Source organism: Herpailurus yagouaroundi, unplaced genomic scaffold (genome assembly GCF_014898765.1).
Source record: "Herpailurus yagouaroundi ecotype Mexico unplaced genomic scaffold, PumYag 190, whole genome shotgun sequence".
NCBI classification, from domain to species: Eukaryota; Metazoa; Chordata; class Mammalia; order Carnivora; family Felidae; genus Herpailurus; species Herpailurus yagouaroundi.
This window is the reverse complement of record NW_024412421.1, coordinates 846,447-904,921: the sequence shown is the minus strand read 5'-3', so window position 1 is coordinate 904,921 and position 58,475 is coordinate 846,447. Positions and strand designations below refer to the sequence as shown.

General features: G+C 38.7%; 1 protein-coding gene across 1 annotated transcript; it reads left to right on the top strand.

The window, feature by feature from the left end:
• Window positions 1-15,472: 15,472 nt before the first annotated feature.
• Window positions 15,473-42,030, top strand: SHCBP1 (SHC binding and spindle associated 1). The gene is made up of 13 exons (XM_040497905.1): window positions 15,473-15,600; window positions 18,228-18,395; window positions 18,574-18,689; window positions 20,108-20,316; window positions 24,990-25,082; window positions 28,050-28,283; window positions 28,374-28,542; window positions 28,852-28,972; window positions 31,726-31,857; window positions 32,499-32,617; window positions 38,400-38,486; window positions 38,866-39,007; window positions 40,830-42,030. The coding sequence occupies exons 1-13, from the start codon at window positions 15,492-15,494 to the stop codon at window positions 41,153-41,155; spliced, it is 2,025 nt and encodes a 674-aa protein (XP_040353839.1). The 5' UTR covers window positions 15,473-15,491; the 3' UTR covers window positions 41,156-42,030.
• The last annotated feature ends 16,445 nt before the right edge of the window (window positions 42,031-58,475 follow it).

Sequence of the window (58,475 nt, the reverse complement as noted above, 5' to 3'; positions counted from 1 at the left end):
GGGAGGGGGATGGACTAAATGGGTAAGGGGTATTAAGGAATCTACTCTTGAAATGATTGTTGCACCATGTGCTAACTTGAATGTAAATTAAAAAATTAAAATTAAAAAAAAAAAGAAAGAAAGGGAGAGATAGAATCCCAAGAGGGCTTTGCGCTGATGTGGAGCTGGATCTCATGGACCGGTGAGACCATGACCTGAGCAGAATCAAGAGTCAGAAGCTTAACGGACTAAGCCACCACGGCACCCCTGCAGGGTTATTTTCTTAAGACCAGACAAAACCCATGGAAAGCCAGAAAAATGTCCAGTAACAAAAAGGTCCTGTAGCCTTGTTTCCAGATTTAGGAAAATGTTGCAGTTTGGGTGATAACATTGCCCAGTGAGTAGCTTTGTTCTGTAATCTGTCCTCCTGTCTTTTTATCTGAAAACTTGAGTCAGGGCCATATTAAGGGGTAAACTGGCAAGGCAGTTGCCAGTCTGGGGAGAAGTTGTATCATCACCAGGGAAATGAAGGGCCAATTAGCTTAGGTCTCCCCAGGAGTGACCTTACAGAACTGGTGGGAAGCTAATGAGTCTGCTCTACTGAGGGCAACATTGCCCTCTGGGGATCATTAAAACACCCTCCCTTTTTCTTTTCAGTATTTTTGAGACACACACATAAAAGATGAAATTTCAATTCTGACTAATGTATGCAATAATGACATTTACCTTGAATACATGATTCCTTTCATTATCTGTTAAACCCATTATGTGATTCTATGTGGTTTTCTGGTTTGGAAAACCATGAAAGAAAACAGGCCAACTACAGGTAAGTGGGAAGTGTTTTATTGATTTTTTTCAGAGCCTTAACAACAAAATGACTTTAAAAAGAATAATGTAGAATTGTAGAAACTAAGATGGGCTATCTTCAAGATATATTGTTCAAATAACAAGTTAAAAAATAAGTTTTCAAAATTATATTTATTTCATAAAACTAAAAGAACTCACATACACAAAGGAATATTATCCATATATATAAATGCCTGGAAGGGTAAAACTCTTCCAAACTAATAAATTACCTCTGGGGGTAGGAAGAAGGGAACTGGATTTAGGAGAGGTAGCCAAGGGAACTTACCCTTGTTGGTTGGATATCTTACAATAGAAATGTGTTCATTATGTTTCTGATTAAATTATAGTAAAAATAAAATTTAAAAGGCAAATAAAAATATAACTGCCCTGGTTGAGGAGGAACAGGGAGGGTTCAGGGCTGTGTACCCCTTGCCCACTCTTGAAACTGCTCTGATATTTTGGAGCTGAGTTTAGTTTAAACTCTTCATTTTTCATTTGGAGAAATTGAGGTCCAGGAATTCACCAGAATGATTTGTCTCAGGCTTGCAGTGTTATTTTTTTGAGATTAGACAAAACTCACTGAAAGCCAGAGAAAGGTCCAGAACCTCCCTCCCTTTCCTTGTACCACTCTCACCCTCAAACCTTCCCAGAAGGGGATGGAGATTCCCAAGGAGACTGCCTTGGTAATAGATCTGTTTGAATTAAACATGAGCTTGTTATCAGAGTGAAGGTTAATGACCTAATGATTAACAGCAGAGACTGAATTACCAGGAGAGGGATTGTCCTAATTGTATCTGTGAACTCAACATCTCTGGAATGGAGAGATTAATATGAGGAAGATGCACTGGTCCTACTTCCAGCTTGGAAGAGTGTGGTTCCCTTGCCTGTCACCACCAACCTGCAGCTAAGAGACTCTCAGCAGACAATGTAAATAGGGACCTAAGGGCAGTGTGATTGCATGAGGGAGTCAAGATGCTGACATCAGCCCTGGCAATAACACTAAGTGTTGTAAGGTTGGGGCAAATTGATTCTTTCTGGGCCTCATTAACCCTTTTGGTAAAATAGGTGGAGGAATCTATGTTGCATTCACTCTATAGTGATGGTGTGAGGACCACATGGACTACAAAGGAGCTTCCAAAAGGATGGAGCATGGCATGAATCAGGACAGACCCCTATGTTTGCAAGTGGCAGAAAGCCAATTCAATTAATTTAAACAATATAGAAAATGGAACTCACTGACTCATAAAGTTAGAAAGATCACTGTGTGCTTGTGCATGTGTTGTGTGAATCTGGCTTAGGCACAGGTGGACCCAGAAAATGAATTATTGTTCCCAGGAATCTTCCTTTTTTCCATAGTTCTTCTCTGGTTTCTTCTGTGACATACTATTCAGGCAGACTCTTCCATGGGCAGGCAAAGATGACTCTGGCAGTATTAAGGTTACATTATCCTCATAGCTGGTGGTCGTACTGAAAGGTGGAACTCCTCTTTCTGGTTCTAGCAAAAATCCTGAGGAGAATTTTGACTGGTCAGCTTTGGTCATGCACCCATCCCTGAGCCAACCACTATGGCCAGGGGAATGGGGTTCCCTGACTTGCCTGGCCTGTTTGATATGCCTATCCCTATCCCTAAAGTGGATGAACTGAGCGAGTGTGAGAGGTGGTTCCCTTAAGAGATGCTATGCAGAGAAAGAACATACAGCCACTATATAACTGATATCATGTTCAGCAAGAACTCCTGCCCTTCCTCCCTCTCTGATCCATCCTAAACCTGAGATTCCTCTCCTAGGGACCCAAGTCAACATTATTGTCTCCAGTGCTGAGGCAGTTGTTTGGCCTGCATAATTTGGTTAGACACCTCTACTTGCTACTGTGATTAGTAGGGTTTTCTGTTGCAGTGAGTGGTAATACTTGTGGCCCCAAGGAAACATAGAGCCCCAGCAAACCATAAGAGACTCTTAAATACAGAGAACAAACTTAGGATTGCAGGAGTGGGGGATGGGTGGGAAGATGGGTTAAATGGGTGATGGCCACAAGAGGACACTTTTCGGGATGATCACTGGGTGTCATATGTAAGAGATGAATCACTGGGTTCTACTCCTGCAGCCAAGATTACACTGTATATTGACTAACTTAAATTTAAATTAAAAAAAAAAAAAACACAGAACCCCAGTGCTGAGCAAGTTGAATGGACAAGGATATGGTATTTACCCTGTGACAGCAGTTACTTGGCTACCAGTCAAGAAAAAACATGTTGAAGACATGATAGGGCATACCATGTTGTTGTGTAGCTTTTTAAATTACAAAATCAAATATGATCTATTCTACTTTCAAGGTCTCTTCTGACCACCACCCCTAATTCCATGACTCACTCCTGACTTATTGAATAATACCTTTTTTTATTATTATTAAAAAATATATCAATTATGCACGCACACACACACACACACACACACACGGGCTAGGCTCTGCTCTGGTAACAGATAATTCCTAAATTTCGGTGGCTTAACACACACTTATTTCTCACTCCAGCACATGCTTGGCAAGTATCTATAATGGGGATCTATTTATTGGCATCACTGATGGAATCAGGCTGATGGAAGCCAAGAGAAGAAGGAAAAAGTGGCAAATTTTGCACTGTCTCTTCTTAAAGCTTCCACCAAGAAGCAAGTCTTGTAGCAGCCTCTCTCAGCCCATCTTGTAGTCCAATAAGCAGCAGTGATGGCCCTGGTGGCCCTGGTGTCATTGTTAAGTACAGATAGAACTATTTGGTCTTGGTGGGGGGCCCAAGCTGGCTAAGCCCAAAGTTTTCTTTTCATCTGACAACTCCTATTCCCAGTCCCTGACAAGTGCTAGAGCCTCCATCTGCCATAAAGAAGACTCTTGGCTGGTCTGATTAGCACAGGGACTTCTTGGAAGTACTCTCCAGTGGGCAGGTAGGAGGGGAAGGTACTTTCTCCAGAGCCACCTGATGGCTGCTCCTCTAGCTGCTCTAGGACCCAGGCCTTCCTCAGTTGGGCGATAGGAGAGTCAGAAGTATGAAAGCATAAGCAGAAATTCCTAACCTTTTCTGTGCCGTGATCCTACTGAGGGAAGCTTCCGGACTTCTTTACAGAATATTTTTAGGTGCAAAAATAAAATATATAGGATTACAAAGGAAACCAAGTATAATGAAAGGCAGTTATGAAATTGTTATAAATTTTTTTAACGTTTATTTATTTTTGAGACAGAGAGAGACAGAGCATGAACGGGAGAGGGTCAGAGAGAGAGGGAGACACAGAATCTGAAACAGGCTCCAGGCCGACGCGGGGCTTGAACTCACGAACCGCGAGATCATGACCTGAGCTGAAGTCAGACGCTTAACCGACTGAGCCACCCAGGCGCCCCTAAAAATATTTTTGATGTAGCAATATATGTGCTATTTTCTCAACACATCGAATAATGAGATTTAGAAGTAGGATTAATGACTAGAAAAAGTTCAGAGGAAATCAAGCAAAGAAGTCTCCCTGGAGGATGTGGGCTCACCCTGTGCCTTAAAGTTGGGTAAGATTTGCAAAGACATGGAGAATAGCTCATAAATACCAAGTGGAAGAAATAGGGCTGGTGTCAGAGAGAAGGTGACCCTGAGCTCTGCAGAATGGGACACAGAAATCTGGATTATGTGAATCACTTTAATTAGGGCCATGGGTCAATTATAACATTTAATTACTTTCTTTATTTTACTATCAATACCCCTTAGTTACAAGCATTTGAAGTAATGAAGAGACATTCAGTTAAAAATATGTCTGTCTCCAAATCAGATGATTCATGAGAGTCTGCCCTGCTCTGGAGTGTTCAGATTGCATATGGTGCTGTGGTAGTTCTGTCCATGTTAGGGTTGGCTCAGAGCAGTGGGATTTCTTGGGGCTGAGCCAAATGAAGGTGAGGTAGCACCTCTGTTACCCTCCTCCCCAGGTACCTTGGGGTGCCTTTGGGGGCAGGGAGAAGCATACAGGCTAGGCTTGCTGTGGTCTTGGGTCAGTGGGAGAATCCAAGGACTGGCAACTGGTCTTCATTTGAAATATATATTCATACTGTGTATGTTTGTGTGTGTGTGTGTGTGTGTGTGTATACACATATATGTGTGTATATATATATATATATTTGAAACTCATATATATATGTATTTGACACACACAAATATATTTGACACACATATATATGTACTTCATACATACACACACACACACACACACACACACACACACACACACGTATAAAGGCCTGAGAGCCAGAGAGCTGATGGTATAGATTTCAATAGATTTTAGTCTTGGTGTGAAGGGTAGGAAAAGATCAATGTCCCATCCCAGCACTCAGGCAGAGAAAGGTGCCACATTATCTTCCACCTCTTCACCTTTTTTCCCTCTAAATCCTCCCTTCCTTTACCTTTATGGCCTTCAGTGGGTTGGATGAAACTGTCCACATGGGGAAGGCAATCCTCTCTCCTCCGTATAGTGATTCAAATTCTATAAACATCCTCACAGACAAACCCCAAAATAATGTTTAACCAGAAATCTGAACACATAAAATTGACCCATAAAATTAATCATAAGGCACTCTTTGTTAATATGACACCCATACATATCTCCTTAAACCACACTTAATCACCAAATTAAGACAATAACAAGATCATAGTTCCACCTACTATGACACAACTATCCTGTGTAAAACCAAAAACACACTAGCCCCTTTCCCAGAAGAGGAGGTAAAGTCTGTGAATGATGCTTACTCTTCTTGATATCCTGTAACTTAAATACAATGATTTAAAATCAGCATACTTTTTTTAATGTTTATTTATTTTTGATACAGAGAGAGTGACAGAGAAGGAGTGGGGGAGGGGGGGAGAGACACACACACAGAAATCTGAAGCTGGCTCCAGGCTCTGAGCTGTCAGCACACAGCCTGATGTGGGGCTGGAACTCATGAGCTGTGAGGTCATGACCTGAGTCGAAGTCAGATGCTTAAGTGACTGAGCCACCCAGGCACCCCTAAAATCAACATGCTTTTTGTTTTTTTAATTTGAGAAGGAGTGCACATGCAAGCGGGGGAGAGGGGCAAAGGGAGAAAAAGGGAGAATATTAAGCAGGATCTATGCTCAGTGCCGTGACCCTGGGATCATAACCTGAGCAGAAATCAAGAGTCAGCCGCTCAACTGACTGAGCCACCAGGTGTCCCTAAAGTGAACATATCTTATAATACATGATATGGAGTGGTAGAAGAAAGAAAACGTGTGTGTGTGTGTGTGTAAGTGTACACAATACATTCATAACAGAATAAGGAGGAAAGACTCATGCCAATTACAGTTCTTGTTTCTGTAACTGGTCACATGATCATGGCTGGTATTTATAACAACTTTCTTTCACTCTTCATTCTGGATTCCCTTTGTTTTAAGCAAGCACCTCAGCTCATCATTGTTTTTTACCTGGTGGGTGACCCAAATCTTCATCCCTGAAGAGTCTGGGTCATTAATAGTCCTGCCTGGTTGGCACAAGAATAGACACTCAGATCAATGGAACAGAATAGAGAACCCAGAAATGGACCCACAAACGTATGGCCAACTAATCTTTGACAAAGCAGGAAGGAATATCCAATGGAATAAAGACAGTCTCTTTAGCAAGTGGTGCTGGGAAAACTGGACAGCAATAGGCAGAAAAATGAACCTGGAACACTTGCTTACACCATACACTAAAATAAACTCAAAATGGATGAAAGACCTCAATGTAAGACAGGAAGCCATCAAAATCCTCGAGGAGAAAGCAGGCAAAAACCTCTTTGATCTTGGCTGCAGAAACTTCTTACTCAACACATCTCCAGAGGCAAGGTAAACAAAAGCAAAAATGAACTACTGGGACCTCATCAAAATAAAAAGCTTCTGCACAGCTAAGGAAACAATCAACAAAACTAAAAGACAACCGATGGAATGGGAGAAGATAATTGCAAGCTACATATCAGATAAAGGGTTAGTATCCAAAATCTATAAAGAACTTATCAAACTCAACACCCAAAAAACAAATAATCCAGTGAAGAAATGGGCAAAAGACATGAATAGACACTTCTCCAAGGAAGACCTCCAGATGGCCAACCGACACATGAAAAAATGCTCCACATCACTCATCATCAGGGAAATCCAAACCAAAAACACCTGTCAGAATGGCTAACATTAACAACTCAGGCAACAACAGATGTTGGCGAGGATGCAGAGAAAGAGGATCTCTTTTGCATTGTTGGTGGCCACTCTGGAAAACAGTATGGAAGTTCCTCAAAAAACTAAAAATAGAACTACCCTATGACCCAGCAATTGCACTCCTAGGCATTTATCCATGGGATACAGCGTACTGTTTTGAAGGGACACATGCACCCCCATGTTTATAGCAGCACTATCAACAATAGCCAAAGTATGGAAAGAGCCCAAATGTCCATCGATGGATGAATGGTAAAGAAAATGTGGTATGTATATACACACACACACACACATATACATATATGTATACATATGTATATATATATACACACACACACAATGGAGCATTAGTTGGCAATCAAAAAGAATGAAATCTTGCCATTTGCAACTATGTGGATGGAACTGGAGGGTATTACGCTAAGTGAAATTGGTCAGAGAGAGACAAAAATCATATGACTTCACTCATATGAGGACTTTAAGAGACAAATCAGATGAACATAAGAGAAAGGAAACAAAAATAATATAAAAACAGGGAGGGAGACAAAACAGCAGAGACTCAAACATGGAGAACAAACTGAGGGTTGTTGGAGGGGTTGTGGGAGGGGGGATGTGCTAAATGGGTAAGGGGCATTAAAGAATCTACTTCTGAAATCATTGTTTCACTATAAACTAACTAATTTAGATGTAAATTTTAAAAAATAAAAAATAAAATTAAAAAAAATAGTACTGCCTGGAGAGTTATTGTAGTCTTCCATTGACTTTAATCACAGGGCATGGTAATATAAGAGATATCCTAAAGGATCTCCAGTATTTCAGACTCTTCTTTACCTCCCTGGTCAAATTTCCTTTTGTTGATCAGGATCAATCACCCCAGATGGCACAATAACTCCCTTCTTTGCCTGTTGATTCAGAGGTATGAGGAACCCAGGGTGGCCTAGTAGCAGTCTTAACTTATAGTTCAATGGAATCATTGTTGTGTCTCCTGGTGGAAGCATCCCCCCCGCTGGAACTAATACCCCTAGGCTAGCAGACAATAATGTTCTGGTACAGGAAGCAAAAGTTTTGCTAATGGGTCATTAAGGGTAAGAGTAAGTGGTACCACTCTCATTTCTACCTCTTGATTCCTGGACTTATGAATCCTGGCTATGGAAGAAACAGTACACTATATTGGATGCTAGTTCAGAGTATATATAGACTTTTGGAAAGCTTTGCCCCAACTCTGCAATGTATTGCCACTAGCTGGTGCTTAACAGAGTCTTCAAAAGGCCATTCTGCTCTCTAAACCAGCTGCTTTAGGATGGTAGAGAACATGGTAAAAATTTCATGAGCATGGCCAATTGCCACATTTCTTTTGCTATAAAGTAAGTTCCTTGATCAGAAACAATGCTGTGTGGAATACCATAATGGTGGATAAGGCATTGTATCAGTCCATAGATAGTAGTTTTGGCAGGAGTGCATTGCATACAAAGAAGGCAAATCCATACCCAGACTAAGTACCTCTTCCAGTAAGAACAAGATACTACCTCTTTCATGTAAGTGGTCTAAGGTAATCAACCTGCCACCAAGTAACTGGCTTATCACCCTGGGAATGGTGCCATATCTGGGACTCAAGTGTAGGTTTTTGCTGTTGGTAGATTGGGAACTCAGTGGTGACTGAAGCCAGGTCAGCTTTGGTGAGTGGAAGTCCATGCATAACTTCTATTTTTGCTACCATGGCTACTTTGTTCATGAACCCATTGGGCAGTGATGAGGTGGCTGGGGAAAGAAGAGAACTGGTATCCACACAACACGTCACCCTATCTGCTTGATTATTAAAATCATCCTCCGCTGAGGTCACCCTTTGTGAACATTCACTTGGGACACAAATATCTTCACATTTTTATGCCTATTCAGAGGGGTCTATCCACATATTTCTTCTCCAAATTTCTTTGTTAAAATTTTTCCAATTATGTTCCTTCCAAGATTTGACTATCCAGTTAAGCCATTGGCCACAGACCATGAAGCTGTATATAATCACAAAGTAAACAGGTGGGAGGGCTTCTCTTCACCACTGTCCTAAGGGATGTCCCAGAGATGGGCTGTCCTGCTGCAGCTGCTCACTTTCATGTGGTGCTTATATTTTGTGCAGAACCATCTGAAAACCAAGTCTTTTCTTCCTGTGTGAACTGATTATAGGGAACTCCCCAATGAGGCCATGGTTCAGGCTGGGAGAGACAAGGCAGTGTTGTAGGAGTGGGTATTTGGGTCACTTCTTCATGTAACTTACTTATGCATTCAGGGCCTGCTCAAGTATATACTGTTTCCATTTGATGATGGAGTGCTACTGTGTATGTCATGGCTTGGTGGGTCAAATATCACCCAGTTCATCACGGGCTGTCCTGCACTAGGTCTCTAGACTACATATGTCCAGACATTTGGAGAACCAAAAGCCTGACCTGTTCTCTGCAGAGTTTTGAAGATCAGGATATAGGCATCACTTTTACTTAATATGTTAGACAAATATAAATAAATAAATAATAAAATAAAAATACATATGTATAAATGTATTTATATATATCTACATATATCAAGTAATATGTATTTGAGCTATATGGCTTAAGTCAAGATTAAAAAAGCCCTGAATTGGAAGTCCAGCAGACCTTGGTAGAGTCCAGACTCCCCCATTTATGGATCCCTCTGACTTTGGGCAACTCATGAGAACTCACCAAACAAACTTCCTCTAGGTAAGTATCTCATAGTAAAGTTGGAGAGGGGGAAAGAAATTGGGCAGAGGACTAGGATCAAATGAAATCACTCTTGTAAACTAGAGAACACTATGCAAATGTGGGATGTTCCTGTTAGTTTTACCCAATCTATGTAGGCAGGTAGCAGATGTACTCAAATGCCAAAGTCCCTCTATATGCATTCTCATTACAGCAGCCAGAATGCTCTTGCTAGAGCACCAGTCAAATCACCTCTTTTCCTTGAAGCTCATCAATGTCATCCTATTACATGTTGAATAAAATCTGAACTATTTATGAGGGCTAGTCTTTGAGGATTTGTTACCCCAGCAGTCTCCTTGCCAGCCACTTCCTCCCTCACACTCTGTGCTGAAGGCTCAAGGACTATTTTCTGTCTGTGCAACACACCAAACTCTCTCCTGCCTCAGAGCCTCTAGAGCTGGGACTGCCCTCTTCTTGCATCACCTGATTCTCCTTCCTAGGTTCCCCTGTCTTTCTGAATATCCTGCCACCTCCTACCATGACTGCTTTTGCCTTATCCTGAAGGTTTCAGCCCAATATCCTCCCCTCAGTGAGGTCTTCTTATGCCTCCCAATGCAAAGATTTTCCTGCTCTGGGCTTCTCTCTCCTTGATCGTAATTGTTTTAGGTTCCGACTCTACATTCACTGGATGTTGTCTTGTTTAATATGTGTCTCTCCCACCAGACTGTGAGTTCCATGAGGAAAGAGCTAGGTTTATTTGTTCCCTTCTCATCCCCAGAGACTCACACAGGGCCCAGAGGCTCATGAGGAAACTTGCTGAAGAGCTGAAGAGTCATTTTCTTTTGAAAGTTTAAGCTGCCCTCTAGTGGAAAATACAACCCAAAATTTGCCCCTGGCTTTGGTTTGTTTCTGTTTTTGTCAATGGGGACCTAGATTTTCAAATCAGAATAGCAGGACCTAGAAGGTCTCTCCCTGCAGCAGAGTGGACATTGTGGAATACCTGTCTACCCTGGGCCCACAAGGAGCTCCCTTCAACAGCAGATGGAGGGACAAGCTTCCCCCAGAAGGATCCCTCCCAGGGTCTGGGGGCTCTCCCTACCTTTCTGTGATGGTCAGAATTGGTCCTCTCTATCCTGATTTATCTCTGCTTCCAGAAACTCATGCATGTGGATGTGTAGTTACATTCTATAGTGGGATAGTGGGACTAGAGTGGGTCCCTGACTCCCAGAGGGTCAAACCCCTCAACTATACAATGAGTCACTGCCACAGAGGTGTTTCTATCCTTGGGGAAGCTAGTGGACTGGTTTGGGAGAAGAAGGTAGCCTTCAGTGACCTTGCCTCAGGAAATAGGTTAATGATGAATCTGTGGTTCTAGGAGGCCTCTGGGCAGCAGCAGCAGGAATGGTCCGGACCCCTGGCCACTTGATTCTAAAACTGAGCCTTTGGCTAATGGCATCGTAATATTGCATTTGTTAAAAAACAAAATTCAACTGAAAAAAATTTAAAGTCTTATGGGCATTATTCAGCAATTCATGAATTGAGCAACATCCTATCTAGCAGAAAGGAGCTCCGAAGAGCTGAACAAAATGGGAGATTTTATAGGCAGAAGGGGACAGAGACAAGGAAAAAGTGGTTACCTCATCTTTCTTTGGAGGCAGAAGGGGTCTATCAGGCGGATTACCTCACTAGTGCTAACCAGGAAGTTCCAGATTTAATGGTTTAAGATTACAGTCCTGGGGGAGGTTGAAACTGCAGTTAAATTAGGTATTAAGTCTCAATTTGGTGATGTGGATTTAGCCCAAGTGACTCTGTTTGGGGTGTGTTGTCCGTCTGTCTGTCTGTCTCTTAACACATTATATATAAAGGGAGTGGTATTCATTTAGTTTGTCCCTTTAATAAGTGAAGTTTAGTAGTAGTGCCAGCAATACAAACATAAATATGATGAGGTACTTGTCTTCAAAGAACCCATAGCAATGTCATGATTAATCTCAGAAGTTGCAAACTGATGGTCTACAGATATGTTTATTTGGCTGGCACAGTGTTTAAGTTTTTAAAAATTAGTTGCCAACCTTTTAGTATGGGAGATTTCTTATAAAAACTTGGATTTCTGGCTTCTCTTGGAAAACCAACATGGCAACATTAGATCTATACCCACCACTTCCCATGGGACTTATACCAGTGCCCACTTCTTATGTCACTTGCCTGGTCATTCGGGCATTTACCCTTGAGACCCTTGTAGTAGCAGCAAGAGGGGAGCAATTAATTTTGGAAGCAAATGAGAGGGTGGGTAAAGTCTTCTCAGATGGAGTGACTTCCCAGATGCCATCTTGACAACCTGATTGGGAGATGGTAGTGGTCATATGAGGCTGTGGCAGGGAAGGTGGGATGAGATGAGTGTCATATAAGCTGCAAGTAAGCTGCACTTGGGTTTGGCTTCACAGCACAGTGAATGTGAATCATGGACAGGAATTCCTGGTCAAGTGTTCCAGCAGGAAGATGAAAACTGAACTAAATTCGGGAGAGAAGTTAGGTTTGAAGGCCTTTGTATCAAATACAAATGCTGTTGTTTGGGGACCGGGGATCCTTTTGAAATGCAGATTTCCATCCAGCACATCTGGGGAAGGGAGAGAGACTCTGCATTTCTAACAAGCTCCTGGTCCCTGGGCTACACTTTGAGCTGTTGGGGCTTAGAGCACAGGCTGCAATCTAGTGAGCTGTGGGCCAGATTTGGCCTAGGAAATAAACTTTTCTGGGTTCCATAGTGTTTACATTTAAAAAAAAAATAGTTGTTACTTGAAAATCAAGCATTTTCACATAAAAACCTGAATTTGTCTTCTTTACTCATCATTCTCTATCACATTACTAAATTTTATTTTATTTTTTAGTATTTTTCATGATAGACTCTTGCTTGTTAGTTGTATTTTTCTTGTTTGTTGTGCATCTTCACTAGGCTATGAACTCCATGCAGACAGGGGCCTTGTCTTGTTTACCCGGTTGCTTACTTGTCTTGTTTGCAAAGAGTTTATACTCTATATGTTAATTATTTGTTGAGTGAATTAGCAAATCAACTTTCCTGTGTGCTCACAGTAATTGCCACAGTCCACACTTGGCCCTCTTCACTCACTTAAGTTACCTCCTGAGAAAGGTGGAGTCAGGACATGTCCTTGGGAAAACCCTAAGGTTTAGGAAATCTGAGGGGAGGGAAGAGGAACGAGGGCAGGAAGGAAGACTAGGAGAGTAAGGTCCCAGAGGCCAAGGGAAGAGAAGTGGGGTGGTGGGCATCAGTGCTGCTTGTGAGGTTGGAGGGAGCTATTGGCCTTCAAGAAAGCAGGAGAGAAAGGCACTATAGAGAAAGAAAGCATGGGGGCTGTATTTTAGGATTGCAACTGGGCTTTAGGAAGTTTTGGGGGGAGGGGAGTTAGTTTTGAGCCCTTGCGTAGACCATAGTATAAGGACCTAGTGGAGAGGAAGAGAGCAAAGATATAAAAAAGAGTGGGAATAATGGGTGCCATCCCAATTTAGGGTAGGTGGAAGGTCAAGATGGGCCACAGGTGGAAAGGAAGAATGAAAAAAATCCTTCCCTTAGGATACGGGGGAAGGGGCAGGGATGGCAAATTCCCAAGAAGGGTGTGCTCCTTATAGGTCTCCTTTTAGGGGAAAACTCTAAAAACTTTTGATATAATGAAACAGGTAATGTATAAATATTAATGTAGGTTTGGAAATGCATCCAGTTTAATAAATAATTTGTCCTTAATGGAGTTTAAAGCAGCATAGGTATTTTGTCTTTGATTCTGCAGCCTCCTGTTCCTTTCAAGACTTTTCCAGAAGCACTGGTTTGGGTAATATCTTGATGGTTGATGAAGTATTTGGTAATTGAACAAGACGAGAGCTATGTTGTCTCCAGGGCTGAGGGGGAAAGGTGAGAGAAATCCTGCCACTTTCGGGGTTTGTGGATGGGAGGGTTAAAAGGACAATAATGAGAAAGCTAGCTTAATCTTCAAGGCCTGGTACTTGTCTTGATTTTATTGTTTTGTGTGTTTTCACCTCGTGGAACTCAATAAATATCTTCTCCGTGAACAAATAAGTGTAAGGTCAGATGCTGTACACAAGAGTTAAAGAAATTGCATTTTCTGGAAAAGCTAGTGGAATTAAGTGCAGGTTTCCACAGTTGCCTCCCCCCCACCCCCATTTCATTTCAGTCATAAGGGATCCGAGAGGCTTTAGCCCAAGGTCTTCCTTCAAGGCAGTAAGTGGATACATTTTCCCTATGACAAGACTGCGTAGCCTGTCACAACCAGGCTGTTGGCCTTCTGTGGGACTTAGCCTAGCTGATGTTCTGGTAACCTCTGCTATAACTGGCCGATCTCAGCTCTGACTAGTCACCACCAGCTGAAGCATAACGAGTGACTTCTAGAGTTTGGCTGGTTTGTAATGTTGGCTGGGCTGGGTTAAATTAGGCAAGTTATTTTACTTCTTGGCGACTCTGTTTCCTCAAATGAAAAATGAGAAGAAAATTATTTCCTGTCTCATACGATTTTTTTGAAGATTGTATAAAAAATAGGGGCGCCTGGGTGGCGCAGTCGGTTAAGCGTCCGACTTCAGCCAGGTCACGATCTCGCGGTCTGTGAGTTCGAGCCCCGCGTCAGGCTCTGGGCTGATGGCTCGGAGCCTGGAGCCTGTTTCAGATTCTGTGTCTCCCTCTCTCTCTGCCCCTCCCCCATTCATGCTCTGTCTCTCTCTGTCCCAAAAATACATCAAAAACGTTGAAAAAAAATTAAAAAAAATAATGCAGGTAGGAATGTATAACATGATGACTATGGCTAACACTGCTGTATCATCTACAGAAAAGTTAAGAGACTAAATCTTCTCATCACAAGGAGAAAAAATGTTTTGCCTTTATTCTTTTCTTCTTTTATTTTTATTGTATCTATATTTGAAGATGGACCTACTGGGGTAATCATTTCACAATATATGTAAATCAAGTTGTTACTCTGTGTGCCTTAAACTTACAGAGTGATGTAGGTCAATTATTTCTCAATAAAACTGGAAAAAGAGTGAAGGTAAAGCATGCAGGAGGGTGTCTTGCACACAATACTTAATGAATGTTAGCTGTTATTATTGGAGATTACAGTTGCCTTTGATTAATAAATATGGGTAAAGCATACTTTTATTTACTAAACTTAATTTGACATTCTTTGAAAATATTGCGTGTGTGCATGAGCGTGTTGTGTGTGCATAGTAAATGAGAGAGGTGAGGGGAGGGGTTGAGAGATAATGAGGCTGATTTGTCGTGGTGAAAGGTTCGCAGCCACCTAGACCGATACACTATTACAACTGAGGATGCCCGGAGAGGTGAAGTGACTTGCTCAAGGTAATACCACTAGTAATGGCAAAAACAAGTCTACATACTGCTTTTTTTATCCCCAATTCAGTGCATTTTCTAATACCCATTTCCAGGCATTGCTTGTTAGTGTTTCGGAAATCTTCCCGAATTATGTTCCAGTTAAATTTTGTCCCAGTAAACAAAAGACCAAGAGTTTGGACAAGAAGAGCAGTCCACTCGCCCAGTAGGTGGCGCAAAGGCGCTGTTTCCGGGGTTAGTGGAAGCTGGAGGGGGCGGAGCTTGTTCGGAAATGGGGCTACGTAAGCCTTCCTTTAATTGGCCCAAGAGCCTCGGCCCACTATCCAATCAGAAACGCCTGCGTCATTCTGTTACTGGGCTAGGCGGCAGCCCGCGGAAATTTGAAATGGCTGACGGGTTGCTGGCGGCTGGCGGGCTGGGGTCGCAGGCGATGGTTCCCCAGCCGGAGCGCACGGGCTGGGCGGTCGAGGAGTCGACAGCGCCTCTAGAGAAAGGTGAGCACCCGTTATGCCGGGCCCGAGGAGCCGCCTTCTAGCGGCGGACCCTTTCCGCGGGGTCCTGGGGGCGTCGGGACTTTCAAAGGGCGCCTGGGTCTTATTTGGGCTTCCGGACCCAGCTCTCAAGGGTGGCGGTGGTGACAGTGCGAGGCTCCGACTGCCCCTCAGGACGCCAAAGTCGGGAGGTACCCTGGGCATCTCCCCTTCTCCCCGCCCCGTCTGGCTTCAGCTTCCGCGAGACTGGAGGGAGTTGAGCCTGGCCAGGAATTTCCAACCTGGATATCTGGGTGGGCTTCCGGGTGCTTTGTGCGTGTTCACCTGTGGAGAGACGTCTCCTATTTTTCATCTCCAGCTCAAGGTAGATCATGAACCATTCTCCCTTAACTGAAAGATAAGAAACTTGAACCCTTGGCCTGGGTAGCCCTGCGCACCGAGAGTAGGTGACACACCCAAAGTTAGGGGAGCCAATATGGGACAGTCTAAAAATAGAACCGAAGTGTAATTCTCAGTCCTGTCTACCTCTTTGTGGAGATTTCCGTTATTATTATTTGTCCTGATATTTTTAAGCTGTTCAGAATTTTCCTTTAACATTTGCAGTTGGATTGTGTAGTGGAAAGAGACTTGGCAAAGTGAGAAAACATGTATGACTTAATTCCACTAGTAATCCCTCTTGTGACCTGGCAAAAGTCACTTGGCCTCAGTTTTCTTTTCTGGAAAACAGAGCCAATGGTCTTAATAGAATGTTGAAGATTAAGTGAAATAATGTGTGAAAAGTAATGCTTTCAAAGTGGCGGTAAAGAATTGTGCTGAAGTAAGGTATCCTTTGCTTTTTTGTATTGTGTTAAAATACACATAAAACAAAGTTTACTGTCTTAATTTTTAATTGTACAGTTCAGTGTTATTAAATATATTCAGACTGTTATGCAGCCATCACCACCGTCCATTCCCATAACTCTGTTATTTTCTAAACTGAAACTCTATTCCTATTGAATAATAATTTCCCATCCTCCTCTCCCTCATCCCCTGGCTATGATCATTATACTTTCTGTCTTTATGATTTTGACTAAGTACCTCATTATCAGTGAAATCACACAGTATTTCTCTTCCTGTTACTGGCTTATTTCATTTAGCATCATGTCCTCACGGTTCATCCATGGTGTAGCAGATGTCAGCATTTCCTTCCTTTTTCATTCATTTCCTTCCATTCATCCATTGATGGACACTTGGATTGCTCCCACCTTTTAGCTATTGTGAATAATGCTGCTATGAACATAGGTATACAAATATCTTTTCGAGGTCCTGCTTTCAGTTCTTTTGGATATATACTCAGAAGTCAAATTGCTGGGTCATAAGGTAATTCTATTTTTAGGGTTTTGGGGGACCACCATACTGTTCTCCATAGCAGCCGTACCATTTTACATGCCTACAACAGTTTACAAGAGTTCCTCCTTCTCCATATCCTCACTAACACTTGTTTCCCTGATAGTTTTTCTTGTTGTTTTTTGATAATTGCCATCCTAATGGGTGTGAGGCAAAGGTATTATTTCTTTAACATTTATATATACTATTTATATATTACTGTTGTGATTAATAAATAATGTAATTATCTTAATTTAATTGAAATAAGCATGCTATTTTCACCTTTCCTTTATAGGAGAGGAAATTGACGCACAGAGAGATTGCCCCACAGCTAGTGAGGTATTGATGCCCTTTTAGTTTCATGTGCATTGGCATTTGTGAGCAGTAGACCTCTGAGTACACTGTGGGTCATTTGTGAGGTCAAGTAGCTCTGGTGGCCTGAACAGAAGCAAAGAAGTCAAAGCAAGGAGAAAATACATGGAGCTGGGGGGTGGGGTGGGAAGACTGCTGTTAATAACAGTCTCAGATAACCTATGGAAATTATTTTGCCAGCTTAAATGCTACCCTCTGCATTGTTTATTTAGTAGCCATTTTGTCTATTAAAAACATCGCATTACACAGATTTAGATATTCCACTGGCCAAATCATGCCTTATAAAACATAATTACATACAGCCCAAACCTAATGTGATTAGCATTTTCTAATCTTTTCCTTAGACATAGTTACTGAAATTAGTGAGGAGGAACCTAGTAGCTTTAGCGAAGTAAACCTTATGCATTATTAAGAATTTCTTATCCTTGTTTATTGAGGAGCCATTGACAGACTGATATTGAAGAAAATAAAGAAAGGCTTCAACTTGTTTTGAGAAGGACTATAGGAAAGCAGCTCCTAACTTTAATGAAACTTTATGGAATTGTTTTGGGGAAAAAAATACCGTAAGATATTTGACCATTATTATAAGTTGCTAGCTACAGTAAGAATCACAGCTTTATTCTTTAAAGGAGATCTTTGGTAACTTACAGTGAATCAAAAACAACCCTTTTCCTCTGCCTCTTTGAAAAACTTCACAGAACAACAAAGACCTAACCTATGAAACATTTTAAGTTCTTACTGTTTCAAAGTAGAACTTGGTTTTTGTGATATTTTCAAGTTTGGAAAACTGGTTTCTTATGACAGTGATAAAGGTAAATAAAGCATTGCTCCCAAATCCTTGTTTATATTTTGTTTGGAGTTTCTAAGCCTGCTTTTTTTCATTGTTCTTGTAGCTCTGTTCCAAGATGAAGATTCATGCAGTGATTGTAGCAATCATGATAAGCGGGGTACTAGTTTACAAAGTTTTGTGCCTGAAGGAAAGACTCATTTCCCAGAAATATTCCAGACAAGTCAACTTTTGTTCTATGAGCGATTCAGAGCTTATCAAGATTACATTTTAGGTAAGTAGGTTTTTTTTTTTCTTTTTTACTGCTTTTATCTTTTCAGTTTACACGTAGATTGTTTATCTCAGTCCCCCAGACTTGCCAGTTGATTCTGAGAAAGTGGATTTAAGTAGATTTGTTAACTTTTCTCTGCTTTATGCAGTCTCAATTCTTATTGTGTTTAATTTGTTTGTAGCTGACTGCAAGGCCTCTGAAGTAAGAGAATTCACAGCTGAGTTCTTGGAGAAGGTCCTTGAACCATCTGGATGGCGGGCAGTCTGGCACACTAATGTGTTTGAGGTGCTGGTTGAGGTAAATTTAATTCTGTTGTTAAGGCATTTGTCTCTAGCTAAAAGCACTTTCCTTCAGAGTGTTACAGCCAAAGTGCTTATTTTTAATTAAAGTTTATGAGCTGATTGAAAATAGCATGTTTTTCACATCTAATTGTCATGGTGTATGGAATGTTCCGCAAATTTTAAAGGCAGCCAAGGAGGAGTTACCAGGGAATTGAGGTGGTGTAAGTTTCAGTGTCCTTTGACAAGGGGAAATGGTTTATAAATCTATGAAGTGGAGGAGATATTTGAGACCATTTAAGAAATAAAGAGGCCTCATTATGAAGTCAACTGAGTTTCAATTAATTTTTTACCTTCTTAGTTGTAGCCCATTAAGTAGCTCAAACCCAACAGGCATTTAAAAACTGGCCTATTTTTTTGCCTAACAAATTTGTAGATATGTGGTTAATCTCTTGATAATGTGTCCCATTGTCAAAAGTAAAAACAATCTTATTTTTCAGCTGACTGGGCCTTTTACACTAAATTTGCACTCTAATTACAGCTGTGAATTTTTCTCAGTGTTTGTTAACTAGACCACAAAAAACCCTGTTAAACTAAAATGTTAAACCAGGGAGTAAGAATACAAGTTGTTGCTGCAGCTCCTTTTTAAAATGACATCACTTTCTGCAGTGATTATGTATGAGGCAGTAGGTGGCAGCTGTTCCTGGGGACTTTTGAATTTTGGGTTATGCTAATATCTTTGGTTGCAGTAAAGGCCTATTAATTTGATTATGATAGTGTCGTTACAATCCATGTCTTCTGTCCATGTTCAATCTCCCACCTCTACCCTGACTTATTCTCTAAAAGTTATCAGAGTCATTGTTTTAAAAGAGAAATGTGCCATTCCTCTGCTTAAAACCTCTAATGCATTGCATTTACTAAAGCCTTGGTGTTGGCTTTGTGGTTTCTCTTTATCTAGAGAACACAAAACCCAAGTTCCTTTCAATGCCTTTTCTGTCCTGATCTCCTTGCCCCTCTCTCTCACTTCATCTACTGCTGCCCCTTCCCTTGCCCATTTCTTCCCTTTGGTTCCAGCAAGAAACACTGCCTTTCTCCTGCTCCAGCAGCCAGTCTGCCACAGGGCTTTTTCACCTGCCTGATCTTCAGATGGCTGCTTCCCTTTCATCCTATACTTTTCCCTACCATCCCAGCAAAACCAGACCATCACCCCTGCTAGTTACGCTTTGTCAAATGCTTATCACAGTCTTGTTTGTCTTCTCAATTCTCAATTACAATGTAAGCTCCATATGGGTAAGAACCAGGCCCTTCTTGTTTATTTTTTATATTATTGAAGAAGGCTCTGTGTTCCCATTTCATGCTTTAAAAAATCAGGCTATAAGTAGTGTTTTATATTTGTCTTAATTTTTATTTCCATGTAAGTAATATTTTAAATTTCAGGTCACAGATGTGGACTTTGCAGCCTTGAAGGCAGTAGTGAGGCTTGCCAACCCGTACCTCTGTGAATCTCAAGTGAGCACTTTTACCTTGGATTGTATGAATGAGCTCCTCGATCTGAAGGAACATCGGTTGCCCCTGCAAGAGCTGTGGGTGGTGTTTGATGATTCTGGAGTATTTGACCAGACAGCTCTTGCAGTTGAACATGTCAGGTAGGAAGAGAGTTGATAAAAATAACCTTGTGGCCTGAGACTGGATGAAATGCAGTAATTCTGGTCTGCATTATATACCTAGATTTAAAACTCAAACTATAAAGTTGGTCATTGCAGTATTTTAAAATGTTCAAAGATAGGGAAATCTTTTTTAAATTAAAAAAAATTTAAAAAAGATTTTAAGTTTTCATTTTGAGATAATTTCAGACTTATAGAAAAGTTGAAAAAAAAAACCCAAAGAATTCCTGTATGGCCTTCATTCAGTGTCCTCAAATGTTAACAAAAGATACGGGATTCTTCATTTGGTTTGTATATGTTTAGAAACTCTTAAAAGTTCTGGAGGCTAAGGCTTATGATTAAAGTACTTGAATATGAAGAAAGGAAAGAAAGTGAAGGAGGTGGTACACTATGTCTTCTATACCGATAAGACATTTTTTTCCCAAGAATGTATCTGACCAAAGATGTTTTCTCAGGCCGCTTCCAGGATACTTAGGGGATACTTATAGTGATTCAGCAGTTCCATTTATCACCCAATGCCCATCAAAAGTGCTCTCCTTAATCTCCATCACCTATTTCACCCATCCCCTCATTCACCTCCTTTCTGTTAACCATCATCAGATAAATCTTTTGTCAGATAGTTCCTGATACAGATAGTTCTTTTGAATCTTCTTTATTATAAGTATATTCACTAAGGAAGGCTGACTTTTGATTATTTTAAAATGGACTTCTATTCCTCTAGGAGCTGGGAGACTGGATTATAGCAGCATAGCGTCTTGTAGTTTTCACTTTTTATGCCATTAGTGAGTTAACCGGGTTTTGCTGAGCTTAATTTCGATGTTCCACAAAGAAGCAGAGTGTTTCGGGCCCAGCTTCCAAGATCTTATGGAAAATTTCTAATTGTACACAAGAACTTTTAACCCTAGATATTCAGTATTTGGCCAAGCAATATAAATCTAAAGAACTGGCTTCTGTTCAGAACCAGTTTCTCTCACTTGAAAAAAATCTGTCAACTGAAGCCTTTGAAGGTAAAGGGATAATTGATGAGTTTAGGAAATTAGGAATCAGGGAATGAAGCTTTATGGGTATTGAAGTTGGTAGAAAGACAAGTATCTGGAATTAGTAATGGTATTTGAAGGTGAGCCTGGCTAAATTTATTCTTCATTTTGAGGACTCAGATTCTGGTCAATGCCCAGAAAAGTTATGAGGGTTCTCGTTTGTTTTTTATTCAATGAGTATTCAAGTGCTGGGTCCTGATTTGATTGGTGCAAGAAACAGACACAATCACCACCACCAGCAGGCTTCATTCTAAAGGTGGGAGATGAATCTTAATCACATGAAGGTATAAATGTGATTGGAAACTGCAGTGAGTGCAATGAAGAATTAGAGTGTTCTAAGACTAGGTCAGGTGGCTGTTACATGGTTGTTTCCTGAGGAAATGACATTTGAACTTGGGTCTGAAGGGTTGGCTACGTGAAAGGGGTGTGGCAAGGGTGGGGAGGGAACAGGTTCAGGAGCTGAGTGAATTTAAGGAACTGGAAGGCCATTATAGCTGGAACACAGACAGTAACGGGGAAGACTTATGAAACTAGCTTAGAGGTTGTCAGGAGTCAGAAGATGTGGGACTTCATCGGCCAATTAATCATTTTATCTGTAAAAGCACTGTGGAAGCACTGAAAAAGGTTTTTATTCAAGGGTGAATAGGATCAGCTTTGTGTTTTAAAAGATTTGTTCTGGCTGCTGTGTGAAAAACAAATGGAGGGAGATGGAATAAGAAGATCGGGCAAGAGAGTGGGCTAGAGTGGGGTGTGGAGAGGACACATGGAAGCTTACTGAGAAGGTAGGATGGCTGGGACTTGGTGGCCGAGTGGATGTGGGGGATGAGGAGATATGAGTGGATAAGCCAGAAGTTAAGGTTTTGGTCTTGAGAGAATAAACACTGGAGGAGGTGCAGATGTGAGTGATGTGTGTGAATGCCCAGTATGGTACTGGTGAGGATAATACTTGAGCTAAGTCTTGAAATGTAAATATAAGTTCACCAGGTGGAGAAGGTGGACAGCCTGACCAGCATTTCACATGGAAGTTTGAAAGACCTTGTGAAATGGGAGTTTGCATGCGGGAGGTCTGACAAGAGAGGTGCTCTGTAGCCAGATTGTGAATCCAAGTAATACCGCCAAGCTCAGGAATTTGAACTTCGTTGTGAGGGCAGCAGCCAGCAGAGTTTTTTTAACTGAGTAAACGCATGCTCAGGTTCTTTTTGTTTTGTTTTGTTTTTTTGAGATGACTAGAGGGTGAAGAGACCGGCAGTCCAATCTACAAGAATTAAGAGATGGCTTTATTTTCACTGCTCCTTCCTTTTCATAGCAGAACTTTTTTTTTTTTTTTTTTAATGCTTATTTATTTTTGAGAGATAGAGCACTAGTGAGGGAGGGGCAGAGACAGAGGGAGACACAGAATCTGAAGCAGGCTCCAGGCTGTGAGTGGTCAGCACAGAGCCTGATGTGGGTCTCGACTCATGAACTGTGAGATTATAACCTGAGTCGAAGTCGATCGCTTAACCCAGGTGCCACCCACGTGCCCTCACAGCAGAACTTCTTGACAGAATTCTGTGTAGTCACAGTCTGCACCTCCTGGCATTCCAGTAATGCTTCTGCCCCACAGCACCACTGAAATTGTGCTTAAGGTCACCAAAGTCCTCCATGTTCTCCTTCCCAGTCGTCTCTTTTCTGATCTCATCTTGCTTTCCCTCTTGGTCACATTCTAGTTATTTGATCACTCCCATCTTCCTAACACACACTCTTCCAGCTTCTTAGTCATCTTGGCTCTTCCTCTCTTGCTCAAAACTTTAAAATGTTGAAGTTACCCAGGGATCGGTCCTATACTATCTACCCTTCTCTCTCTTTAATCAGCCTTGGAAGCACATTAGAATTACCTGGGAATTGCTTTTGTTTTTCTTTTTTTAAATATTTATTTCAGGGAGAGCGCAAGCAGAGGAGGGGCAGAGAGGGGGTACAGAGGATCTGAAGTGGGCTCTGCACTGACAGGCTGACAGCAGCAAGCCCAATGTGGGGCTCGAACTCATGAACTTCAAGATCATGACCTGAGCCAAAGTCAGACGTTCAACTGACTGATCCTCCAGGTGCCCCTGGGGATTGTGTTTTATAGGAGTAGTCCAACTAATACATGAAGAAAGAATGATAGGATCAGAATATCACTATTTTGCAACTTGTAATAAAATAAAGGTTCTAGGCAATAATTGTGGTTGGCTGCTACAACCATTGGTGAAAAACTGATGGGGAACTCTGTAGTAGATGGATCCGGTTGACAACACCTGAATCTACTGGTCATTCTTAACCTCATCATCAGAAGAGATGACCAGGTATCTTATGCTTCCTGATGGAAGTACATTGTGTCCGCCTTTAAGTATCCTTGCCAAAACATCTTTCCCAAAGCTGATCAAGTCTTTAGATCTTACTTTCTGTTTACCAGAAGTAAAAGAAGCGGAAGAACATGTTAAATGACCCCATGGGGATGCAATCAATAAAATTCAGAGTGTGGGAAACTTAAATAAATTGCAAAGAGAAAAGGAGGGAGGGATAATCTATAGAATAACTGTGATTTAATTAAATGCAATAGCTGACCCTTGTTTGGATCCTGATTTGAACAAGCCAATGATAAAACAATAACAGCAACAATAGCAGAAGAGACAGATAGGGAAAATTCAATACTGACTGGATATTTGGATATTAAGAAATTATAACACTTTCTTGGTGTAAAGATTTATTTTAGAGCTATATGCTAAAATTTGTGAATGTTGTATGTTTGACATTTGCTTTAAAGTAAATCCAGTGTTGAGATGGTGGGGGTGGGGAGCAGAGAAGTAAGTGGGTAGGGTAGAGATGAAATAAAATAGCCTATGCATTGATAATTGTTGAAGCTGGTTAATGCATAAACGGTGTTCATGATACTACTTGCTCTTGTGGATGTTTGAAATTTTCCATAATAAAAATTTGTTCAATCGCTTGGGGGGGAGGGGTTAAAAAAATATGGATCTTGCACCCAACCCCTGTGCCCCTCCTGCCTTTTGCAAAGGTTCTGATTTATCAGCCTGGAATAGGTTTGGGAATCAATTTTTAAAAGCTTCCTGGGGAACTCTAACATGCAGAATCAGGTTTGAGAACTGCTGTTTTATATTATTTCCCTAGATGATCTCATCTGTTGCTTTAATGTCATCAATATGCTGACAACTCCTAGATTTATGTCTTTAGCTCTGATATTTCCCTTGGGCTTTGGGCATATATATTCATATTCGCTCTTGACATCATCCACTTGGAGGTCACATAGGCATCTCAGTTCAAACTGTTTTCAACCCCAAACCTTTTTCTCTCCCAGTCTTTCCTATCTTAACAAATGACACTACCATCTACCCAATTACAGATGGTCAATAAATAGTTCTGATTAAAAAGAGGTGGTAATGGAAACAGTGTTGTAGAAAACTTCTTCTTTAGTCAATCTAAAAAAGTTCTTGTATGACTCAAAACTATCAAGTCTAGCATTTATGCAGCATTCTCTATCATCACTGATACAGTTGTTGTGATTTACTCTTTAGCTTGCACTCTCCAAAACCCTAACACTGAGCCAGTGATTAATTTGAATGATATGAGTTTCCTTTTCAGATTTTTCTATCAAAACATTTGGAGGAGCTGGGATGAAGAAGAGGAGGATGAGTATGATTATTTTGTCAGATGTGTTGAACCTCGATTGAGATTGTAAGTATTTGCTAGTGACCTTGTCCATGTTGGAAAAAGAGCTGTCCATGGTTTATTTTACCTGTCTGGTGTATGTTACTCCAAGGGCCCACACACAGAAGCAGGCCGCTATACAAATAGGATAACCCATTGATGAGTTATTAAATGAAACCTGTACGAATGCAGAGAAACCTATTTTTAGTGTTTATGCACTTGAGTCTAAAAGCTGAGTTCAGGGACACTGAAATTAAACAGCTCACTGTTTTGTAAGTCTGAATAAAACTCAGTTTGAGCTAATGTGTTTAAAAGAAACCCTGTGTTAAATTCAAAGACAATTATTTGAGAAATAGAGAAGTTAGTTGAATTATAAGATATTTCTTTTGCTTTAATTTTTTAAAAGAGTACTTTTAAAAATATTTGGCTTTATTCTAAGTTCCTATAGTAAAAGACACTGGGCTAAACTAACAGAATTATCTCAGGATGTTTTGTCAAGTTCTTGTCCTTAAATCTTATTTTACAAATAGATAAAAATACTAAACAATTAATATTGGTGGTGCATAAAAGTATACTAATTACTGAAACACAATCTTCTTCTAAGAAGAAGAAGAATTGTCATATTTTTATAGGGAAAAACACATTACAAAAAATGTAACTTAACTATGCAACCCACATAGTATTCAGATTTCCACTAGATGGTACTCTAAGACCAGGTAATTTTCTTGTATTCATGAGTGGTAATTTAATAGGCAGGCTGCAGTAAGAATAAAATTAGAACTTGCCCAAAAAAAAAAAAAAAATTATAGAAGGTGATTTTTTTTCCCTGTGTGAAAGATGATTTTGCTACATAAGGTAAGGCAGTAACCCTTTACATTTTCGTGGAACCCAAATAGATTTGGTAAATTTCTCTTGATTTACATAGTAAATAATAAGTAAAAAACATGTGAAAAGTATGGTTAATGGTTCCTCCTGGTTTAGAATTATGTGTGATTTCTATTTAGCCTTTCCAGTTTTTCCATCATACATTTCCTATTTTCCCATAATGTATTCAATAAAATGCCAGAATTTCAATAAGCTTGCATATTTTCTAGTTTTGTTATGCTTGCTCTTAGAGAGCAATGATTGGTTTTGATTGAAGTGAAATGTAATGGTAGGTGAATAATGTGTATCTAGCAAACTTGATCTTTACTTGGAAAAGACTGTATTCTGATTTGACAGCTTTACATGTTCAAACAACAAGAGATGATTTACATATTTACCTTTTACATCCCTGGCAGGTAAGAAAGTGTAAGGGAGGAATTGTTTTAAGTTATGGAGAAGAAAACTATGGTACTTGATGGGGAAACTGGAATGTTATCAAATGTAGGCAGACTCTTTAAAAAGGTCCCTGGGCAAAGAGAGGAGTAGCGTTATGAACATGCAGGATTTAAAGGGAATCAAACCATACTGTCTTGATTTTGCACTGTGAGGTAAATATTTTTCCTTTTTAATTCAAAACGCTGTACTTCAAAGCTTATGGGTCTGAGACACAGATGTTGGTTCATTGCTTCCAGACCACAGAGTATCACTTTAATGAGAAGACATAGCTGATTGGCATGGATATTGGAAATGCTAAGAAATTTATTTTAAAATTTGAGTCTTAATCTTCATAACTTAATAGACCTGATCAAGCAGTCAGTGGTTTGGTTCCCAATTTTTTGTTTGCAAAGTGGATTTCGAGAATATCTTTAAATGAGTATGGATTAACCAAAGCAGACAAAATCCTTGCTTTTCAAGCTTCACCTAATTCATTTACTTGAAAAGTGGAAAAAATTATTTTTTATTCATTTTAAGTACTGTTTGAATGTTAACTGTAATTTCATGTAAATTTGTTTAGGATGTGGTTCTGTTTTTTTCCCCCCTATCTTATTTAGAGCATGACTAAGTTAGAAAAACATCATCTAAGGCAATAGTTTTCAACCTTGACTGCACATTAGAATCCCCAAGGAACTTTAAAAAAAAAACAAAACCTCTCTACTTCTGGAGACCAATTTAATTGGTCTGAATGGGGACCTGAGCATTTGTATTTTTAAAAGCTCCCCAGTGATTCTAATATGCAGCCAAGGTTGAAAAACTCTAGCCTCAGGCATAGCTAGTCAATATACTTTTAAGTGAGAAATAAAGCAATTATTTTAAAACACTAGGTAATGACAATAATATTGCAGTTTATTTTCAAATCCATTAATTTCATGTCCATTAACTTGATTGTACATTCATAAATTATTTTATTGCATCTAGAAATACTTTTTGTTCTGTCTATATATTTGTGAAGATATACAAACTAATAATAAATTTTAAGTACCAGTAAGGTTGTCCAGTACAAGGTTATTTTGTTTCAGTCACTCTCTAGTTTAGTAATGGCAGCTTTATATTTTTTTCTGAGAATCTCAAAGGCTTATGTTTTTGAAATACTGTTATAATCTTCCTAAGGGAATATTCAGCATAATTTTTTGCTGTAGGGCTTTAAATGTGAGGAAGGACTAGATGACTTGAATCATTTTTATTTTTCAATCTTATAAATATGGTCATCTTCGACATTGTTATGAAACTACTTGAGATACTTCCCTTCCCATCCACACTCCCAGATTGCCCTCTGACATTCACTTAAGATTTTGAATCTGATATATGAGAAAATAATTTTTCTTAAATAATGATTACAAATTGTGAAACATGGACTTTCAGTATTTGTAAATAACAAATGCTTGGATCTAAGAATAAAACCCAGCAACTCCCCAAAGCAAGAAAAGCTAGTGACTTTAATAAAGTGATCCTTAAAACTTTCAATAGCTTCCACTTATAATAGAGAGTGCTATTCAGAAAGACTTAACATGTACTGAGTTATGTATTATAAAATGCTTTTCTTCCTGGTCTTTAAGGACTAAATGGGCTGTTTTAATGATAGGAAAATATATCAGAAAGGCAGTGTATTTCAATTTGCTTTTAAACTTGCAGGCATTATGACATCCTTGAAGATCGAGTTCCTTCAGGACTTGTTGTTGATTACCGCAATCTGTTGTCCCAATGTGAGGACAGTTATAGGAAATTTTTAAATCTGAGAAGCAGTTTGTCAAATTGTAACTCCGATTCCGAGCAGGAAAACATCTCCATGGTTGAAGGGTTAAAATTATATTCAGAGATGGAACAGTTGAAACAAAAGCTAAAACTCATTGAGAATCCATTGTTGAGGTATGTGTGTCTTTGTTATTCTTAGCTAGTTGGCATCTTTTCTAACCAGCTATCTTACTGAGAACTGATAGGTCTGTTGGTTTCTCTAAGATACGTGTTTGGTTATCAGAAGAATTCGAATATCCAAGCAAAGGGCATTCGTCCAAATGGTCAGAAGGTCACGCATGTGGTCTCCTCCACCATGATGACTGGTCTGCTGCGGTCTCTGCTCAGGGACAGGCTTTGTCAGGAGCCTTGTAAGGAAGAAACAGAAATTCAGGTAAAAGGAGTTTTTTTGCTGCAGGTGGCTTTTTCTCTTCTAATTCAGGCCAGGTTTTCCTGAATTCTACAAAGCGTTTATAGGAGCTTCCCAGAGTTGATTTTTTGTGAAATGGGTAGTAGTGAGAGCCCTGCCTTTCATAAGCATTAGTCACTTACCAAGCACGTGTTGGGTTCAGTGCAGTAGCTGAGGAGATATTTTTTTTAAGTATGTGGTTTTGGCACTTTGAAAGTGAAACATGAGAGTACCTGGAGTGATATGTAGGTTGCTTTTGGGGGTGTATATTTGCAATATGTTGTTGTTTTCTAGTTCCATAGTGATCCATTGTCTGCTATAAATGCCTGCTATGAAGGTGACACTGTGATTGTTTGTCCTGGCCATTACATGGTACATGGCACATTCGCCATTGCTGACTCCATTGAGTTGGAAGGTGAGTCCGGAATATCATGCAACCAAACTCTCTGGCATGATAATGCTGAAGAAAACAGTAAATCACTGATCTTGTTGAAACTCCAAGAATATGATTAATTCTATTTGATTTCAAATGAATTTCCTTAAAATATTTTGAGTATTTAGGAGAGCCTGGGTGGTTCAGTTGGTTCAGCTACTAACTCCTGATTTTGGCTCAAGTCATGATTTCACAGTTGTGAGATTGAGCCCTGCCTTGGCTCTGTGCTGGCTGCTTAAGATTCTCTCTCTCCCTCTGCCCTTTTCCCACGTGTGCCCACCTGCCACATGTGTCCTCTCTCTCTGTCTCTCAAAAAAAAAAAAAAATATATATATATATTTATATGTATATATATAAATATATATACATATATATTTATATTTATATATATATACACATATACATATACATATATATATATTTAAAGTGTGTGGGACATTGACTCAGTGTTTGAGCAACTTGAGGTATGATTTTTTTGTGGCATTGTATGTGTTGGGAAAACAAGCACACAGAGAAAAAAAGACCATTACGAAGAAGCATATTTTCCAGAATGTAGGTGGTTTATGGAAAGGAAATTTCATTTCTAGAATAAAAATTTTCCCTAGGAATATTTTTTAAGGTTTAGTATTTTTTATTTCCTGCCTACTCTTCATTTCTTATATGTTATGGATGTGTTGATGCATGGTTTTTGTTTTAAATTTAACGTATTTCTGCATAGGTGCAGGTCCAACTTCAAAGTGGACCAAAAATCCTTACCTTATTCATTCTTTAAACTTGCTGAATGTCAAATTCTACTTCGTATCTTGACCAAAGTATACTTATGAGAACATTAATATTGAAAGATTCTATTAAAAATAACTTTTTAGGCTGTCATAATCTTATTGTACATTTAGAGTGATTCCTAAATTTAGGTTACTTTACAGTTGTTCTTCATGGTCCTGTGTATTTCCATAACATATTAAATTTAGATGCACCTGTTCAACTATTTACCAAAAAAGCTTCAAGTTAGCAATAAAGCTTGTAATGCAAAAAAATCATATATCATTTTGGGACTTGTGCAGCTGTTCACAAACTGCTTAAGCTATGCTCTTTATCTTTATCTTGTCAAAACTTCTTAATGGAAGCAAGGCTGGGAGTTTAATTTCCTGCTGTTCACTAGTACATCACTTTACCCCCTTTTTTGTTTTATGTATGTAATTTTGTTCTTTTCCTTCTCCAAATATTTGATATATAATAGATGTGTGTGTATAAATAACACATCTGCAGGATAAATCACTGCAATAAAAACACTTTATTTTTTAGCATAGTGAAAATAGCATTGATATTATAGATTGTATGGTGGATAGCAGTTCTTCCTAGGTTGGTGAGGAAATTAATAATGAAATTGCCAAAGTGTCATAAATAACCATATAGATATCTGAGGATTAAGTGTAAAAATGACTATAGATTTACTAACAGGGGGCATTTCTGAGAATTTGGGGAATCAGGTGGTATATCTAGTGTGAATATATGGAGTACCTGTTCATGAGTAAGAAGATTAAGGCTTATCTGATAGCTTATCTGACTGATCTATAGCTAACACTTATCACAAGAGATATATAATTGAGTACCTACTATGTGCAGGGTGTTAACAGTACCTATAGTAGGGTTTTTCTTTCTTGTTTAGTACATTTGCTTAAATGATGGTTTTATGTTTTAAATTGCTAAGAATATGTAGCTTGTTAATGTAATAAGCTTAATTTTTTTCCTCAATATGGCAAATTTTCTTAGTTTTTAATTTTTTTGATGATAAACATAATGGTTATCGTAGAAAATGTTCCAACTGCAGGCAGACACAAAAGAAATCAGAAAGAGAAATTACTTACAATCCAATCATCCAGAGTCCACCACTGGCATTACCCCCAAATATGGAGTCCTCTTGTATTCTTCTTCAGTGCCCCCAAAGGCTTGTCTGTGTCCTTTGAGTACAGAAAACTTTATTGGTTTTGCCTGTTTAATGTAGTGACTGCTTTCATTTACTCAAACAAAGGCTCATCTTAGACATTGAGACTTAGTTCTTACAGCTTTTTCTATGTGATTCCGTTTTATGATGAAAGTCAGACAATTTCTCTAGTTTTCTGACACTCCAGGTTTTGTAAGCCCATTCAGAGGTCTGGCCTGCATTATTAGTTTGGAATTTGTAGAGCTCCATTGTTTTTTATTGGTTCATGAGTAGACCTATTTTTTCAATAACTGAAATTGTTTTAAGTCCATCTGTCAGGTTCTAAGTCAACCTGTTTAAGAGAATACTAAAATTTAAAAATCTTGAGAAATGCCTAGGATTTTTCAAACCTAATTTATATTAGAATAATAGGATTTTAGAGTGGGGAAAAAAACTTTTAAGGGTTAAATGCATTTTTAAAACTTTTTGAACCAGCTGTGAGTATTTAGGATTATTTACTTTTATATAGCAGTTTTGTAAGCAAATTTAGTGCTGACCTGGTCTGAGATGGTTGATAGGGTAGTCTTCCTGATAATGGGAGCAAATTGAGGAGTTGTTATAATTAAAAATTGTATACCCTGGTTTAAATTAAACAAGATATGTGAGGAGATAATTAGATTTTACTTAAATGCAACTTGGTTGACTGGTCTCAAATATCATTTGTGGTCATTTGAAATAGAGAAATCTACTGTAGCAATTTTGTGTTTAGACATTTCCCCTCAAGCATCTTAAACACTCTTGCTCTCTTCCTTAGGATATGGTCTACCAGATGATATTGTGATAGAAAAGAGGGGCAAAGGAGACACTTTTGTGGATTGTACAGGTGCAGATATTAAGATCTCAAGCATAAAATTTATTCAGCATGATGCTGTAGAAGGAATCTTGAGTAAGTGTCTGAATATTTCATGTATTATTTTGTTCCAGGAAGGAAAACTTTACTTTCCCTGGAAAATGCAATTTAATAAACTTACTCTTGAGTATATGGAAGACTGATTAATTATTTATGTACACATAACATGATGACTTAGGAAGCTTACTCTAAAGTAAAAAATAGTTCAGTCTATTCTGAAAATTTGTTAGTTTAATATTGGTTTCTTTGTGATCATTTTTTTCTTTCAAACATTCCAGTATTGTGGTCTGTGTTCTTTGTTTTCGAGTAGCCCTAAACTCAATGCAGCTATTTTCCCACTGTGCTGGTATTTGTTTCCTAGGATCTGTATTCCCTTTCTAGAATTGGTCTCCTTTTCTTCTCCCTTCCAGGATACTCATGAAAGTTACTTTCTGATACTTTTTTGGTAATGAAAAGTGCTTTTTAACTTGGTTTTACGTTTCTGAGATCATTCTTTTTTAAAATGCTGCTTTTAGATTTTAGTCATTGTTTTGTAAATTATGAATTTGTAATTCCAATAACAAAGTTTACATGGTGGCTAGTGAAATATTTAGACCACCTAATGTCAGCTCTAGACCATTTCTAATATTGGAAAACACACATTACTTAAAGCATTTGATTGCATGTTTTCATTCTAGTCATTCATCGTGGTAAGACCACATTGGAAAACTGTGTGCTGCAGTGTGAAACTACAGGAGTCACGGTGCGAACATCAGCAGAATTTTTAATGAAGAACTCAGATTTATATGGTGCCAAGGTAGGATAATCTCTTATCTTTTGGGAAAGAAGTTTAGGTTTAAGTTCTAAATAAGTAAAATGTGGGACCAAGATGTAAAGATGTACACTCCCGTTCTCTTTCCTCAAAGAAGTTCAGACACTTATATACACTAAATCAGCCAGAGTCAATTGTGTAAGGAAGAAAAATAAGAAATCTGACAGTTTCTCTAGGATAACTTTGAGATTTAGACCCTTCACATTTGTTAATTTTGCAAACAGTTTTGTAGCAATTGAAGCTCAGTTGCTCTTTTTAAAAAAAATTTAATGTTTATTTATTTTTGAGACAGAGACAGAGCATGAGTTGGGGAGGGGCTGAAGGAGAGGGAGACACAGAATCTCCGAAGCAGGCTCCAGGTTTTGAGCTGCCAGCACAGAGCCGGATGCGGGGCTCGAACTCATAGGCCACGAGATTGTGACCTGAGCTGAAGTCGGACACCCAATCTACTGAGCCACCCAGGCACCCTGAGTTGCTTTTTTTAAATGAGACTTTTTATTTTGAGATTATTGCTGAGCTAACGTACTGTTGTAAGAAATTATACAGAATGGTCCTATATGTATACTCTGTACTAGTTTCCCCATAATTGTAACATCTTGGAAAACTGTAGCACAACAGGATAACATGATTCAGTTGAGTATTTCCATCACTCCAAGGATCCTGCATGTTGCCTTTGATAGCCACATCCACTTGCCTCTCCTTCAGACCTCTTCCTTAATCACTGGCAAACTTTAGTCTCTTCTCCATTTCTATTATTTCGTCATTTCAAGAATGTTACGTAAACATAATCATACAGAATGTAACCTTCTGGGATTGGCTTTTTTCACTCAGCACAGTTCTCTGGAGATTCATCCAAGTTGTTCCAGGTGCAAAGTGTTTGTTCTTTTTTTATTGCTGAATAGTATTCTAGCATATTCCAGTTTGTTTAACTGTTTACCTGTTGAAGGATATCTGGGTTTTTTCCAGGTTTTGGCTATTGTAAATAAAGCTGCTGCAAACATTTGTGTACAGGTTACTGTGTGAGCACTTTTCATTTCTCTGGTGTAAATGCCCAGGAGTGCACATGGTAGCTACATGTTTACTTTTTTTTTTTTAAAGACACGGCCAAACTGTTTTCCAGAGTAGTTACACCATTTTACATTCCCATCAGCAGTGTTTGAGTGATAATAGTTTCTCCATATCCTTACCAGCATTTGGTTTTTTAAATTTTAGCCATTCTGATAGGTATGTGGTTTTACTTTTCATTTACCTAGTGGTTAATGATATTGAACATTTTTTCATATTCTTACGTGCCATCCTTCTCTTCAGTGAAATGTCTATTCATGACTTCTGCCCATTTTCTAATCGGATTATTTGTTCTTTTTTTTTTTTTTTTTAATTTTTTTTTTTCAACGTTTATTTATTTTTTTTTGGGACAGAGAGAGACAGAGCATGAACGGGGGAGGGGCAGAGAGAGAGGGAGACACAGAATCGGAAACAGGCTCCAGGCTCTGAGCCATCAGCCCAGAGCCCGACGCGGGGCTCCAACTCCCGGACCGCGAGATCGTGACCTGGCTGAAGTCGGATGCCTAACCGACTGCGCCACCCAGGCGCCCCTATTTGTTCTTTTTTACTGTAGATTTTGGAGAGTTCTTTTTATATTCTAGATACTAGTCCTCTGGTGGGTATTTGGTTTGCAGATTTGTATGCTAAACTGTAGCTTGTCTTTTCATTTTCTTCACTTGGGCTTCTACAAAGAAAAGCTTTAAGTGTCAGTGAAGTCCAATTTACTGATTTTCCCTTTTGTGGGGTAGTGCTTTTGGTGTTAAGTACAAGAACTCTTTGCCCAGCCTTAGATATCAAAGATTTTCTTTTATTTTTTTTCCTAAAAATTTCATAGTTTACATTTTACATTTAAGGTCATGATCCATTTTTTGAGTAAATTTTGGTGTAAATATGAGTTTTAGATTAAGGTTAATTTATTTTTTTGCCCATAGATGTCCAGTTGTAACCACACCATTTCTTGAAAAGGCGGCTCTTCCTTTGATAAATTGGTTTTCTACCTTTGTCAAAAATCATCTGGAAAATTTGTGTAGGTCCATTTCTAGGTTCTCCATTCCATTCCACTGATCTGTGTACCTGTCCCTCCACCAATATCTGTTACTGTATGTTGAGTCTTGAAATCTGATACAGTGATTCCTCCCACTTTGTCTTTTCCAAAATGGTTTCAACTATTCTGGAAGTTTTAGAAAAATATGGTCTCTGTCTACAAAAAATCTTGGTGAGATTTTGATAGGAATTCTAATAAAACTGTATATCAATTTGGGGAGGATGGACATCTTTTTTATGTTGAGTCTTCCAATCTTGTGAACACTCTCTCTCCCATTTATTTTCATCTTTGATTTCTTTCATTAGCATTCCATAATTTTTAGAATACAAGTCTTGTATGTGTTTTCTTAGATTTCTATGTAAATATTTCATTTTTAAGTGATTATAAGTCATCTCATATTTTTAATTTCAATGTCCATGTGTTCATTGCTAGTATACAATTGACTATTGTTTGTCACATATCTTGTGACCTTGCTGACTTTTCTTATTAGTTCTAGGAATGTTTTTGTAGATTTCTTGGGATTTTCTACATGACTATCATATCATTTGCAAATAGGGACAGTTTTATTTCTTCCCTTCTGATCTGTATGGTTTTGTTTCCCTTTTTTTTTTTTTTTTTTTTGCTTTATGGCACTGACTAGAACTTCCAGCACTATGCTGAATAAGAGTGGTGAGGGTGGACATCCTTATTTGTTCTTGGTATCAGGGAGAATGTATTCAGTATAAGGTTAATTATAGGCTTTTTGTAGATAATCTTTATCAAGTTGAGTAAGTTCTCTATTTCTCTTTTCTGATAATTTTTGTAATCACTGTGTGTTGATGTTTGTTAGATGTTTTTCCTTAATCATTTCATATGATTACATGATTTTTCTTTTTGGAAGAAAGAAAATGGTGGGTTACATTAATTGATTTTCAAATTCTGAACCAGTTTTGCACCCCTGGAATAAACACAATTTAGTCATAGTGTATATTTTTTAATATATTGCTGTAATATATTTGCCAATGTTTTGTGAGGAATTTTTACATCTGTATTCATGAGAGATATTGGTCTGAAGTTTTCTTTATTTGCACTATCTTTGTCAAGTTTTGTTATCAGGATAATATTAGCTTCATAAAATGAATTTGGAAGTATTCCCTTCACTAATTTGTATTAATTCTTTAAATGTTTGGTAGATTTTTCCAGTGAAACCATCTGGGCCTGGAGATTTCTTTTTTGGGAATTTTAAAATTATGAATTCAATTTCCTTAACAGCTATAGGGCTGTTCAAATGACCTATTTCATACTGAGTGAGTTAACAGATATGCTGATAGGTTACAGAGCTCCTGTGGATGGGTGCCAGGTCAGTGGTGAAGGGCTTTCCTGTTTGGTGGCAGTGGCACCAGTGACTCCTGGAGCACCATGTGTTATATGTACCACCTCCCACCCAGCCCGTTAGGCCTCACACCAGCCTGAGGGGGCAGGTGACCATTTCTTCTGCTAAGTTGCCAAATTTACAGGTATAGTTATTTGTGGTATTCCCTTAGTCTTTAACCTTTTGATGTCTGCAGGGTCAGTGCTGGTATCTCATTTCATTCTTGATATTGGTAGTTTGTTATAGTCTTATTGGTCCCTGAGGCTCTGTTCACTTTTCTTTTTCAGTGAATTTTCTCTGTGTTGTTTAGGTTGGGTAATTTCTACTGTTCTATCTTACTAGTTCACTGATTCTTTCCTCCTTGTTTTCCTTTTTGCTATTGAGTCCATCCACAGAGCTTTTTATTTCAGTTATTTTTGAGTTCTGAAATTTCCATTTGGTCTTTCATATCTTCTGTTTTTTTCACTGAGACTTTCTTTGTGCGCCTTTAATTTTTCATTTAAGTATATTCGTAATTGCTTCTTAAAGCCTATTTATCGTGGATGCTTTAAAATCATTGTCAGCTAATTCTAACATCTTTGACATCTTGGTTTTGGCATCTATTGACCATCTTATTCAGTTTGACATCTTCCTGGTTCTTGGTATGACAGGTGATTTTCCATCAAAACCTGGACGTTTTGTACTACATTATGAGAGTCTGGATCTTCTGTTTTAGTTTAAGTGACACCCTTACAGGAGGGGATGGGATGAAGGGTACTGCTGGTGGAAGGAGGTAGAAGCCCAGGTTCCCCATTTTAGCCTCCATTGATACTTGTTTCAGTGGGATAGCTCTTTGTTACTGCTGGGAGGGGATGGAAATTCTGGTTTCCAGCATGGTGCCCACTGACACTGTGGCCCATGACAGTGGCCTTGTTACCACTGAGCAATGGTGAAAGTCCAGACTTTCTACCAGGTCTGCTCTGATACTGCTCTAGTGGTGAGAGGGAGTGGCATCTTGTGACTGTTGGGTGGGAGTGTGTAGTCTCCAGCGATGCTGCTAGGGCCTTGTTACCGGCTGGTGGGGATGCAAATCCTGGCTTCCTGCTTGGCTTTCTCTGACACCACCCCATTGGGAGAGTTGGGGTGCCTGGTTACAGCCTCCAGAAGGTGAAAGTCTATTCTCTCCTCTTAGCATTTGCCAACATGGGGATGGGCCACTATTTTTGTCTGTGGCGTTTGACTGGCATAGAGCTATAATTATCTGAAAGTCTTCTGTCTTTCTAAACTGCCTGGTCCTTTGGCTAGAGAGTTCAGGCTTTTTGGAAGGCTTTTCTGGTCTGTGTCTTGTGTTTATGGATTGCCAGATTCTTCAGCTTCATGTCTGGGGAAGAAAGCCCAATTGGAAGATTTTTTTTTACTTAGTAGAGAGTTAGATTAGCCATCTAGCCATATGTGTTCTTGTATCCCCAAAAGGGGAATTAATAATAAATATTTTCTCATGGTTTACTACTACTCTTAGAAAAAAAACTCAACATATATGTGGTAGGTGTCTTATAAATGGTTAATAGCAGCTCTTCTTCATGTATGATATTGTATATTAAATTATTCCCAAAATGATTTCTTAAATAACTATAGAGGTTTGAGTAAATTATTTTTACTTCCCAAAGTGCTTAGTATAGTTTTAGGAAGTAAATTATTCCTGTTACTGTTACTTAATTGGTACCATGTGGTCTCAAGGGACACTGTGAAAGAATTGTGCCATGCATGGATCTTTCTGGTTACTTTGTTTTATTGAGTCACTTGAATTGGTTGCTAATTTTAACATGTGTGTACTAGTGGAGGCTATTAATTGTTTAGCTCATAGAAGTGATTTTTAGGTTATGTTGGGATGTTTTAAAACTAGTGTGTTTTTAAAAATATCAGTTCTTCTTTCTATACTTAAATTGCAATATTTTACTAGACTCAAATACCATTCTTCAACTAATTTAGTATCTCAGGATGATCATTTTGAATAAGTGCAAAATTGTCAAATATTTTGTTTTTTTATTTGGCAGAATCAGAAAACTGACTTATCCAGAATGAAAGGGAGTGGAACAATAATCAAGTGTTGATCATCTTAGCCAGTGTTTTGTGTGTGTCTCTGCGTGTGGTTTTTGAAAGTGATAAATGATAGACAACTTGCTGGAAATGGAGCAAATAGAAATGTTGATTAGAAATATCTAATAAAACTTTCTGTAAAACACTTTATATTTACACTGTGTTAAGGTTTAAGAAATGATTGTAATAAATCTTCTCTTGTAGTCCTGCCTTAAAATACTGATTGTGATACCTTGAAATGTAACTTGTAGGGTGCTGGTATAGAAATATATCCCGGGAGTAAGTGCACCTTGAGTGACAATGGGATCCATCACTGCAAGGAAGGGATACTCATTAAGGTGAGTGTACCTGCTAAAACACCCTCTTTCCAAAGGTTAGAATGGTTTCATCTAAGAAATAATTGTGTTTTGTTAAATTCCCAAGTTGAGTTCTATTGTTTGGTTTTGAAAAGCACAAACAGTACATACATCTTAATAATCATCTTGATATCAATAGTTGGTGATTGAGGGTCTTTTGTGAGAATACTTTGCTATCTATAGATCTGCAGAAATGACAGAGGAATGCTGTGTCATTCAGAGCTCAGACTGTGCTACAACATATTAATAAGCATAGCTTTCTACTTTATTTTTAGAATAGCCTGAAAACAGTGAGAAGATTTTTAAAGCAGGCAGTGTTGAATGTGACAGTTCCTTAAAACATTTGTTTTCAATGTCACAGGACTTCTTAGATGAGCATTATGACATTCCCAAAATATCCATGGTGAATAATGTCATACATAATAATGAAGGTTATGGTGTTGTCTTGGTGAAACCTACAATCTTCTCTGACCTGCAAGAAAATGTCCAAGATGAAACTGAAGGTATGTTTTATTTAGTGATTTTTAAAAATAAAAATGTGATCCTAGTTTACTTTATTTCAGCATTAAACTCTTATTAAGGATCTGAGTCTTCCTCTCCTTAACAAAGATAACTGGCATATGCTTGGACTCTGAGACAGAGAAACTTGGGAAGGCTGTAACATTGTAGACTCTCAGGGTGAAAGAAACTTTCAAGGTCAACTAGTTCACCTATTCATTCAAAACCCTGGTGTGTGGTTTCTGTGGTCCTGCGGTTCTCTTCTTATCATGCTTGGCTTTCTGTGCATTTATAGAATAAAGCTGAGCATATGATAGAAATGGTGGCTCCTGCTGACATTTGTTAAGGATGGAGGCAGAGAAATGCATGTGCCAGATTGAAGGCTGCATTTACTGGAGGGGATTGTGGAGTTTGTCTCTATTTTTTATTGGCAGAAGTAAATGCCTCCCTGTTAACTATCTTTCTTGGCAGGAAAACTGAGCTCAGTAGGAAATTTGTGACTTTTAAGCCATGACCCAGATTACTGTGAAATCTTAGTCAGAGAGGGATTATGCATTGGCATGGATGAGGAAAGTAGTCCTCGTCATCCATCAGGATACAGTCTAGTTATCTGTGAGTTCTTTTTCTTCTCACAGTTATGTAGGTCAGAAGTCCAGGTGGGCTTGGCTGCATTATGTGCTTAGGGTCTCAGAAGGGTGAAGTTAAGGGGAGTGGGCTTTGATCTGAGAGTTCTGAGGGGGAAATCTGCTTCTGAGCTCATTCATATTGTTGGCAAAATCCATTTCCTTGAGGTTGTAGGACTGAGGTCTCCATTTTTTTTTTTTTTTTTTTTTTTTTTTTACAATTGCCTGAGGATTGCTTCAGCTTCTAGAGGCCACTGTCCAGTCCTTGCCCCCATAACCTCCTCTATCTCAGCAACTTTCCTCAAGAGAAACTTCCTTAAGGCAAATTTTGTTCATGCTTCAAATCTCTCATGTTTTGAATTTCTTCATACTTTCCTCTTCTTCATCTAGCCAGAACAAAACCCCAACTTTTAAAAGGTCCAAGTGATTAGATTAGGGACACCTGAATTATTTCCTTAGAGTCAGCTGATTAGTAACCTTAATTACATGTGCAAAATCCTTTTGCCACTTAACAATCCCGAAAGTAACACCAGGGGGGTGGGCATCATAGGGGCCATCTAGAATTCTGCCCCTCAGTAAGCACTCACTTCTAATGCTGGCATTAGCTGCTAGAAGGAGAGTTCCTTTGGGAATAGTGGCACTCTTACTAATCTTTGTGTCTATCTCCTAACACCGTGCTTATAGTAGGTAGTCAATATCCAGAAAGGGTCTGTTGAGTGAATGAGATTCTAGGATAGAAATAGAAAATAATTCAAAATTGGTAATCCTGTATGAGGGTCAGAAAGTCTTGGTACAAAGACTAAGACAACTGCTTATTGAAATACTTATGGCAAAGAGTTCATGGAATCCAGTCAGATGACAGCAGGAATCGTTGGCAGTAAAAACTTAAAAGCTTTAATTAGAATATAGAAATATAGGGGCACCTGGGTAGCTCAGTCAGTTAAGCATCCGACTTTGGCTCAGGTCATGATCTCGTGGTTTGTGAGTTCGAGTCCTGCGTCAGGCTCTGTGCTGACAGCTCGGAGCCGGGAGTCTGCTTTGGATTCTGCGTCTCCTCTCTCTTCCCCTTCCCTGCTCATGCTCTCTCTCTCTCTCAATAATAAATAAACATTAAAACAATTTTAGAATATAGAAGTATATATATTTTTTGTTGCGTTATTTTGTACATTTTACTGTATTTGTTATAATTTGTTTGTTTCTTCAGAAAATAGAGCACTTAAAATTCCGACAAGTGAGGAGGCAGACACAGCGGAAAGGGTGGATCTAGAAGAGCTGATTCAATGTACAACTGGCAAAATGGAGCTTTATGCAAGATCTAATCTTTCTGAGCAAGTGGAAGGCAACTGTGAAATTGTAAATGAACTAGTTGCTGCCTCCACACAGAAGGGTCAGATAAAGAAGAAAAGGTTGAGTGAACTGGGGATCACGCAAGCTGATGACAACTTAATGTCACAGGAGATGTTTGTTTCAATTGTGGGGAACCAGTTCAAATGGAATGGGAAAGGGAGTTTTGGCACATTTCTTTTCTGACCACCGTGATATAAATAGATAGCAAAATATTGGATTTTGCACATGCTGCCCTGAGAATCACTGCTGCTATCATAGTTTGCTTCATGTCTGTATTTTATATTTGATATATTTGATTGGGTTCAAGTGAAATGTACATCTATTTCTATCTGCAGGTGTTGCATATGAAACATTCCCTTTTATAAGGAAGGTCATAAAAACATATAAAATAGAAAATATTTGAAGATTTCTTATCCAGAAAGTCTTGCTTTCTCAAACACATAGTTCTCTCATATTATTAAGCCTATCAGTAACTTTCTAGTGTAAATACACTTTTAACCTAGCACTTCAAAGAAGAAAGGGAATGCAAGATGAGTGCACAGAAATGCAGTAGGTGTCAAATGTCAAATGTGCAGTGTTCTTTACACTTGTCTTTTTCTCCCAATTACAGCAAGTCTGAATTCCATGATATATTTGCATACTACTTGTCTTAAAATAAGTTTTTATTATTAGGAAGTTATCTGCATAATCAGACGTACTATTGAGAATTTGAGTGGGATGCATTTTTGTGTTGAACAGTGTAATCATCAAAACAGTAATAGATAGCATGGCAGGTTTGAAACAGATATGAGATGTGTTATTCAGAGCCAATGCATATGTAGAACATTTTCACTGTTGCTGAATATGAATGATTAAAAAGAAGGTGTTTTTCTTTGACCATAACAGTATTCTGATCAGATTTCAAATATCTTACACATAGTGGTTTCTTTTACAACCTGTATCAGCTCTGTGTTCTTGAATATCATATTGTAAGACACAGCTTTTAAAGATATTTATATTTTTAAAAAGTATATGTGACATTAATATGCTTACTGATTAAAATTAAAATTATGAAATAATAAATTGAATCTTGTTCTGTTTTTCCAGATGCATTATGGGCCATAGTGCTGTAGCATCTGTGGTCCTTTTGGAATGCACACAATGGAATGACCATTGAAAGGCATTTTTCTTTTCCTCATTTTAAATCCTATTGCAGAGGTAATGCTAATTAATTCTGCATAAACTTGACCCAAATACTGATTTAAAAACCATTTATTCAATGTTTAAAAAAATCAAATTGGTTTTCCAATAAAATTTCTTTATCTTGGAGTTTAGATTTCATATATTCTCTTGTAACTTGGTAGAGTGTCAAGAGAATGACAAGTAGCAGGGTAAGTAAAGTTAATACCTTCTTTGTTCCTTTTTATAGCATGATGGTTTTTAGATTTCGTTTCTATCTCAGTTTAAATCTAAACTTACATTCATTTTAATTCACATGATAAGTTATTAGTGAGTAGGCCTAATGCATTCTTATTTAAGTTATGTAGACCACATTTTGCCTCAGTCGTGAAGATTTGAACACCTTAGATGACTTAGTACAGGGAGTCAAAGGAGCGAGCTCTGGAAGGATGTGGGTTTAACATTTGAGGTGAAAACACTGACATGGAAAAGGGACTATCTTCAGTGTTGAATGAATTATATGTCCTTTTTGGTCTACTTTTAGTGTAACCTTGAATTCATGGCAGGTAGCAAAGTTCTGTACCTTGATTTGAGTATTTTCTTTGAGATTTCCTAGAAGTATCTCCTTTGGTTTCTTATTCTGTAATTATGCCACAAATATATACATGAATGTATTTCCATTTATTCAGCCATAGGTAATTTGTTCTCAAGTGTGTCTACCCCACTTTTCTAGAACTTCTGCAACTTCTAGTTGTAGGAGGTTGAAGAAATACCCACTTTCCAGATTTAGCTCTTCAGAGGGAGGTTGAAGAGACTTACCTATAAAACTTTGATGAGCACCTAAGGAGTAATCCCACTTACGTTGCTTTGTAAATCAATTTGCTGTTTTTTAGTTCTATTACTTTCTAGGCAAAAAATTCCATAGACTTCTATGGAAATTGATGATTCGACCTTGATGTAAATTTATATATAGCATTTAATTTTATAACATTTTATTCTGTGATTTAAAAAATCATATGTACAGGGGCGCCTGGGTGGCTCGGTCAGTTAAGCATCTGACTTTGGCTCAGGTCATGATCTCATGGTCTGTGAGTTCGAGCCCTGCATCGGGCTCTGTGCTGACAGCTCAGAGTCTGGAGCCTGTTTCAGATTCTGTGTCTCCCTCCCTCTCTACCCCTCCCCTGTTCATGCTCTGTCTCTCTCTGTCTCAAAAGTAAATAAACGTTAAAAAAAAATCATATGTACAAAATTTCTACAGTCTTATATGTGTTAAAGAGAACATTCTCTTTTCCCAGTTCTCACTGTTAATAGAAAAGTATATATCCTTTGAACACAATACAAAAGGCCTAGTATATAATGTTCTGAAAATTACTTTTGCTGTTTTCTCTTAACATATTATAGAAATCTATGTCTATATATGCAGATCTATCTTAGTCTTTTTATTGATTGTGTTATACTCCATTGTCAGAATTCTTTCATTTAAAGTGATTAAAAACCTAATTCAGACAGGCTTAGAGGGTTGGGTCCTGGAGCCAGGAGGTCTGAAAATGAGAGCTGATTTGGGGCATAGTTGGGTGGTTCTATCCTTTTAATTTTGCCTTTTCTGGTCTTGGCTTCATCTTCAGGTTGGCTTTTTCCATGTGGTGGCAAAGATGGCCTTCAGTATCCCCAGTTTTTATGGTCCCAGAAGGCAGAGAGACTTTTTAGCATCTGGTTGGTTCTGCCAGCATTTGCTTGTCCTTTGACCAGTCACTATAAATGGTGTCTTCTATTCTCACTGAGTCACATTTCTACCCTAATGAAGAGGGATGGAGCTTTGTGATCAACTCATTCTCCAGGTGGTGAAAGAGAAGTTTCTAGAGGAAAAGGGGTTCTGTTACTAGAAGCAGATGAAATGACTGCTTTTTAGGCAAAAACATAGATGTCTGGCTAGAGATGGATGAGGTATAACTTAACCTACTTCCCTGTATTGATGGGGAGTCAGACTTTCAGTTTTTCATTATTACAAATAGACACACATAAAAGAATGCTCAGTGTAACACTTGGGACTTCCCTAAGATTTTCTGTGGTTAAGTTATTGGATAAAGAAGACTTCCAGTTGAAGGTTATAGATTTAAATTTTGATCGCTATTGCCAGACTTCTCCAAGAAATTGAGCACTGGTTTATACTCCTGCCCACAGTGTATGGGAGTGACACTTTGCCATATTCTGATAATAGCAAATATTGTCAGTTAAAAAAAATGCTTATTCATGAGTGAAAAAAATATTTGGACTTGTGTTTATTTGATTAATATTATTGGTTTGACATTTTATCATTAACTATGTTTTCATGTATCTATTTTTCTGAAAATTGCCTGTTCATATCCTTTACCTATTGTTCTGTTGGGTGGTTTGACTTTGTTATTGATTAATAGGAGTTTTAGATACTGCATTTTTTTTAGTATTTATTTATTTTTGAGAGAGAGAGAGAGAGGGAGGGAGGGAGGGAGGGAGGGGCAGAGAGGGAGGGAGACACAGAATCTGAAGCAGGCTTCAGGCTCCAGTCTCTCAGCACAGAGCCCAATGTGGGGCTCGAACTCACGAACTGTGAGATCATGACCTGAGCCGAAGGCAGATGCTTAACCAACTGAGCCCCCCAGGTGCCCCAGATACTTATGTTTTAATCCTTTATATTGCAAGTACATGTATATACACACATACATATATATCGTATACATATTACATATAAGCATACTTAAGGTTATATATAAGAATATATATCTATATATATAGATATATAGATATATATATATATCTATATATATATATCTTGAGCCATCTGAGCTTTATGGTATTTTGTTTTACTGAATTTTTAAGTTTTAATTGCAGTCAGATCTGCTCTTCTGGGTCTTGTGTCCTGTTTACATAGATCTTACCAGATTAAAAAAATATTTTGTATTTTAGTACTTTTATAACCTTGTTTAATTAACCTTGTTAATTCATCTTGTTTAAATTTACATTTCTAATCCATTTGGTTTTGTGTGTGGTATGACATTGAACTCTTTTTCTCTAAATGGTTAGTGAGTTCTATCCATACCATCTACTGAATGGTTCATTCTTTTCCCACTTACTTGGAAGCATACCAATTTCCCCTGTTTGTCTACTTCTGACACTCTGGCTTAAATACTACTGGCTAATAATCTCCAGCTAAATGTATATTCTGTTACCAGGATCCAAATAACTAACACTCAATCAAATGTGACTGGAAAAACTCTTTTCTCTGACACTACCTTCCATATATCAAGGTGTTTTCCTAGTGAGATGACTTAGGGAAAATGTAGTCTCACTCCCACTCTGTTCTCATTTTTCAAAACCTTCTTGGGTATTGAACTTTTTTTTAAAATCAGCTTTTATCAGCTTTTTTGATACGAAACATTATCAATTTTAGGTATAGAATTCTCTGGGTCTTGACAAATGTCCTTAGTTGTATAACCACCACCACAATCACAGTATTGAATGTTTCTATCATCTCTAAAATTCCCCTCATTTTCCTTTGCAGTCAATCCTCTCCCCCCACCCTTGGACCCTGGAGATTACCTGTCTGCTTTCTGTCACTATAGTTTTGCCTTTCTAGAGTTACATATAAAAAGAATGATTCAGTAGGTAATCTTTTGTGCCCATCTTCTTCAGTTTAGCATAATGTGCTTATAATACATCTGCATTGTTTCATGTGTCAGTAGTTTGTTTCTTTTTATTGTTGAGTAGTTTTCCATTGTGTGGATATTGAGTATTGTCTATTCATTCACCAGTTGATGGGCCACATGGGTTGTTTTCAGTGTTTGGTTATTATGGATAAAGTTGCTAAGACTATTTGGGTAAAAGTCTTTGATCATATGTTTTCGTTTTTGTGGGGACAAATACCTATGAGTGGGATTGCTAGTGCACATTTTACTTTGTTGGAAAATCCCAAATTGTTTTCCGAAGTGGCTATCCCATTTTGCTTCCCTACCATCAGTATATGAGAGTTCTAGTTGCTTTACATCCTTGCCCAATAATTGATATTTGATATATCCTTTAAATTTTAAGTTTTCTTTTTTTTTCCAATATATGAAATTTATTGTCAAATTGGTTTCCATACAACACCCAGTGCTCATCCCAAAAGGTGCCCTCCTCAATACCCATCACCCACCCTCCCCTCCCTCCCACGCCCCATCAACCCTTAGTTTGTTCTCAGTTTTTAACAGTCTCTTATGCTTCGGCTCTCTCCCACTCTAACCTCTTTTTTTTTTTTCCCTTCCCCTCCCCCATGGGTTTCTGTTAAGTTTCTCAAGATCCACATAAGAGTGAAACCATATGGTATCTGTCTTTCTCTGTATGGCTTATTTCACTTAGCATCACACTCTCCAGTTCCATCCACGTTGCTACAAAAGGCCATATTTCATTCTTTCTCATTGCCACGTAGTATTCCATTGTGTATATAAACCACAATTTCTTTATCCATTCATCAGTTGATGGACACTTAGGCTCTTTCCACAATTTGGCTATTGTTGAGAGTGCTGCTATAAACATTGGGGTACAAGTGCCCCTATGCATCAGTACTCCTGTATCCCTTGGGTAAATTCCTAGCAGTGCTATTGCTGGGTCATAGGGTAGGTCTATTTTTAATTTTCTGAGGAACCTCCACACTGCTTTCCAGAGCAGCTGCACCAATTTGCATTCCCACCAACAGTGCAAGAGGGTTCCCATTTCTCCACATCCTCTCCAGCATCTATAGTCTGCTGATTTGTTCATTTTGCCCACTCTGACTGGCGTGAGGTGATATCTGAGTGTGGTTTTGATTTGTATTTCCCTGATAAGAAGCGACGCTGAACATCTTTTCATGTGCCTGTTGGCCATCCGGATGTCTTCTTTAGTGAAGTGTCTATTGATGTTTTCTGCCCATTTCTTCACTGGGTTATTTGTTTTTCGGGTGTGGAGTTTGGTGAGCTCTTTATAGATTTTGGATACTAGCCCTTTGTCCGAATTGTCATTTGCAAATATCTTTTCCCATTCCGTTGGTTGCCTTTTAGTTTTGTTGGTTGTTTCCTTTGCTGTGCAGAAGATTTTTATCTTCATAAGATCCCAGTAGTTCATTTTTGCTTTTATTTCCCTTGCCTTTGGGGATATGTCGAGTAAGAGATTGCTACGGCTGAGGTCAGAGAGGTCTTTTCCTGCTTTCTCCTCTAGGATTTTGATGGTTTCCTGTCTTACATTCAGGTCCTTTATCCATTTTGAGTTTATTTTTGTGAATGGTGTGAGAAAGTGGTCTAGTTTCAACCTTCTGCATGTTGCTGTCCAGTTCTCCCAGCGCCATTTGTTAAAGAGACTGTCTTTTTTCCATTGGATATTCTTTCCTGCTTTGTCAAAGATGAGTTGGCCATACGTTTGTGGGTCTAGTTCTGGGGTTTCTATTCTATTCCATCGGTCTATGTGTCTGTTTCTGTGCCAATACCATGCTGTCTTGTTGATGACAGCTTTGTAGTAGAGGCTAAAGTCTGGGATTGTGATGCCTCCCGCTTTGGTCTTCTTCTTCAAAATTACTTTGGCTATTTGGGGCCTTTTGTGGTTCCATATGAATTTTAGGATTGCTTGTTCTAGTTTCGAGAAGAATGCTGGTGCATTTTTGATTGGGATTGCATTGAATGTGTAGATAGCTTTGGGTAGTATTGACATTTTGACAATATTTATTCTTCCAATCCATGAGCACGGAATGTTTTTCCATTTCTTTATATCTTCTTCAATTACCTTCATAAGCTTTCTATAGTTTTCAGCATACAGATCTTTTACATCTTTGGTTAGACTTATACCTAGGTATTTTATGCTTCTTGGTGCAATTGTGAATGGCATCAGTTTCTTTATTTGTCTTTCTGTTGCTTCATTGTTAGTGTATAAGAATGCAACTGATTTCTGTACATTGATTTTGTATCCTACAACTTTGCTGGATTCATGTATCGGTTCTAGCAGACTTTTGGTGGAGTCTGTCGGATTTTCCATGTATAATATCATGTCATCTGCAAAAAGCGAAAGCTTGACTTCATCTTTGCCAATTTTGATGCCTTTGATTTCCTTTTGTTGTCTGATTGCTGATGCTAGAACTTCCAACACTATGTTAAACAACAGCGGTGAGAGTGGGCATCCCTGTCGTGTTCCTGATCTCAGGGAAAAAACTCTCAGTTTTTCCCCATTGAGGATGATGTTAGCTGTGGGCTTTTCATAAATGGCTTTTATGATCTTTAAGTATGTTCCTTCTATCCCGACTTTCTCAAGGGTTTTTATTAAGAAAGGGTGCTGGATTTGGTCAAAGGCCTTTTCTGCATCGATTGACAGGATCATATGGTTCTTCTCTCTTTTTTTTTTTTTTAATTAATGTGATGTATCATGTTGATTGATTTGTGAATGTTGAACCAGCCCTGCATCCCAGGAATGAATCCCACTTGATCATGGTGAATAATTCTTTTTATATGCTGTTGAATTCGCTTTGCTAGTATCTTATTGAGAATTTTTGCATCCATATTCATCAGGGATATTGGCCTGTAGTTCTCTTTTTTTACTGGGTCTCTGTCTGGTTTACGAATCAAAGTAATACTGGCTTCATAGAATGAGTCTGGAAGTTTTCCTTCCCTTTCTATTTCTTGGAATAGCTTGAGAAGGATAGGTATTATCTCTGCTTTAAACGTCTGGTAGAACTCCCCTGGGAAGCCATCTGGTCCTGGACTCTTATTTGTTGGGAGATTTTTGATAACTGATTCAATTTCTTCGCTGGTTATGGGTCTGTTTAAGCTTTCTCTTTCCTCCTGATTGAGTTTTGGAAGAGTGTGGGTGTTCAGGAATTTGTCCATTTCTTCCAGGTTGTCCAATTTGTTGGCATATAATTTTTCATAGTATTCCCTGATAATTGTTTGTATCTCTGAGGGATTGGTTGTAATAATTCCATTTTCATTCATGATTTTATCTATTTGGGTCATCTCCCTTTTCTTTTTGAGAAGCCTGGCTAGAGGTTTGTCAATTTTGTTTATTTTTTCAAAAAACCAACTCTTTGTTTTGTTGATCTGCTCTACCGTTTTTTTAGATTCTATATTGTTTATTTCTGCTCTGATCTTTATTATTTCTCTTCTTCTGCTGGGTTTAGGCTGCCTTTGCTGCTCTGCTTCTATATCCTTAGGTGTGCTGTTAGATTTTGTATTTGGGGTTTTTCTTGTTTCTTGAGATAGGCCTGGATTGCAATGTATTTTCCTCTCAGGACTGCCTTCGCTGCATCCCAAAGCATCTGGATTGTTGTATTTTCATTTTCGTTCGTTTCCATATATTTTTTAATTTCTTCTCTAATTGCCTGGTTGACCCACTCATTCGTTAGTAGGGTGTTCTTTAACCTCCATGCTTTTGGAGGTTTTCCAGACTTTTTTCTGTGGTTGATTTCAAGCTTCATAGCATTGTGGTCTGAAAGTATGCATGGTATGATTTCAATTCTTGTAAACTTATGAAGGGCTGTTTTGTGACCCAGTATATGATCTATCTTGGAGAATGTTCCATGTGCACTCGAGAAGAAAGTATATTCTGTTGCTTTGGGATGCAGAGTTCTAAATATATCTGTCAAGTCCATCTGATCCAATGTCTCATTCAGGGCCCTTGTTTCTTTATTGACCGTGTGTCTAGATGATCTATCCATTTCTGTAAGTGGGGTGTTAAAGTCCCCTGCAATTACCACATTCTTATCAATAAGGTTGCTTGTGTTTATGAGTAATTGTTTTATATATTTGGGCGCTCCGGTATTTGGCACATAGACATTTATAATTGTTAGCTCTTCCTGATGGATAGAGCCTGTCACTATTATATAATGTCCTTCTTCATCTCTTGTTACAGCCTTTAATTTAAAGTCTAGTTTGTCGGATATAAGTATGGCTACTCCAGCTTTCTTTTGGCTTCCAGTAGCATGATAAATAGTTCTCCATCCCCTCACTCTCAATCTAAAGGTGTCCTCAGGTCTAAAATGAGTCTCTTGTAGACAGCAAATAGATGGGTCTTGTTTTTTTATCCATTCTGATACCCTATGTCTTTTGGTTGGCGCATTTAATCCATTTACATTCAGTGTTATTATAGAAAGATATGGGTTTAGAGTCATTGTGATGTCTGTATGTTTTATGCTTGTAGTGATGTCTCTGGTACTTTGTCTCACAGGGTCCCCCTTAGGATCTCTTGTAGGGCTGGTTTAGTGGTGACAAATTCCTTCAGTTTTTGTTTGTTTGGGAAGACCTTTATCTCTCCTTCTATTCTAAATGACAGGCTTGCTGGATAAAGGATTCTCGGCTGCATATTTTTTCTGTCTAGCACACTGAAAATCTCGTGCCAACTCTTTCTGGCCTGCCAAGTTTCAAAAGAGAGATCAGTCACGAGTCTTATAGGTCTCCCTTTATATGTGAGGGCACGTTTACCCCTTGCTGCTTTCAGAATTTTCTCTTTATCCTTGTATTTTGCCAGTTTCACTATGATATGTCGTGCAGAAGATCGATTCAAGTTACGTCTGAAGGGAGTTCTCTGTGCCTCTTGGATTTCAATGCCTTTTTCCTTCCCCACTTCAGGGAAGTTCTCAGCTATTATTTCTTCAAGTACCCCTTCAGCACCTTACCCTCTCTCTTCCTCCTCTGGGATACCAATTATGCGTATATTATTTCTTTTTAGTGTATCACTTAGTTCTCTAATTTTTCCCCTCATACTCCTGGATTTTTTTATCTCTCTTTTTCTCAGCTTCCTCTTTTCCATAACTTTATCTTCTAGTTCACCTATTCTCTCCTCTGCCTCTTCAATCCGAGCCGTCGTGGTTTCCATTTTGTTTTGCATTTCGTTTAAAGCGTTTTTCAGCTCCTTGTGACTGTTCCATAGTCCCTTGATCTCTGTAGCAAGAGATTTTCTGCTGTCCTCTATACTGTTTTCAAGCCCAGCGATTAATTTTATGACTATTATTCTAAATTCACTTTCTGTTATATTATTTAAATCCTTTTTGATTAGCTCATTAGCTGTTGTTATTTCCTGGAGATTCTTCTGAGGGGAATTCTTCCGTTTGGTCATTTTGGATAGTCCCTGGAGTGGTGAGGACCTGCAGGGCACTTCCCCTGTGCTGTGGTGTATAACTGGAGTTGGTGGGCGGGGCCGCAGTCAAACCTGATGTCTGCCCCCAGCCCACCACTGGGGCCACAGTCAGATTGGTGTGTACCTTCTCTTACCCTCTCCTAAGAGTGGGATTCACTGTGGGGTGGCGTGGCCCATCTGGGCTACTTGCACACTGCCAGGCTTGTGATGCTGGGGATCTGGCATATTAGCTGGGGTGGATCGGCAAGGGGCACGGGGGCAGGAGGGGCAGGCTTAGCTCACTTCTCCTTAGGTGATCCACTTCAGGAGGGGCCCTGTGGCAGCGGGAGGGAGTTAGATCTGCTGCCAGAGGTTTGGCTCTGCAGAAGCACAGAGTTGGGTGTTGGCGTGGAGCGAGCAAGTTCCCTGGCAGGAACTGGTTCTCTTTGGGATTTTGGCTGGGGGTTGGGCGGGGGAGATGGCGCTGGCCAGCGCCTTTGTTCCCCACCAAACTGAGCTCTGTCGTCCAGGGGCTCAGCAGCTCTCTCTCCCTTTGTCCTCCAGCCTTCCTGCTTTCCGAGCAGAGCTATTAACTTATGACCTCCTAGACGCTAAGTCGCGCTTGCTGTCGGAACACAGTCCGTCCGGCCCCTCTGCTTTTGCCAGCCAGACTCGGGGGCTCTGCTTGGCCGGTGGGCCGCCCCTCCACCCCAGCTCCCTCCTGCCAGTCCGTGGAGCGCGCACCGCCTAGCCGCCCTTCCTACCCTCTTCCGTGGGCCTCTCGTCTGTGCTTGGCTCCGGAGACTCCGTTCTGCTAATCCTCTGGCGGTTTTCTGGGTTATTTAGGCAGGTGTAGGTGGAATCTAAGTGATCAGCAGGACGCGCAGTGAGCCCAGCGTCCTCCTATGCCACCATCTTCCCAGTGAATCCAAATTTTAAGTTTTCTAATGGGTATGCTGTGGTAGCTCATAGTGCTTTCAGTTTGCATTTCCCTTATGATTAATGATGTTTAGCATCTTTTTAATGTGCATATGTGCCATTTCTTTATCTTCAGTGAAGCGTGTATTGAAATCTTTTGCCTATTCTCCCCCATCTCCCCCTGCTGTCCCCAATCAGGTTGTTTGTATTATTGAGTTGTAAGTTTTGTTTGTTTTTTATTCTGGATACAATTTTTTATCAAATATTACATTTTGCAAATATTTTCTTTCTATCTGTGGCTTGAGTTTCCATTTTCTTTTTTTTTTTTAATTTTTTTTTTCAACGTTTGTTTATTTTTGGGACAGAGAGAGACAGAGCATGAACAGGGGAGGGGAGAGAGAGAGGGAGACACAGAATCGGAAACAGGCTCCAGGCGCCGAGCCATCAGCCCAGAGCCCGACGCGGGGCTCGAACTCACGGACCGCGAGATCGTGACCTGGCTGAAGCCGGACGCTTAACCGACTGCGCCACCCAGGCGCCCTCCATTTTCTTAACAGTATAATTTGAGTAGCAGAAATTTAAATTTTGGTGACGTCAGTTTATTAATATTTTCTTTCATGGTTTGTGTTTTTTATGTCTTATCTGACCAATCTTTGTTTTTGTGGCCTTCTTTTGGATTAAGGGTTTAAAAAAGATTTTTTAATGGATCCATTCTACCCTTACTATTGGCTTATTAGCTATACATTTTTTTTTTAAGTTGTGCTCTAGGGCAATAGTTATCAACCATAAGCAAGTTTGCCAAAAGGACATTTGCCAGAGTCCAGGGACATTTTTGGTTTTCACAGCTGGGAGTGGGGTGCTAATAGCATTTATTAGGTAGAAGCCAGAGATGCTACCAAATATCTCATAATGCACAAGACTCTCCTCACATCATGGAATGACATTTTGGCCTAAAATGTCAAATATACCAAGGTTGAGAAATCCTACTTAAGGACCAGGTTTATTAGCAACTTATTCTCTAAAGAATCAGATAGTGAATACTTTAGGCTTTGTATGACATATATGGTCTTTTTTTTTTTTAAGTTTATTTATTTATTTTGAGAGAGAGACAGTGAGTAGGAGATGGGCAGAGAGAGAGGGAGAGAGAGAATTCCAAGCAGGCTCTGTGCTGTCAGCATGGAGCCCAATGTGGGGCTTGAACCCACAAACCGGGAGATCATGACCTGAGCCGAAACCAAGAGTCTGATGCTTAACCAATTGAGCCACTGAGGAGCCCTGACATATATGGTCTTATATCTCCTTTCCACTCTCCACTCTGTGAAATGGTACTGTAATAGTACTGTAAAAACCATTCTTCATTCTGAACTGTACAAAAATAGGTAGCAGGCTGGATTTGGCCTGTGGCTTGAGTTTGCTTGAGCTTGTTTACAATATACATGTACTACCTTCAAATAATATTTTATCACCTTATATGTAAGCTCAATTTCCCCATTCTATCCTTTGTGCTATTGCTATCAAATATTGTACTCATATGTATGTTATAAGCCCCTCAATATTTTGCTGTTATTTTTGCCTTAAACTATTATTCAACAAGATTTTTAAAATATGCCTTATATTTATTAACATATATACCATTTCTAGTGTTTTTCATTATTTTGTGTTGATCCAAAATTCTATTTGGTGTCATATTGTACTTGAATAACTTCCCTTATCATTTATTTTGGTACAGATGTGCTGACGGAATTCTTCTAGCACTTGTCTGAAAATCCCGTTATTTTGTCTTCACTTTTGAAAGATGAGTTTTGCTGCTTAGAGAATTCTAAACTGACATTTTATTTCAGTATCTAAGGATGTTGTTCCACTGTCAGTTGGCTTACATAGTTTCTGACAAGTAGACTGCTGTTATGTGTCTTTTCTCCTGGCTGTTTTAAAGTTTTATCATTGGTTGTCAGCAATTCATTATCCTGTATTTTGTGTGGACTTCTTTATGTTTATTCTGCATGGAGTTCATTGTACTTCATTGTGTGAGAATTTTTTTTCCAGATATTATTTTGTCTCAGTTCTTTTCTTTTTTTTCTTTTTTTTTTTTTTAAATTTTTTTTTCAACGTTTATTTATTTTTGGGACAGAGAGAGACAGAGCATGAACAGGGGAGGGGCAGAGAGAGAGAGGGAGACACAGAATCGGAAACAGGCTCCAGGCTCTGAGCCATCAGCCCAGAGCCCGACGCGGGGCTCGAACTCACGGACCGCGAGATCGTGACCTGGCTGAAGTCGGACGCTTAACCGACTGCGCCACCCAGGCGCCCCTCAGTTCTTTTCTTGACTCTTAACACATGCATGCTACTCTGTTTTGTTTTGCCCAATGGGTAAAATAATGTGTTTCATTTTGGATAATTTTTATTGCTTTAATTTTTATTGTCTTTAAGTTTACTAATCTTTTCTTCTACACTTTTTTAACTGCTATTCATCCCATCCAGTGAATTTTCATTTCAGATATTATATTTTTTATCCCAAGAGGGTGTTTTGGGAGGACTCTTTTTAATATCTTTTCTTTCTCTTTTCATCATGATCATATTCTACTTTCTTGAATATGTAGAGCATATTTATAATAGCTATTTTAGGATCCTTATTTATTAGCTTTATCATCTTGTGGTAAGTTCCCTTGCCTAAGGAGAGAAAAAAAAAAAAACGGAGAGAAAACTTCAAGGGAACCTGGCTATGCGCCTTCGTGACAACATCCCTCATGACCTTGTAAACTGAAACTACTTAATCAGAGTACATGTTTGTGTGTGTTACCATACGTGGGAGACAAAGAAATAGAAAATGTGTAAAAGTCTATGCCATGAGACATTCAGTGCTCAGTTCTTTGGGTATGAACCCAACTGAGCAGTGCCAGCATGAATAAAGTTGCTTCCTAGAAATTAAAAAGTCTTGGTGTCATGATTCTGTGCGTGAATCCTGCTATAATCTCTGTTTCTATTGATTGGTTTCTCTCTTGGTTATGGATCATATTTTCCAGATTCTTCTCTGTCTCATTATTTCTGATTAGATGCTAGACATTATGAATTTTATGTTATTGCAGTAATTTGTTTTGTTCCTTTAAGTAGTGTTGGATATTTTTCTGGAATACAGTTATTTGGAATCAGTTGGATTCTTTCAGTGTTTGCCTTTAAGCTTTGGGCAGGACAAGAGCAACTTTCATTCTAGAGCTAAATTATCCCCACTTCTCCCCATTTTTAGAATTCTATCTGGTGCCCTGTGTATTATGAGATCTTTTCATTCTAGCTGCTAGGAGTTAATTTTTTTTCTCTTATTCTTTTCTGGCAGCTTTTCCCCAGCCTTGGGTAGTTCTCACACATACACAGGTTGGTACTCAACCAATATTCAAGGGGATCCACTGCAGGTTTCTGGAGCTCTCTGTGCCTCTCCTTCTTCTGGTATTCTGCCTTGGAAAATTCTGGTTGCTTAGTCTCCTAACTTTGATTTCTGTTTCTTTACCTTCCTGAATCACCTGGGGTCTGTTTCTCCTCCATGTACTGAGGCCTGAAAACTGCCTCTAGGCAGAAAGCTGATATAATTATAGAGCTCCCCTTTTTTGTTTTTATTCTCAAGTATCACAGTCCTGAGTTGACTGTTGTCTGATGTCTAGAAAACAACTGTTTCATTTGTTTTACCCAGTTAAGGCAGGAGGGTAAATCTGATACATGTTATTCAAGCTTCACTAAAACTGGAAATCTTTTTGGATCTTACCGGTTGGAACCATTTCTACAGGAAGTAAGGGACTCTGTTAGCAACCAATTTGTAACCGGCTCAAATTTCCAAGTTTCTTTAGCTCATTTCTGTTTAAATCTTTACTAGAATGGTTGGTATTTGACCATAAAAATATTTTTGGAATATTTAACTAAAGGGAAATATGGGTGGGTGATATCACAGGGCATTAACTCTTTCAACTGAAAACATACGAATTCCAGAATCTCAGCCAACCCTAATTTGGTTTACTTATTGCCAGACTTACTTATTGCCTAATTTGGTTTACTAATTGCCAAAATTTACTTATTCTGCATTTAGGCTTATTTGTGTGGGTAAGGTCAAGGCTGGTTGGCAAATAATATCCTACCTTACTAAAGAGCCTGTGTGAGCTCACCATGTGTACATACTTTGGGAGTTTAGCTTTTACTACTTTCAGGCCAGGTGGGCTGACAGCTTTCTTACTGAAATATTGGAAATAATCTTGGTGTGTAGCTCTTTAAAATCCATTTTGAATGAAATTGGACCAATTTAGCAAGCAATTAAAAACTGATTAGAATCTTTGCATTATTTTCATGGGAAGCATAATACATTGCAGTTTCTTGTGAATGTTCTTGCAAAATCAAGTATCCCTAATTTATAGTTGGCCCTTGAGCTAGATGCAGCTCTCTAGTGATAGCTGGTGATATTTTTCATCAAGGCTTTTAGGAACTCACATGCTGTTTTATTTTAGATCTCTTAAAAAACTTTCTGAATGTGTTAGGCATGCTAACAGTGATGTGGCTTTTGGTACATTAATAAAGTGCTCCAGCACTTAACTTTTCTTCAGTGCTTACAAGGTACCAAATGAGCTGCCAAGGAAGATGAGCAGATAGTGTAACACTTTCTAAAGTAATATTAAGCTTAATAGCACTAGAAATCTATTTAATTCCCTGTCATTTCATCTAAAATGCATTTAAATCTGTTGTCATTGGTAAAATGCTCACAGTCATTGGAGAATTATTTTTGACTTAGTGTTTAGATCTAAAATTTGCTAGTGAGACAAATCTCCAGTGCTGGAGGAAGTTAACATTTTGGCTTTTCAACATAGTATCGATATTAGGTTAGAGTTTATGGTTCCCTGGTGTCTTTCAACCTTATGGGTTTAGAAAGGCTAAGGGATTTCATACTCCTTGTTTTTGGGAAGTCACATTGTCTTGGTCACAGAGTTTTCCTCTAAATCCAATATTCTCTTCTTTTAAATAATCATTTTGTTTAGCCAAGTCTGTGTAATTCCATATTACATAGATGTTGTCTCCTAATTTCAAAAGCAGATTCAACGGCTATAATTCTTTTTTTAATCAGTGTAAAATGTGTATGTCCAGACTGTAATTGACTATTCAGCAGTTGAGAGGGGAGGGTTCTGCTTGACTTTGTGGAATCTAATGACTAATTTGCTGATGGTGTTATTCTGCCATAGGGGAAGTGTGGAAATCTGCTCTGTAGAACACAATACAGAAAAGCTTTTCTGAAGGGGAGACTGATAGGAACTAGTAATGTTAGACATATGCCCACACTATGAAATTAACTGCATAATTCATAAGGAAAGATCTGAGGATATTAAAGCAAACATTGACAGTAGTAAAGCTAAGTCATTTCCCCAAAATAAAAATGTTGGTCTACATGTGTTTTTCTGTAGCATGTGTTAGGGCACCTACTAGCTTAAGGAAAGAGATTGGATCTTCTTCCATATCCAATTTTTGAAGATTTAAGGGCATGGAAATGGCAGGGAATATGAGGCTCTCAGAAGATCCTATTTTGGAGATGGTGGAAATGTCTGAATATCTCATGTCTATCCAGCACCTTTGCTTCTAGGGAGTCTAGGGATTATTTCCTTAGAAGATGAAGGCAGAATTTTTTCAGGTTTGTCACTTATGTTGGTTATGAATGCATGTGAGTTTGAATCTCTCATCATTGCTCTAGCCATATTTAGAGATCACACATGTAGGGGCATTGTTTCAGCCCCTTTATGTTCCATTTCCATGCCAGCTTAATAAAATGATACCAAGCTAGAGCATTAGGTGATATTTCTCAGCACTTGGCTGAACATTAGAATCACTTCATTTACTTAAAAAAACAGAAAAAAATGACCCTATACTTAGGCCCCCACACTCCTCCTGAGATTCTGAATTAATTGGTCTAGAGTTTGTTTAGGTATAGATAATTTTTAAAACCATTCCAGGAGATTCTGATATGCTGGGAGGATTAACTACTGGTGTAAGTGATGGTAGTCAATGGGAATAGTACCTTAATACTTTTAGACAATAATGGTGGTGGGCTGTGCCCCAGGCTGGAGAGTGTAGCTGTAATGAGGGTGCAATCCATAGCAATTGCACTGGAGAACCTCAGATATCAAGTAAATTTCTAAGAAATGTTTTATTTTTAATCTCAAAACTCACACGGGCCTTGTTATATATTGTTACTACCATTGATTTTTGTTTTGTCTTTTGAAGTTTTTTTTTTTTTAATTACCTTTTAACCCATTCTCAAAAATCATCAGTTTTCTTACAAAATGGGCCTCTGAACTTGCTCCAGATCTCCTATCCTCTGGGTAGCGGA

Bases quoted from the DNA above. Each gene is read 5' to 3' on its own strand.
- SHCBP1 (XM_040497905.1), top strand. From the start codon at position 15,492: ATGGCTGACGGGTTGCTGGCGGCTGGCGGGCTGGGGTCGCAGGCGATG. The intron at 31,858-32,498 runs GTAAGTGTCTGA...TTTTCATTCTAG, and splicing joins TGCTGTAGAAGGAATCTTGA to TCATTCATCGTGGTAAGACC. The intron at 32,618-38,399 runs GTAGGATAATCT...TGTAACTTGTAG, and splicing joins CAGATTTATATGGTGCCAAG to GGTGCTGGTATAGAAATATA.